General features: G+C 47.7%; 1 protein-coding gene across 1 annotated transcript; it reads right to left on the bottom strand.

Annotated features, from left to right (window-relative positions):
- Positions 1 to 33,054: 33,054 nt before the first annotated feature.
- Positions 33,055 to 71,128, bottom strand: LOC308588050 (tripartite motif-containing protein 54-like). Its single transcript, XM_081196244.1, has 11 exons — positions 70,854 to 71,128; positions 62,170 to 62,330; positions 56,537 to 56,702; positions 53,816 to 53,911; positions 51,244 to 51,477; positions 46,426 to 46,448; positions 46,174 to 46,298; positions 44,229 to 44,485; positions 40,537 to 40,779; positions 34,886 to 35,007; positions 33,055 to 33,192 (listed from the first exon to the last, which is right to left on the bottom strand). The coding sequence occupies exons 1-10, from the start codon at positions 71,019 to 71,021 to the stop codon at positions 34,903 to 34,905; spliced, it is 1,578 nt and encodes a 525-aa protein (XP_081052370.1). The 5' UTR covers positions 71,022 to 71,128; the 3' UTR covers positions 33,055 to 33,192; positions 34,886 to 34,902.
- Between the last annotated feature and the right edge of the window lie 500 nt (positions 71,129 to 71,628).

Here is a 71,628-nt window from a genome sequence, read left to right as displayed (position 1 = left end):
TGTTTCTTAACAAAAGCTCAATGACTTTCGGGGCATCCTGGTTTTACTTTTTGAACTATGGTAACCCCATCTTCTCCAAATTAGGATCTGACTGCAATGCTTGCCTTTCAAATATGTCTTTGTTTTCCTGCAGTGACCACACCTGAAGGACAAAGGGAGCCCTTTCCCAGGTGAGGGGCGTGTCAAGGACTGTCTAACCTGAGAATGGTGAAACGTGAAGGTCAATCTCAGGTCCGTCAGCCCATGAGACGCTTCCTCCAGAGCTCTGGAGGCAGCTGGGACCAGCAAGCATCAGTCGGGTGGCCATTCTTGTCTTCTGACACCAGGTGAGATCCCTTTAAGCAGGTGTGAGCGAGACAGAGAGAGAACTTTCCCCCTTGACTTCAGTGGTGGTAGGAGCTGCCATGTCCTCATGGCCTAGTGGTGTCCAAACTTTTTTTAAAGACAGCCAGATTTGATGAAGTGAAGGGCCGTGAGGGCCGACCAAAGTTGTTGACTTTTTTAGCATTGAAGTTATTGTAAGGTTAACAAACGTCCCCATTTTCTGGGGACAGTCCCCGGATTTACAAATCAGTCCCCTAAACGACTAAACAACAACAACAACCCCTGACAAAATCCATCTATTTTGTATGAAGTTGAAAAGTCTCCCCGGATTCATTGAAAAAGTCTGGTAACCTTAAGTTATTGACCTTTTTTTATGATTTTACCCCAAAGTTGTTGAGGTTTTTTTTTAGGATTTTACCCCAGGGAATAAACTGCCATAGTGGCCAGATTAAACTGACCGACTGGCCAAATTAAGCCCCCAAGACAGACTTTGGACATGCCTGAAGCAGGAACTCTTTTAGGACTTGAATTCTTTCCTTTTTTTAAGCTGTTCTGAGAACCTTTCTTGGCTTAAGGGCAGAAAATCAACGCTGTCAATAATTATATAAATGATTTAAGCATGGTTCCATTGTTGAGATATGAGCCCCTAGCACAAATTCCTTTTTAGTTTTCTTCCCTCCAACTTTCAGGGCCAAAGTATAAAGGGTGCTTATTGCACAATGTTATGGGAAAGCGTTGGCTTTTACCTGTGAACAGCATGGGCATGGGAAGAGCCAGGATTTTTGAGGGGGGGGGGCAGTCAAAGTTGTTGATCCACATTGCGAGGAGCAAATTTACATAGCAGGGGGAGGGGGAGGCATCTGCTGGGTGGGGAGGAACCTCAATTAATTGAGTACTTTCTTTTTTTAATTTTATATTATGCTTTTCAGGTGTATACATTTCACAAATTTTATAACCATTTTAACATTGCAAAACTTGGACTTCCTTCTCCCTCTTTCTGCGGTTCCTTAAATTTATTTTTAATATCTTTTGCATATCCAAATTAACTTAATTTGCTCATTTATTCATCTACTTTAAATATATACTGCAGGCTATTACAATAATCCTGCTAATGTTTTTAAGACGTTTAAAATTTATCTGGAAATATTCAATAAACCATTTCCTAATTAACTGAGTACTTTCAATGAATGAATGAATGAATGAATGAATGAATGAATGAATTTATTAATACGGTCACAGACCAGCCGCAACACACACAATATCGCAGATCATAAAAAAAAAATCAGAAATACAAAGGACAATATGAATATAACAAGGATTTAAATATAAAAATTAAAATTAATTATTAGCGTGCTCCCTGTAGTTAACATTTAGGGGTTTGGTCATTATGGGATACCACTTGCTTCCTGCGATTGATTGCAGACACACAGAATTTGGCTACATTTAATGTAGTCTTGGGATTCTTGTACTCTAGCAGTAGTTTTTAACTATGGTGTTCCGATACTTTCCTGGACTTTTGCAAAACAGGTGTAATAAAAGTCAAACTTATATCCTCATAAAGACGGCAACGTAATAGTACGTGTGGAGCAGTTTCAACTTCAACGAGCCACAAGGGCAGAAAATCATACTTTCAATTATTTTCAATCATTTTTGTGGATGGGGGGGGTCAGCTGCCCCACCTGAGCATCACCCATGAGCATGGGGAGGTCCTATGCTGGTTGGGACCCCAAGATGCAAATTTCAGGCGTTCCGAACCGGATTGGAACCACAGTGGGATGTGAAGTGCTAAACCCCCTTGCTTCCCCCAACCTGGGGGCCGTTCTGAATCAGAGGCCCTGTGCTGCTAATTTATGTGATGGGGGGTGTCAAGGGGGCTCCCCAACTGAAGGAATGCACAGGGAAGAAAGTTAACTCTTTATTGTCAAAGCGGGCAGTTGTTTCTACAGCTCTTAATACCCATGTGCACCAGTCTAGCATCTAGGCAGCTATTCCCAGGTCCATGTTCATAATAATAATAATAATAATAATAATAATAATAAATTTTTATACCCCACCCTCCCTGGCCAGGGCGACTAACACCAATAAAATAAAATCACAGTAAAAACATAATAGGGGGAAAAGAGAGGGAGGCGGGGAAAGCCAATTTAAAATACAGGTTAAAATGCCATTTAAAATGCAGCCTCATTTTAAAATAGCTGATAAATCAAGACCATAAGGGGAGGGAAACATAAGGGTCAGACTGAGTCCAAACCAAAGGCCAGGCGGAACAGCTCTGTCTTGCAGGCCCTGCGGAAAGATGTCAAGTCCTGCAGGGCCCTAGTCTCTCGTGACAGAGCATTCCACCACGTTGGGGCCAGTGCTGAAAAGGCCCTGGCCCTAGGTGAGACCAATCTAACCTCCTTGAGGTTCGGGGACCTCCAAAGTGTTGTTATTTGTGGACCTTAAGGTCCTCCGCAGGGCATACCAGGAGAGGCGGTCCCGTAGGTACGTGGGTCCTAAGCCACTGTTCAATGGAGCAGTTGCAGCAGCAGTAGGGACCACCACCTCCTCCATCAGTTTATATACCTTCCCCTAACAGGCTGCACACATGCAGCCAGAGACTATGCCCATGTGGAAGTTTCCTCTGCTCATCCCTCATCAACCCCTTCCTGGTTCTTGTGGGATGTAATCCACCGGGAGCAGTCAAATACAACACTCCTTGTTTTCCTAAAGTGGACATGCGAGGGAATGTTTGGTCCAGCCAGTTGAAACTTCCTGTTCCTCCTGGGCTGGAGCATCCTTCCTTTTGCATGTGATAGAAAGTGGGCATGACCTAACCTGTCCAGGTAACAAAAGGTAGAGTCACGCAGCACCCTCCCCTCTTTTTCACTTCCTTTTTCGTTTGACCAGCTTTTAGCAGAAGCACTGGGATTATCCCCCCATATGGGGTAGACCCATATGCACATATTTGTAATGAAGTCCGCCTTCAGGGATCCAACTGTGAACTGATGTAATTAAACTTCTTTTATTGACTTATGAATAAGATTGTGGTGTGTTTATCTTTTAAGAGGGCTTCAAGGGAACTTACCAGGCATGTACAATTCAATCTGAGACAGACTGAATTGTATAACAGTGAGAGGCTCACACGAGCCTGCAACCAGTGGTCTGCTGTGCATGTAAAAGGGGAATGTAAAAGGGGAATGTAAACTCTGCTAAGCAAAGGCACTTGCCAGCGCAAGTTAGGAAGGATATTAATGAACAATATATCCTCTTCTGCCACCCTGAAGATTCCCACAGTTCTGGGAGACAGTGGGGCAGGAGAGGGTGGCAAAACACCTGGCCCTTGGCTGACCTCACCTGCCTCTTCCTCCAGCTCTGAAGCTTCTCCTGCCTATGACTCTTGCCTCCTGACTGGTAAATGTAAAGGGACCCCTGACCATTAGGTCCAGTCGACTCCAGACCGACTCTGGGGTTGCGGCGCTCATCTCGCTTTATTGGCCAAAGGAGCCGGTGTACAGCTTCCGGGTCATGTGACCGGCATGACTAAGCCACTTCTGGTGAACCAGAGCAGCGCACGGGAATGCCGTTTACGTTCCCGCTGGAGTGGTACCTATTTATCTGCTTGCACTTTGACGTGCTTTCGAACTGCTAGGTTGGCAGGAGCAGGGACCAAGCAACGGGAGCTCACCCCGTCGTGGGGATTCGAACTGCCGACCTTCTGATCGGCAAGTCCTAGGCTCCTGACTGGTATGGGTCCCCTCAAATCACTGGCCCCCTCTCCCAAGTCAGAATCCAACCCATTTCCCCACCCCCACCCCTGTGCACCCTTGGGGCGGGGAGAGCTTGTGATATAAAAAAGCACTTGTGGGCAATATGCTAGCACGCATGTATGCCTTTAAGCATAGGGCATTTGGTGGGGTGGGGTGGGGTTACAAAAAAGTGGATGTGTTTCACGAGGTTGGAAGAGCATGTTAATGCAACTTCAGTCAATCCTGATTTTTCTGGTATGCACTTGAACCCCTCTTGCAAAATACTGACAGTCTGGAGGCGACCAGTCTTGAATACGATAATATACTTTAATAATATTTAATGCATCCTTTCATTACTTAAGTGGAGCAATTACACTTTCACATTCTCCTCTTCCGATAAGTCCATCAAGTTGGCAGTCTAATTCCGCCCCTGTCCAGGGGGGGGGGGAGGTTGCGGCATGGGTGAAGACCCCACAAAACAACAGGCTAGGCGGCAAACTCATGTCTGGACTGTACCAATTCGGGTTTCTGGCATGGAAACGCACGATTCCAAACATGTCGGGAAGAAAGGTGGCCGGGAAAAGGCCCTGCCACGCCAACTGGGCATGGATTTCAGAAATCTTTTTGCAAAAAGGGATGAGTAAATCAAATATAAATGCATCCAAAAGAGACTGTGCCAGATACTCTATGGGTTTCATAGAATCATATGGGACCCCAAGGATCATCTAGTCCAGCCCTCTGCAACGCAGAAATCCCAACTCAAGCATCCATGACAGATGGTCATCCAACCTCTGCTGAAAAACCTCCGAGGTAGGAGAGTCCACCACCTCCCAAGGGAGACTGTTCCACTGTCCAACAGCTCATCATCATCATCATTATTGTTATTATTATTGTTATTATTATTATTATTTATTTGTACCCCGCCCATCTGGCTGGGTTTTCCCAGCCACTCTCGGCAGCTTCCAACAAACATTAAAAATACATTAAAATGTCACACATTAAAAACTTCCCTGAACAGGGCTGCCTTCAGATGTCTTCTAAATGTCAGGTAGTTGTTTATCTCTTTGACATCAGGTAGTTGTCAGGTAGTTGTTTATCTCTTTGACATCTGGTGGGAGGGTGTTCCACAGGGCGGGCGCCACCACCAAGAAGGCCTGGTTCCCTGTAGCTTTGCTTCTCGCAATGAGGGAACCACCAGAAGGCCCTCAGAGCTGGACCTCAGCGTCCGGGCAGAAAGATGGGAGTGGAGACATTCCTTCAGGTATACTGGGCCGAGGCCGTTTAGGGCTTTTAATGTCAGAAAGTTCTCCCTGGAGTTTAGTTGGAATCTCCTTTCTTATAACTTGAAGCCATTGATTCGAGTTCTGTCCTCTGGAGCAGGAGAAAACGAGCTTGATCCATCTTCCATGAGGCGATGGCAATCCTCTCAGTCTCCTTTTTTTCCAGGCTTAACAGGGATGCGGGTGGTGCTGTGGGTTAAACCACAGAGCCTAGGACTTGCCGATCAGAAGGTCGTCGGTTCGAATCCCCGCGACGGGGTGAGCTCCCGTTGCTCGGTCCCTGCTCCTGCCAACCTAGCAGTTTGAAAGCATGTCAAAGTGCAAGTAGATAAATAGGTACCGCTCCAGCGGGAAGGTAAACAGCGTTTCTGTGCGCTGCTCTGGTTCACCAGAAGAGGCTTAGTCATGCTGGCCACATGACCCGGACGCTGTACGCCGGCTCCCTCGGCCAATAAAGCGAGATGAGCGCCGCAACCCCAGAGTCAGCCACGACTGGACCTAATGTTCAGGAGTCCCTTTACCTTTAACATGCCCAGCTCCTTCAACCATTCATCATAAGTCTTGGTTTCCAGACCCTTCCTCTGCACACATTTCCCCTTGTACCTTGTGATACAGGGAAGAAGGCTGGCCCAGCCGCTCCCTCGTTGGGAATATATAAAATCCAGCTGTTTCACAGGTCTGACCTGCTGCCACTTTGCAAGGGGTGAAAAAGAATTGAAGAGACGAAATCTTGTTTCCATTCCTCTCCCGCTGCCCGGGGCCTCCCCAGGCATAAAACTCCAACTGCCCAAAGTAAACAGACACGCTTCTCTTTTAAGAGACATGCTTAGACAAGTATGATTCAGCTTCACGGTCCCCAGATCAGCGTAGATCAGGTGGGTCCAGTCAGGATACCTTGCAGCGTGACAGCTTTAATTGCCAGTCTCTGTGACCTCTGGGAGACCCGCCTACCGCATGTGCTTGCAGGAAAAGCCTAGGTGAGTCAACAAGGGGAGGCAACGATTTCCTTGAGTGAGTCTGGAGGTTCATTTCTCAGCTTGGTGCCATTCGAAAAGCTTCCTAAACGCTCCGCAATGTCTCCTCCATTCATTAAAATGTGACAAGTGGCATGCTTAAGTACACACAAGTCTATAATTAATCCCTAGGTGATCCTCCTATTGTTGTGTCGGGAGCAACAAATGCATCATTCACAAAAGATGGAAGGGGGGTGGGGAGGCGGACCGGCAGTGAAAGTTCCCAAGTGGAAGCTTTGCCATATTATCACCGTCACAAGCCGGCGCATCTCGGTGCTTGCCAGAAGTTCTGAGATGACTGCCAGGAGCGATCCATCTCGGCACCGCTCTTTGATGACCTTTCGTTGCTGCAAAACGACCCATCTTGTTTTGGCAGACATTGCTACATGCATCTGCATGATGATGTGTTTTTATCTGTCTGTTTGGTTTTATTGTTTTATGCAGTGGTACCTTGGGTTACACACGCTTCAGGTTACAGACACCTCAGGTTACAGATGCTTCAGGTTACAGATGCTTCAGGTTACAGACACTTCAGGTTACAGATGCTTCAGGTTACAGATGCTTCAGGTTACAGACACTTCAGGTTACAGACGCTTCAGGTTACAGACACTTCAGGTTACAGATGCTTCAGGTTACAGATGCTTCAGGTTACAGACTCCGCTAACCCAGAAATAGTACCTCGGGTTAAGAACTTTGCTTCAGCATGAGAAGAGAAATTCGTGTACCGGCACCAGGAGGCCCCATTAGCTAAAGTGGTACCTCAGGTTAAGAACAGCTTCAGGTTAAGAACGGACCTCCAGAATGAATTAAGTTCTTAACCCAAGGTACCACTGTATTTATATTCCACACATCTTACTGGGTTGCCTCGGCCACTCTGGGCAGCTTCCAACATGTATAAAAACAGAACAGTAAACTTTTTTTAAAAAAAACTTCCCTATAAGTTTCAGGTTAAGAATGGACCTCCAGAACAAATTAAGTTCTTAGCCCGAGATACCACTGTACTTTGCTTCCCACCCTCCACAAATTTACTGGGTGCCCTTTTTAGAATTTATAGGAACCCAAAGATCAGGGATCATGTCAGTGGCCTATGCAGCCGAGGATCAGGGCTAGCTGCAACAGTGGGGGTCCCCACACATAAAGTGTGTTCACATTACTTGGAGCACAGTGGACGTGTGTGTGTGTGTGTGTGTGTGTGTGTGTGTGTGTGTGTGTGTGTGTCCCCTCCCAAGGACCACCTGCTTTCAGAATTCCCTGATAACATTGAGGAACACTGGAGCCTGTGAACAAACTATTGGATACCAAACCAAGAAACACCGGGACTGGTTTGATGAGAATGACTGTGAGATTGAACGCATGATTGACATGAAAAGGAAGGCCTTTCAGATCTGGAAAATAATAATAATAAATAATAATAAATTTTATTTATACCCCGCCCTCCCCAGCCAAGACCGGACTCAGGGCGGCTAACACCAGATATAAAACAATTGATTAAGATACAACTTAAAAACAAGATTAAAATACAACATTAAAATGCAGCCTCATTTCAATAGAAATTCAAATCAGAAACTTTTTGGGGGTGAAAACGGCAAAGAGATAGAAACTGTGCCACTAAGGAAAAAACCTATGCCAACTCTAAGGCCGAGGTTCAAAGAAGAACCAGAGAACTAAAAACACCTGGTGGATAAAAATAGCTCAAGGGATCCAGCACTTAGCCGACACTCATGGTGCACAGAGTTTCTTTAAAGCCACAAAGACCATCTATGGGCCAATAAATTGTGGCATATTCCCCCTACACTCAGCAGACGATATCACACTTCTAAAAGATAAAGAAGCTATTGCACTGCACTGGAAAGAACATTACCAACATCTCCTTAACCGCAACTCCCCTGTAGCTGCTGAGGTCCTCTCATAAATTCCGCAAAACCAAGTTAGAGATGAGCTTGCAGTCTCTCCAAATCTGGGAGAGTTGTGTACAACTGTTAACCAAATGAAAAACAACAAAGCCAGCGGACCTGATGTGATACCTGCCAAAATCTTCAAAGTGGGCGGAATTGAACTTACACAACAACTTCTCAAGCTCATCGAAAAAATATGGGAAAGAGAAGAGATCCCAGCAGACTTTAGGGATGCCAAAATTATCAATCTCTTTTAAAAAGGTGAAAGAACTGATTGTGGAAACTATTGAGGCATCTCTCTATTAGCTGCAGCTGGCAAAATTCTGGCAAGGATCTTAGCAAACCGTCTCTTAACAATATCCGAGGTGACCCTTCCTGAATCCCAAAATGGTTTTTGGCCTTCCAGGGGGACAGTGGACATGATTTTCACTGCTCGACAGCTTCAGGAAAAATGCAGAGAGCAAAACCAACCCCTGTATATGGCGTTTGTCGACCTGACTAAGGCTTTTGACACTGTAAATCGTAATGCCCTGTGAATCGTCCTTCTGAAAATTGGCTGCCCAGATGAATTTGTGAACATCATCTGGCTCCTCTATGATAATATGACAGCAACAATCGCAGATAACAATGGCTCTCAAAGTGAACCATTCACAGTGGGATCAGGTGTTAAACAGGGTTGTGTTATTGCTCCATCTGTATTCATTATTTTCATTGCCATGATCCTACAATTTGTCAGAGGGAAACTCCCCACTGGAGTAGAAATCATATATCGAACAGATGGAAAACTCTTCTATCTGAGCCGGCTGAAAGCAAAGAGTAAGGTTACTGTAACTTCCATCAGTAGATAATAACGTAGTGTGTGCACGCTCAGAGGATGACCTCCAAACCATCCTAAATATCTTTGCAGAAGCTTACAAAAAGCTTGGCCTATCACTCAACATCCAAAAAACCAAAGTGCTGCACCAACAAGTACAAAATAACCCCTCTGCAGTGCCACAAACTGAACTCAATGGTGTAACGTTGGAAAATGTTGATCACTTCTCCTACCTAGGCAGTTATCTTTCCACAAGGGCCAACATTGATGGCGAAATCCAGCATTGCCTGAGCTCTGCAAGTGCGGCTTTCTCCCGACTGAAGTGCAGAGTGTTTGAGGACTTGGACTGGGACATTCGCAGGGAAACCAAAATGCTTGTTTATTGTACTACCAACCTTACTATATGCTTGTGAAACATGGACTACTTATAAATGCCATCTCCAACTCCTTGAAAGATTCCATCAACGGTGTCTCCAAATTTTTTTACACATCACTTGGGAAGACAGGCAAACTAATATCAGTGTACTGGAAGAAGCAAAGATCACCAGTGTTGAAGCAATGATTCTTCAACACCAACTTTGTTGGACTGGTCATGTTGTGCGGATGCCTGATTAATATCTTCCAAAGCAACTACTCTATTCTGAACTTAAAAATGGAAAGCGTAATGCTGGTGGTCAACAAAAGAGGTTCAAAGACTGTCTCAAGGTAAATCTTTAAAAATGTAGTATAAACACTGGCAACTGGGAAACACTGGCCTGCGAGCGCTCCAGTTGGAGAACAGCCTTTACCAAAGGTGTCATAGGCTTTGAAGACACTCGAACTCAGGACGCAAGGGAGAAACGTGCTAAGAGGAAGGCACGCTTGGCAAATCCACACCGTGATCAACTCCCACTCAGGAACCTATGTCCCAACTGTGGAAGGACGTGTGGATCCAGAATTGGCCTCCACAGTCACTTCCGGGCTCATTGTTGAAACCGTGTTTATGGAAGACAATCTTACTTGGCTATGAGTGATCGCCAAAGAAGAAGAATGCACTTCACAGCCCTTCGCCCTCCAGGCTGTTCACATCAGCACAGCTTCATTAGTGTCAAATTAGTTGCTCTTTGTGTACACACCAGGGAGCACTGATGGGGCCCCAATATCTTTACTCCCATGCAATGGTCTTCAAACCTTGACTAGAGCTGAATTATAGTAACGGCTTAAGGACTCCAGTCAGTGTGGAGCTGGTTTGAGAAAAAACACCATGCAGACGACAGTATTTTACAACAAAGTGCAGGATGCATAGGCCTTTCTGATAATAACGTGTGAACGTGGATTAAAAGCCCAGCGCTGGGCGTGCACAGTGAGCAGTATTTTTGAATGCAGCCAGAGACACCCTCGCTTGCAGCCATTGATGACCCTCTGCTCCATGAATTTCTCCAATCCTCTTTTAAAGCTATCTAGTTTGGCGACCAGCACAGTCTCCTGTGGAAGAGAGTTCCATAGGTTAACTGTGTGAAGAAGCACTTTCTTTGCCCTGCCCTGAATTGTATTGTTAGTTGCCTTGGACATCCTTAAACGGGAAGGCAGGATATACATTTACTAAAATAAAAATAAGTACGCAAACCCTGGCAGTTTCTAGCAACGGCCGTGCTGCCTCTGACAGCGGAGGGAGAACATAGCCATTGTGGCTAGTAGCCACTGATAGCCCCCTCCTCCATGAATCCATCTTTCAAAGCCATCAAGGTTAGTCGTCCTCACAGCCTCCTGTGGAAGTGAGTTCCACAGTTTAACCACATGCAGAGTGGAGAAGTACTTTCTTTTTATCTTTGCGTGGTGAGTTCTTGCCCCACCCCCAGTGGAAATCATGACACAATTATTAAGCTTAATGGGCTAAATAAGGCCACAACTTTATTGGTTACAGGTGATGAGCGGTACTGGCTTAGGCATTGGTCCTAACTGACTATATCCAGCTTCAGCCTGTCCGCTTGAAGTCCAGGAAGGGTTAACCTCCAGTAGGGGGAGTCCTGCTGATGCACATCAACTAGGAACTCTCCCGGGGTCACCACTTGGGGGAGTGCCTTAGGCCCTCACCTCCATAGGCTTCGGACAGGGCAACGCCCCCCGGAATCCTTTACCGGACTACCCTTCAATACATGGGGCAGGTGATGGCGCTACCTCCCCTCTTCCATATACAGAACAATACCAATGCCTAATCGCCAGTACCCAGAAAGTTGTGACGATTTGCTACGAGGTAGGCGAAAACCAAGTGGCTGGTGCCAAGTGGAAAAATTCCTACCAGGCCCCTAAACGGCGACCAACCAAAGTCCATAGCAAGGTCAAGGAACGAAAACCCTATAGGGCGGGAGGGTGGGAAAAACAGGAACAGCTGGCAGGCGGCAAAGAGGGAGATCCCCGGCCGCATCCTGCTTTAAATAAGGCAGGCCACGCCCCCAGAGCCAGCCGATTGGCTGGCCAGGAGGTGCCGCGGCCGGGAATCCCCCCAATCACGTGGGGGCTGGGTTCCAGCCACTGCGCGTGTGATGGGGCCGTGAAGCCTGCAATTCCACCTCCTCCAAAGGGCGGAAGTGGCTTTCCTGAATCTTCCAGCATTCAGCTTCATTGGGTGTCTGTGAGTTCTAGTGTTATGGAAAAAACAACAACGTTAAATCATAAAGCCATAGAATCATAAAGTTGGAAGGGACCCTGAGGGTCATCTAGTCCAACCCCCTGTGACGCAGGAATCGCAGCTAAAGAACCCATGCCAGGTGGCCACCCAAACTTTGCTTAAAAACCTCCAAGGAAGGAGAGCCCACCGCTTTCCGTTCCACCGGCAAACACCGTCAAACTCCAGAAAGTCCTTCTTAAAGTTTAGCTGGAATTCTCATTTCTAAATAAAGGGCAGCGAGTTGATGATGCAGAGCAGTGAATGGGGCTCAAGGTTTCTGCTTTCGCTGGCAGAGCCATGTTCTTTCAAGATGTCACTGTGCCCTGCAAAAATGCATTGTCCTCTGCAAACGAACTGCATTCCCCACCTGGGTCCCTGGCTCTGCGATGCGCTATGCTAGGCACTCGAAACCTGGTCTTCTTCGCACAGAGACACCAGCCGGCATTCAGGCCTGTAATGGGGAAGAGGCTCAGGCGAGGGATGACTCGCTGCTCAGGGTCTTTGTGACTCAGACTCTGAAGAGATTGGAGAAGATTCTCTGCAGTTTTTTCGACCCAGAGTTTCTGAGACGCCCCAAGAGAATGGAAATGCCGGAAGGGGGTTTCCTAAAATAGACTTGGTGCGTTGTAGCTGCGCAAATCAAATCAAAACACCCACCTCCAGGTTACAGCTGGTTCCATCAAAGACATTTCCCACATAAAAGGCTTCTGAAATTCTTTTGAGACAGGAAGCTGCACCATTATCCACAAACCCAGGCATCCCCAACCCGGTGCCCCCGTCAGATGTTTGGGACTAAACTCCCAGCAGCCAAGGCTGCAGCTGGTCCGAATTGTACCCCAAAACATCTGGAGAGTAGCAGGTTGGGGGGGTGTTATGTACTGAGTTGAATAGGATCCAAAAGGCAGCAGTCTGATTGGTCCTAGAACAATAGGATTCAGAATGCAGCAGTCTGATTGGTCCACAGGAGCCACCCAATCCAGCTCCCAGTGGAAGTGAATCTGCAACCTGATTGGCCTACACGTGAATCCTGGAATTAGCCAATCACAGGGGGCCCATTGTGTAAATAATGTATATAAAGCAGACATTCTGGGGGAACTTCCATTCCTCCTCACCACTATGAGCTGAATAAAGAGCATGAAATCCACTCTTGACTCCGAGTAGATTTCAGGGTGGGTGGTGTAGCCACCTTTTGAGGAAACAAAGCATGTTCTTGGGCTGCTTCTAGGCTGTTGCTCTTTTCCAGGTGAGATTCAGCTTCCTAGTGGCCAATTCAGGCTGTGCAATTAAAGTGGATTTGGGGAAAACTTCCACAACTTTTTGTGGCATTGGAAGGGATGTAAAAACGCTCTGGAAAGCGCTGGACTTGATGTCATGTAACCTCCCACAAACAAATCGGAATAGGAGCTCAGTGAAAAGTCGACATCCTATAATGTCCCACTAAGTTTTTTGGGCAGAGCAAACTAAGCATTGGGGGGGGGGGGATTCCGAAAGTGAAGTGGTTTGTTTGTCCCAGTGGGCGAGGGGGTGGTGATGACCAAGCAAGACCTGATAGGTAATAATCCACTTGGAAAAGATTTGTTTTAGATGCACCAGCAGGAGACCAGTAGATGCATTTCTGTTTATCAAAGATATAAGCTTAATAATAGTACCCAAGGGAAATCAACAGCAGATTACGCAGAGATAAATCTTGGGGAGTGAAAAGTCTAATAAACAATAAAATGCTTATTACATGAAAGGATTAAAATATGTCAGGTTAAAATTAATGATTTAACCACTGATGAATCCTACCCTGACCCACGTAAACACCTCCAAGGCTACAAATCCAGAGTGGAATTCTAGGAAACAGGCTCCTACGGTCTTAGATGCATGTTACTAGGGTGGCGCTGTGGGTGGGTGGGGCTGTGGGTCAAACCACAGAGCCTAGGACTTGCCGATCAGAAGGTCGGCGGTTCGAATCCCCGCAACAGGGTGAGCTCCTGTTGCTCAGTCCCTGCTCCTTCCAACCTAGCAGTTTGAAAGCATGAAGTGCAGGTAGATAAATAGGTACCACTCCTGCAGGAAGGTAAACTGCGTTTCCATGCGCTGCTCCAGTTCGCCAGAAGCGGCTTAGTCATCTGGCCACACGACCCGGAAGCTGTACACTGGTTCCCTCGGCCAATAAAGCGAGATGAGCGCCACAACCCCAGAGTCGGCCATGGCTGGACCTAATGGTCAGGGGTCCCTTTACCTTTACTAGGGCAGCTGACCTTGGACAGCTGCTTCCCACATCGCTTCTGGTGGTACTAGTAGCTTCGAGAACACTGCCCAACCATCTCGTCCTCTGTCGTCCCCTTCTCTTTGTGCCCTCCATCTTTTCCAACATCAGGGTATTTTCCAGGGAGTCTTCTCTTCTCACGAGGTGGCCAAAGTATTGGAGCCTCAGCTTCAGGATCTGTCCTTCCAGTGACCACTCAGGGCTGATTTCCTTAAGAATGGAGAGGTTTGATCTTCTTGCAGTCCATGGGACTCTCAAGAGTCTCCTCCAGCACCATAATTCAAAAGCATCAATTCTTTGGCGATCAGCCTTCTTTATGTTCCAGCTCTTACTTCCATACATCACTACTGGGAAAACCATAACTTTAACTACAGTATATAGACCTTTGTCAGCAAGGTGATGTCTCTGCTTTTTAAGATGCTGTCTAGGTTTGTCATCGCTTTTCTCCCAATAAGCAGGTGTCTTTTAATTTTGTGGCTGCTGTCACCATCTGCAGTGATCATGGAGCCCAAGAAAGTAAAATATCTCACTGCCTCCATTTCTTCCCCTTCTATTTGCCAGGAGGTGATGGGACCAGTGACCATGATCTTCGTTTTTTTGATGTTGAGCTTCAGACCATATTTTGCGCTCTCCTCTTTCACCCTCATTAAAAGGTTCTTTAATTCCTCCTCACTTTCTGCCATCAAGGTTGTGTCATCTGCATATCTGAGGTTGTTGATATTTCTTCCGGCAATCTTAATTCCAGCTTGGGATTCATCCAGCTCAGCCTTTCACAGGTACCTCTGCAAATTGATCTTTTATTCCCTGTTATTCACAGTTTCCTGATACTGCTTGAATACAAAGCCATTCACATATCCAAGTGGAAAACTCATCTGTGCTGCAAGCATGTCTCAATTTTCCTACATCCTTGGCCTCTCTAGTGACAAAGGGACTTGGAGGGCTGAGACATGCCCCCTTCCAGACAGCTGCTGCCTGTCCAGTCACGGTTGGCCATAGTTGGCTAGAATCAGAGATAGCTGTGTCAGGAGTTCAGCCTACAGTTGAGTAGGACCCTGGCAGAGACACATGCCTGACTGGCATGTTCTCTCCCTCCTGGTCTTTTGTTCAGGAGCTTCAAAAGCTTTCTTCAGCTCTAACATCACAGTGACCGATGCCAACAGACACCGGCACACTTAGGGATCTGCAGAGTTTACACATTTCACACGACAGACCTCAGCAACTCAGCATTTTGGCTAATCTACTTTATTTACACATAAACACACACAGAGCACTGCAACATGGCTCCCTCTCTCTCTAGCATCAGACAGCAAAGAGAAAAAGAACAAAGGACAATAGTCCCACTTCACGGAACACAGGAACAGAAACATCGTGTTTCCATCACTTCCCACTCTGTGGAGTCAAAACATACACCATCATGGGATATACAAAAATCCCATGACTGCAATCATGGAGCAGGAATTCTAACAAGCTGAACATGGTGCCCTCCAGATGTCAGTAGAGTCCAGCTCCCAACAGCCCCAGCCAGCAGATCCAATGGTCAGAAATGACAGCAGTGGTCATCCAACAGTATCTGCAGCTTTAGGTACCACTGGGGTAGATCACCCAAAGGGCAGACTCAGAATGAGGCAGCATTGCATGCCCACATCTCTATAGACTTCAGTTCTGGAGCCCCAAAGTCAGTTCCTCTCGGGGTAAAATGCCTTCAGCTGAAGCTGTATTTGGATTTGGGGCAGGGTGGGTCGAATAATGCAAGCTGCCATTTTGCAAAGCCCACAGCTTTGCACACTTTTGTGATAGGTGGTCCATGGATCCGGAATGCTTAGGCACTTCTTTCGGCTCTCTGTTTCTGATGGTGCATCCTTAACCTAAGACAAGCACACTGCAACATGGAGAGGCCCGGTTAATGAAGACTCCAGGAGGCAGCATGGGTATCTCTGGGTACCAGTCACTGGCAAACAATGGCAGGGAGTGGCATGATCCTCATGTGCTGCTTATGTGTCAGTTCTTACCAATGTTGTTTATTCAATATTCACAGAGAGAGGCTTAGAAATGCAGTGTTGCTCTGAGTAGCTCTCCACCCACCTTCTCTCCCACTTCCTCATTCGTCAACAGTACCACCCACCTTACAGTTGCCATTTAGGGCCATCAGTCTCCGAGCCCTTTGCTCTCCTACTTTCAGCGCTTGCCAGGTTCTACGAGAGGGGGGTCTGGAATGCTTTCTAGTGATAGCATTCCATGGTTCCAGTTACAGATAGGTAGCCGTGTTGGTCTGCCATAGTCAAAATAAAAAAATTCCTTCCAGTAGCACCTTAAAGACCAACTAAGTTAGTTCTTGGTATGAGCTTTCGTGTGCATGCACACTTCTTCAGATACACTGAAACAGAATGCAGGCTCCATGGCTTCAGCGATAGCAACGCGAAGCCTCTGAAGCGCAGTGGGAGCGCTCCCGCCATGCTCCGGAGGGTTTGCATTGCTTTCGCTGAAGCCTGGAGAGCGAGAGGGGTTGGTGCGCACCGATCCCTCTCACTCTCCTGGCTTGGCTTCGCTGGAGAGGTGCTGCGCAGCTTTCCCTCTCTGTGCAGCACCCCTTCAGCGAAGCGGGAGGAGAAATGGAAGGGGCTCCATTTCTCCTGCCGCTTCGCTGAAGGGGCGCTGCGCAGAGAGGAAGAGAATTCCCCCCCCCTTGTTCCCCCCCTCTAAAACAAGGTGTGTCCTATGGTCGGGTGCGTCCTATAGAGCAAAAAATTATTATTATTATTATTATTATTATTATTATTATTATTATTATTATTTATTTGTACCCCGCCCATCTGGCTGGGTTTCCCCAGCCACTCTGGGCAGCTTCCAACAAAGATTAAAAATACATCAAAATGTCACACATTAAAAACTTCCCTGAAAAGGGCTGCCTTCAGATGTCTTCTAAATGTCAGGTAGTTGTTTATCTCTTTGACATCTGCTGGGAGGGCGTTCCACAGGGCGGGCGCCACTACCGAGAAGGCCCTCTGCCTGGTTCCCTGTAGCTTCTCTCAGTGAGGGAACCACCAGAAGGCCCTCGGCACTGGACTTCAGCGTCCAGGCAGAACAATGGGGGTGGAAATGCTCCTTCAGGTATATACATATTTATTTATTTATACCCCGCCCACCTGGCTGGGTTTCCCCAGCCACTCTAGGCGGCTCCCAACAGAATATTAAAAACACGATAAAACATCAAACAGAAAACTTCCTTAAACAGGGCTGCCTTCAGATGTAAATCTATAAATCTGTTGTAAATCTATACTGTCTTCCTCTTCTCTGGAAGGGTCAGGCTGGGGAAGCAGTCTCCCCCATTCCTCCTCTGTCCAGGCCCTGACATTATGGGTTTCCCATAGACCTTTGGCCAGCCACTGGGAGGCTGGCAGTGGTCTGATCTTGCAGAGCTTTTCTTGTGTTCTCCATGTTATATAAACAACTTGTCTCCTAATTCATTAGACACTACTTGAGATATCACAAGTGTTTTATTAATGAAAAGAGTGTTGGATTGCATGAGTCAACGGAACTCCTTCAAAGTATGAATTTTTCTACCTCGCTCCCCTCACCTCACCCCCAGCTCCCAATCAATGAACAAATGAACATCCCAGTCCAGCAATCAAATTTCCTTTGGCTTCAATGAGGCTCTGTGAAGGTGCCAAGATCTTTACCGCTTGTAGTCTTCTGCAGGATCAAAGGCCTCCTAATATATCCCTTGGCAATATATGCTTTCAGATTTAATATAATACGTCTGCAATTGCTGAAATTTCTCCCACGCACAATAGGGAGGAAATGGACTGAGACTGCTGTGAAAGGAAGGGAAAGGAGAGCAACGGTGCAAAAATGCAGGATGAATGTCCTCCCACCCTCCTTGGACAGAATTCGGTGAGCCTTCTGGGTTCACCAGGAATGGAAGCTACTGGTCCCAAACTGACAGTTTAGTCCAGGCATCCTCAAACTCGGCCCTCCAGATGTTTGGGACTACAGTTCCTATCATCCCTGACCACTGGTCCTGTTAGCTAGGGATGATGGGAGTTGTAGTCCCAAAACATCTGGAGGGCCAAGTTTGGAGATGCCTGGTTTAGTCGATCTGGCTTCCCCAAAGAGGGTCTCCATAGACTGCCCCTTTGCCCTTCCATCTGTTGCTGAATCTCTGTTTGCCCACAGTCCGTAAGATCTTCTAGAGCAGGGTCTGGGTGTCAGTGACTGCCCAGATGTTGTGAACTACAACTCCTATCATCCTTGAGCATTGCCTAGTCCTGCTGGGATGGATGGGTGTTGTGGTCCAAAATTCCTGAAGATGCCCAGGTTGGCAGAAGCTGCTGCAAAGTGTCCCATACATAGATGGTTCCTGTGGCGATCACACAGGGTCCCCGGACATTTAACAGTCTACTGATCCCTGTGCCACCACTGTGCTTGCTTCCCTGCTGCCACCAACCAGTTACTCTCTGGTAAAACACTGAGTCCAGTCGTTTGTTAAAAGTGAACCCCAAAAAACAAGTTTATTTTACAAATATTAACAAGATTATGGTTTCTCAGATAATATTTCTGTCAGTATCTTAACTTTAGTTTCTTTACCAGCCTATACCTTCCTAATCTTAAGGCAGCCCTGTTCAGGGAAGTTTTTAATCTTTGATATTTTACTGTATTTTTGGTTTCTATGGAAGCTGCCCAGAGTGGCTGGGGAAACCCAGCCAGATGGGCGGGGTACAAATAATAAATTATTATTATTATTATTATTATTATTATTATTATTATTATTATTATTATTATTATACCTTCTGACTGATTACCTCAACTGTTTGACTGACTCCTCTTAACAAATTATCTCCCTCTCTCGCACCAGACTAGCCCAACCCACAGACTTATCTTCTCTGTCTCTCCTAACGCCAGACTGTCTTCTCAACAACTCTAACTAGCTAAAAAACCTCTGTGCTTAAACCTTATACACAGTCAACTCTCCTCCCTGGGTTCCCATGGGTTAGTCATTTTACAATTAGTTAACCCTTTCCTTATGAACCCAGTATGATGTCACACACATAGGAGGGCAAACGCCACAGTGCCATTTAAGGACATATGGATAGAAGAAGAGTCTTCTGGATCAGGCCATCTGGTCCAGCATCCTGTTCTCACAGTGGCCAACCAGAAGCCCGTGGGAAACCTACAAGCAGGATTGGGCCCAAGAGCTGCCTCTTCTCACTGCAGTTTCCAGCAGCTCATATTCAGAAGAGTTGCTGCCCCTAATCATTGAAGCAAAACATATTTATCTGTCTGTCTTTGTTGCCTGCAATGCAAACAAATATGAGCTTGGAAATGAGTTGTGTGAATTAGTGAAATGGGCTCAGGAACACTTCCGCTTGTCCCGTGATTCTAGGCACAGGTCTGAGAGGTTGTTCTTTCCCCAGGAAAACCCACTGCTTACTGTTGAATCAGAACAAGCATCAGTTGGGGTTTCTGCAGATGGACGTCTGTTCCACTTCAGCAGTAAACAGCAGGTTTTCCTGGGTAATGCAGGAACAAAACAAAAAATCTCTCAGAGCTGGGCCTAGATATCACGGGACAAGTGGAAGTGTGGTTGAGCCCATAGATGATGTCACGCTCTGTTTGCATATCCTGATAAACTTCCCATTTCTCCGCTGCCATTTGCAACATCAAATGCCCCACAATCAGCGGCGGAGCAAGCCAATCGGGCGCCTGGGGCAGCGCACGTGTCCTGCGGCCGGGGTGGGGTGAGCCAGGGCAGGATCCATGGGGCCTCTGAGGAGTCTGCCTGCCTCCTCCAACTCAGCCGCCCTACAGCTGAGGGGGAGGCAGCGGGCAGACCGTCTGGGGTAGTGTGGAGCCTGCGGGGGCCCAAGCCACCGAGTCACTCCCAGGAGAGACGCATGGCTTGGGCGTGCTGCAGGCCCCGCAGTGAGTGTGACCTGCCATTTTGTCACCCGCCTCAGTGGTGACACCCGGGGCATCCCGCCCCCACCACACACCCCTCCCTCTGCCCCTGCCCTCAATGCCGTAAACTTATAATAATAATAATAATTTATTATTTGTACCCTGCCCATCTGGCTGGGTTTCCCCAGCCACTCTGGGCGGCTTCCACAAAGACCAAAAATACACTAAGATGTCACACATTAAAAACTTCCCTGAACAGGGCTGCCTTAAGATGTCTTCTGAATGTCAGGTAGTTGTTTATCGTTTTGACATCTGATGGGAGGGCGTTCCACAGGGCAGGCGCCACTACCGAAAAGGCCCTCTGCCTGGTTCCCTGTAGCTTTGCTTCTCGCAATGAGGGAACCGCCAGAAGGCCCTCGGTGCTGGACCTCAGCGTCCGGGCAGAACGATGGGGGTGGAGACGCTCCTTCAGGTATACTGGGCCGAGGCCGTTTAGGGCTTTAAAGGTCAACACCAGCACTTTGAATTGTGCTCAGAAACGTACTGGGAGCCAATGTAGGTCTTTCAAGACCGGTGTTATGTGGTCTTGGCGGCTGCCCCCAGTCACCAGTCTAGCTGCCGCATTCTGGATTAGCTGTAGTTTCCGAGTCACCTTCAAAGGTAGCCCCACGTAGAGCGCATTGCAGTAGTCCAAGCGCGAGATAACTAGAGCATGCACCACTCTGGCGAGACAGTCCACTTATAATATAGACGCTGTATCCCATCATGCAATGCAGCCTCCCCGTTCCAAATCCACAAGAAAAGTAATCAAAGGGGAGGGAGCCACAAACCTACTGCTGGGTTGCGCTTTCCCACACAATGGCAAGAGTTATCATTGCACATCATTAGAAATGATGGAGTTTCATGAGACTCCATCTTACAAAAAGATGAAGGCTTTGATTACTAGCAATTGGCAGCTTCTGCTCTTTGTCTCTGAATGAGATGCTTCAATCTCCTTTGTCCCAGTGTCTGATCACAACAGAGCCCAGAAAGGTAAAAGTGGTCACTCATTCAGTGTTAAGGAGGGCTTCGAAAGAGACTCTGGTTTCAGAAGAAAGCCAAAAGGTGACATTTCTAAGGAATTATTATTGTTATTGTTATTGTTGTTGTTAGTGGAGGGGTAGAAGAGGGAAGTGAGGAGCAGATGGGACTCATCGTCCTGGGAAGGTAATAATAATAATAATAATAAATTTCATTTATACCCCGCCCTCCCCAGCCAAGACCGGGCTCAGGGCGGCTAACACCAGGTATAAAAACAATGGATTAAAATACAACTTAAAAACAAGATTAAGTACAACATTAAAATGCAGCTTCATTTCAGTAGAAACTTAAATCAAAAACTTTTTGGGGGTGAAAACGTCAAATCTTCACCAAGGCCAACTATCCAGACTGGTCCTACGTGGGCCAGAAAAAAGCCAGGGAAGTCCCCAAATAGGAGTTCCATCACAGGAGGAGAAAGGAAAAAGGAAAGAGGAGGAGGGGATCAAGTTGATTCCAAGCCAAAGGCCAGATGGAACAACTCTGTCTTACAGGCCCTGCGGAAAGAAATCAGATCCCGCAGGGCCCTGGTCTCACGAGACAGAGCGTTCCACCAGGTCGGAGCCAGTGTTGAGAAGGCCCTGGCTCTGGTTGAGGCTAATCTGACTTCCTTAGGGCCCGGGACCTCTAGGGTGTTGCTATTTATAGACCTTAAGGTCCTCCGCGGGGCATACTCCTGGTAGCCCATCCAGGAGAAGGAAAACACTGATCCTAAACTTCCGCTGCCTTGAGGGATAGCTTTGGGAGAGAAAGGGCTAAGGAGCAAACATGACACAAATCTAGAATGGAGCCCCTAAGATGGTTAGATAGCATCTTGTTTGCCTCCTTCTGGCAACTCCTGCAGCCAAGCTGGTGCCAAACGTCTTGCTTGCTTTCCTTTGGACCCCATCAGCAACGCTGAGAGAGGGGGGTCTTGTTGTCTAGGCAGCCCAGGACCCCCATGAACACTGGCCAGTCTTGCACCCCAGGGAGGTCTCTTCAATGCGCTGTAGACTTACAATGTCCACTCACTCATTGATGGGGAGGGGACTTAAAGGCAAAAAACCAACCAACCAACCAACCAGGATACCATTGTGTCTCTCAGTGGCTCACCTTAAAGATCCAGCATGGAAAAGATGGGAGGAAGTCGTTTGCATGCAGGCAAAGTTCCACGAATTATCTGTTCTTTTGAGAAATTTACACGCCTTGTGAATGGAATGTTAAACTCTCAGCCTCACAATAGATAACTCATTCCCGTCCTAAATGCTGAATGATGCCATAAAAAAGAGAAGAAACCCCATAGATGATTGTGTGAAGTAAACTACAGCTCCAATTTACGTTAATACTTGGGGGGTCCACTTATTTGTGATTAGACAAAGAAAAGAATGATTCCTCCGTACTCAACTAAGGGAAGAAAATTGCTTTCAAGAGTACTATCTGGGCTTTTTAAGTGGTGTCTTCAACTGCATGAGATCACGAAATGAATCACGCACAAAGCACCTAGAGAAATATTCCTTATTTTTAATGCATGAAATGGTAGCCTGGAAAAATAATCTAGTTATGAGAGGAAGCTATCAAAGTCCAACCCTTCACACAAAGGTCCCTATAAATTGCCAATTAGAATATTTTAAAAATGACAGTAGAGACAGTCCCATTATCTGAATGCCAGTTATCTGAAACATCTAAATTACCCAGGTTTGCCCCCTCCAACCTAAGTCAATGTAACCTTGGATAAATAGTGCACATGTTAGCTGAACAGTGAGTTGTCCAACTGTCTTGTCTTTTTGGCCCCCCACGCCCCCCCAAAAAAACCTTGCCTTCTCTCTACATTTGGCTGGAATGGAGGAGGCACTGTGTTAAGTGCTATGCACAGTAAAGCAATAAAATCAACGGTGGTGAGCCCTAAACGGCCTCGGTCCAGTATACCTGAAGGAGCGTCTGCACCTCCATCATTCTGCCCAGACACTGAGGTCCAGCTCCAAGGGCCTTCTGGTGGTTCCCTCACTGTGAGAAGCCAAGTTACAGGGAACCAGGCAGAGGGCCTTCTCGGTAGTGGCACCCGCCCTGTGGAACACCTTCACACCAGATGTCAAAGAGAACAACAACTACCAGACTTTTAGAAGACATCTGAAGGCAGCCCTGTTTAGGGAAGCTTTTAATGTTTAATAGGTTATTGTATTTTAGTGTTTGTTGGAAGCTGCCCAGGGTGGCTGGGGAAACCCAACCAGATGGACAGGGTATAAATAATAAATTATTATTATTATTATTATTATTATTATTATTATTATTACTACTACTACTATTATTAAGGTGATCATTTTGCCCCCAAGCTCTGGGCTTCTTGACGTTTCCTTGAAACTAGAGTCCCCAGTGCATGATGGGAAAGTCCAGAATCTGGGAGCGAATTTGTGATTCCCATCAGGAACACATTCAGGGTCTTACCAGAAGCAGGTAAGTTTGAGGGTTCAGTAAGCTTCACCCCATATGCACAGGTGCAAAGTGAGACTGGATTCCCTGACTTCTCCAGAAGTTGGAACACGTTCCTAACTCTTTTAGCTGGCATGGGAATATCAAAGTTTGGGTTTTTCATTCATGAGATGGCTGTGGAGCCAAAGGAGGTCAACTCCGGAAGATCAGTTTTCATCCAAGCCAGTGGTTCTCAAACTTTTTTTCTCTGCGCCACACTTTCAGAATAAAAATTTGCTCACACCACACCAGATTTCTCGTTCGCAAGAAATACACTGGAAAATGAAAAAACAACAACTCCTAATGGTGCTTGATTTATAGCATAGAGCACAACTGCTTTATAATATGGCCATGGTGCATACAGAAAGTATAAAATGATACAGCTACATAAGAACATAAATCATTAATTATAAACAAATCTTCTCCAGCACTCAGTTCGAATGGAGATTCTGGATCACAGCTAGGATTGTCCTCACTCGATGCTCTTGCTCTCATTTTCAAAAGGTATCTATCCATATTCTGCAAATAAATAAATGAAAATTGATACTATATAATTCTATACAAATGTTTAAATGTTTCTCTGATTGTCCTGGAGTTTTCCTACCACATTTACTGTCCTCTCCTGCCACACCAATGTGGGACGCTACACCCGATGAGAAGCGGTTATCTAAGCAAATGAAGAGAATTAAAAACAGAAACAAAATAGCAGCACAATAAACAATGGGAGAAAGTGTCTAAAAGACCAATCCTACCTATAAAAAGTGGGTGAAACTTATTCTGGCCTAATTTACACTAGCATAAGTTACTCCTATTCCAAACACCATTCAGGAGGAGTTTGATTTATACGACCTTTTTGTCAGTCTTTTCCTCCTGCATTACTGGGTCATGTGACTGAGCTGAAACGGGTTCAGAATAGCTCACTTGGGGGACTTACCCCAGGGTAAATTATGCCAACTTAAATTCTGCCATAAAGAAAGCTGATCACCAAAGAATTGATGCTTTTGAATTATGGTGCTGGAGGAGACTCTTGAGAGTCCCATGGACTGCAAGAAGATCAAACCTCTCCATTCTGAAGGAAATTAGCCCTGAGTGCTCACTGGAAGGACAGATCCTGAAGCTGAGGCTCCAATACTTTGGCCCCCTCATGAGAAGAGAAGACTCCCTGGAAAAGACCCTGATGCCGGGAAAGATGGAGGGCACAAGGAGAATGGGACGACAGAGGACGAGATGGTGGGACAGTGCTCTCGAAGCTACCAGCATGAGTTTGACCGAACTGCGGGAGGCAGTGGGAGACAGGAGTGCCTGGCGTGCTCTGGTCCATGGGGTCACAAAGAATCGGACACGACTAAATGACTAAACAACAACAAAATTCTGCCTGCTGAATCCCAAGGTAAGGGACTTAGACCAGTGTATCCCCTTCTGAGCTGCAGCTCAGCTTAGGAAAGGTCATACTCTACCAAACCCATATCTTGGGTTTGGGTTATGTTGCGAGTGCCTAATAAAGGCCAAGTTAGGTGAATTTAACATCTGTGGATTTTAGTGGGGGAAAGTGAGTGCATGCTTAAATGTGCCCTATTCCATTCAGTGGTACCCAATTATTAGCTTTGGTTAGATCAGTGCTCATGTACTCTGGCTGGATCAAACCAGCATTCTTAAGAAGTATAAAAGAGTCTACTTAAGGAAAGAAGGCCTTGCAGAAGTAATTGCACCTATGCAGAAAACATAGTGCTTTTTAAAATGAGGGGGGCGGAACTGAATTTATGAGTATTTTCAATGCAATGCAGGGATGAGGCATCCTTTATTTTTTACTGGAAGCAGCAAATAAATGGAAGGGTGGAAGGAACCTTCATAGCTACAAAGCAGATCTTAATAAAGGCTGTGCAAGTGTACTGGCTGCTCAAAATATCTAAACGGAGTTCCCCCATTATGCTGGAGCAAGATAAAATGGACAATTAGTTCGGAGGTGTAAGAGAACCATAGGCATACAGGATAGCTTCTACATCAGCCTCAATTCATCATCTGTAAAATAGGGGTAATGATCTCCTGTGTCTTACAAGGATGTTGTGAGAATAAAAGAGATGAGGAAATATTATCAAATATACCTCTCAGGTCTGGAAGGAACTGAGCTTTGAATGTGTTAAAAAAAAATAAATCTATAAAATACTCACGCTTCACTCCAAGCACTGCCCCCTCCTAAACAAGGAATAGGACTTTGTAAATACTAGAAACCCAAACTTTAAGACTCCGCAGGAGAGGAAACTGGGGATGTGGAACAGTGGAAGGAGTCCTGCTACCCCTATCTATATTGTCTTGTGGTGGTTGCTATTGCTACTAACCAAGCCCAAACTGCTACAGTACTGTTACACACCACCCCAATCTCTGAGCAGCGAGAGAGTCCAGTGGTTCCAGGTGTTTACCAAGGTTTGGCTTCCTTGGAAGGAAGGTCCGTGGCAACTGTGGTGTCTTTGGGATATATGGTTTTATTTGCACCTGCATACAATCTGAGCATAAGATGCCTCACAGGATTAGCACCCCCATTGATTGTGCTTCTTCATTCATCACAAGTTTAGATACAGCCCAGAGCAAACATGTCTCTGTGTCCAGCTCCCAGCCAGCTTCCAGCTCACTCACTTGCACTACTCTCCTATTGCTCTTTCCCCTAATATTTAGGGGAGGGGGGAGGGCAAGACCCACCCATTCATTCTGTGGCACAGAGCAACTTCTTTGGTTATGCTAATCATGGTGCATAATTAGCCAGCCACAACCCTTGCCTAGGCCAGGGGTTGTCAACCTGGTCCCTACCGCCCACTAGTGGGCGTTTCAGGATTGTAGGTGGGCCGGAGGGGGTTCTATGGCACAAGCTGAATCCTCCTTCCATCGATGGTAAGAAGATTTTACCATCAAGAAAGATGCATTAGTGGGCGGTAGGTATAAAAAGGTTGGCTACCCCTGGCCTAGACAAAGGGACTAGTTTGTCAAGTTTCTTCTCATAGCTTCTGTCCCCACAGATATAGGAACCCAAAAAGATTGGACAAATTCATGGAGGCTATTGAAAGTAGAGACATCACCTTGCCAACAAAGGTCCATATAGTTAAAGCTATGGTCTTCCCAGTAGTGATGCATGGAAGTGAGAGCTGGACCATAAAGAAGGCTGATCGCCAAAGAATTGATGCTTTTGAATTATGGTGCTGGAGGAGACTCTTGAGAATCCCATGGACTACAAGAAGATCAAACCTATCAATTCTTAAAGAAATCAGCCCTGAACGTTCACTGGAAGGACAGATCCTGAAGCTGAGGCTCCAATACTTTGGCCACATCATGAGAAGGGAAGACTCCCTGGAAAAGACCCTGGTGCTGGGAAAGATGGAGGGCACAAGGAGAAGGGGACGACAGAGGACGAGATGGTGGGATAGTGTTTTCGAAGCTCCCAGCATGAGTTTGACCAAACTGCGGGAGGCAGTGGAAGACAGGAGTGCCTGGTGTGCTCTGGACCATGGGGTCACGAAGAGTTGGACACGACTAAATGACTAAACAACAACAACAAATTGAGGGCTACTAGCTACAATGACTGAGCTCTGCTTCCATAGTTGGAGGCAGCAATGTGTTGGAATACGAGTTGCTGGAAACCACAGGAGGTGAGAGGGCTCTTATGCTCATTTTCTGCCCCCTGGTTTCTCCCCAGGCATCTGGTTGGCCAATGTGAGAACAGGCTGCAGGACTATATGAGCCATTGGCCTGACCCAGCTATTCATTCTTACCTTCCTTTGTTATTTGAACTAGGAAGGACTGTGACATCGTGCAGACTGAACCCCCAAAGCTGCAGCAGGACTTTCATTCACCCAGCACCCTCCTTCTCCCCATCCCCACGTCTCCAGCCCGGGTAACTGGAAAGCACAGAAGAAGGAACTGAGACCCTTCGCATCCCGTTCATTCAACTCTATGTTTGATAAGGAACTCGAAATTAGGAACCAACTTCAGCCCCGTTGCGTCCAGGCAGCGCCGGCGATTTCAGCACGTCGGACAGCGCCCGCGCCTGCCTTGCCGTATTTGCGCTAATTGAACCCCAGCAATTTTATATGTGTACATGTCTAATGCAATCTCTTTAGAAAAGGACTCCGCTCTCTCGTTCCTCTTCCCTTCCCGGGGCTGGAGAAGACTACGTCACAGTTCCCGGCGCTAGGGAGCCCCCACCCCATCTCTCTCTTTCTCTCTCTCCCGCTCCTGCTGGGGAAGGAGGGGGTGGAAGGAGCCGGGAGGGGTGGAAGGAGTCTCCCCACTATAAATAGGTCTGCTGGCTTCTTGCAGACAGGAGTCTGATAAAGATTGGGGGTGTCAGCAGCGCCAGGCAAGAGTTGTAGGGCAAAAGACCGAAACCTCTTGAAGGCTGCGCAAGGTGAGTTGCAAGGACCAAGCCCTCCTTTCGGACAGACCCTGCTAGCGCACCTGGGATGTAGCATCTGGAGCGAGGAGTTGGGCGTGATTACATGCCAAGGGGGGGTCCTACGGTGCGGGGTTATAATCCTGAAGCAAAGAGGCAGGTGAGCAGGTTTTCGGGTGAGGGATGGGACAGGGGGTGAAGGAAAGAAGCTTCTTTGTAATTAATCCAAGGTACCGGGAAGCTACAGGTGCAGAAAGATTGTAAGTGCAACCTCTTCACCAGGGGAGACGGAGGTGAAAGATCAGCTATGAAGTGGCGTTTCTGTGTTTACCTCCACAGAACAGGGACAGGAGCAAATTGCTCCCAGGACAGCAAACGTGCTTATTTGTTAAATATTTATTAATGAAATATTAAATGCTTGGATATCACTTTCTACGTCTTGAGGAAGGAAGAGTATGCCCTCACCAGCACTTGAAAGGCTGCTGCTATTCTTGTTATTCTTTCCAATCTAATATTATTAATTATCATCATCATCATTCCACCCTCCACTGTAAGGTCCCAGGGCAGGTTAAGGCAATATAAATGAAAAGTTTAAAACCAATTAAACCTATTTAACTCATTCATTCCCACAGCAGGACCTCCTAATTTTCATGTAGATGGGTTTGAAGAGGGATTACACCCATTTATGGAAGAGGAAAATGTATTGGCAGGTAGTAGTTTTTACACGGTCTGTAGCAGTATAACTCCGGAAGGCAGACTCAGGGCAGGCAAATGACAGGGACTTCCCTCAAGTAATTTGGTTCGCACCATTAGAAATCAGGTGCTAGACCCATAATATGATTCAGCAGGGATCTCCTTATAAGCAGAGACTGTAAGACAGGTCTTTGGATCATTTCTAGAGGAGCCAATAATGTTTGGTTCCCAGTAAATCAGGGTGAATTAAAATGAGCTTCATGGCCAAGGTACGAATATAGAGGGTTAGGAAAGTGTTATTATTGCAAGTCACATTGGTTTTTCATCTATTTCCTTTATTCCATGCTTTTCCTTTTGTAGTGTGCAGCATGGCTCATTTACTTAAGCCAGCCGCATTGTGTTGCTCAAATCTTTCTTGTACATGGCCATCTGCAGCACAGGGACGGCTCTTTGGTTGGGGGTAATAAAGTTTTGATGACCCCCCTTCATTCTTCCTTTTTTTTAAAAAAAAAAGTGTTCTGCTGCTTTTCTGGGCACAGTCCAACTTTCTCAACATCAGTAGTGCTTTTAGATCCATTTAATGCCAGCATAACCTTTAAATCTGCTATGGCACGGAGTAAATGCAGCAATGGTTCTTTGTCCTGTGCAGACACACATTAACCAAATTCAACAGTGTGGCTTAGCCCAGCATAGGTTCACAGGGTAGCATGATAAAAATGACACTTGTTGAATGTTTGCTATGCAGCTGTCCTCCTAGGCATAGATTCTACACCCGGGGAAATAAGAGAAAGCAGCTAATTTGATGGTTCTCATGAGGCAACAGGTTGTAGTGCAATGCCTTGCCATTCCAGGTGTGTTCCGAGAGGTGTTATGATAGCCATCTTCAGGTATCTGAAGGGCTGTCACCTGGAAGATGGAGCAAGCTTGTTTTCTCCTGCTCTGGAGGCAGGAGAATGGAATCAAACCAATTGATTCAAGTTAGGAGATTCCCACTAAACATCAGGAAGAACTTTCTGGTGGTAAGAGCTGTTCGACAGCCTTTGAAAGGTGATGAACTCTCCTTCCTGGGAGGTTTTTAAGCAGAGGTTGGATGGCCATCTGCCAGAGAATTTTTAGCTGAGATTCCTTCACTTCAGTGGGTTGGACTAGATGACCCTTGGGTCCCTTCCAACTCAAAGATTCTGTGAACACACAAAACGATTTACCCTTTAGGAAATGCATTAGTGCTAGGGATTTAAGACAGGACTCTGCACATGCAAAATATGTTCTGTTATCAACAAGACGCACCACCTCCTCCACCTCAGGCAAATAGCAACAGGAAGATGCCTTCTACTGAATCAGATCTTTGGTTCTATCTAGCTCAGTATGCCAGCACTGACTGGCAGTGGCTCTCCAAGCTTTCAGAATGGAGACATTTCTAACTGCACCTGGGTAAGCTGAAATTTAGCCCCTGGCACCTGAAGTTAGAAGAATCAGATATAGCAGGTGACAGGAGCGACCTGTTGCTAACCTGACACCCTGGAGAGCTTCTGCCAATCAGAGTCGGCAGGCTGAGTTTAGACTGGCCGGTTTTAAGGCTGCTTCCTGAGGCCTTCCTGAAACATTATCAGGTGGCAGAAATGAATTGAGTTGAATGCAAAGTGCCCTGAGCTAGGTGCAGGAGTATTTAAACTGTGTTTGGGTGAAGGCTGGGCTTCCTTTCTGTGAAAATTCCTGCACAGCAGGGGGTTAGACCAGATGATTCTTTGATTCCCTCCCAACTCTGTAATTCTGTGATACTATGGTTCTCTGCAACATGGAGAAGCATCTCTGAAAGACAGCCTGCCCTCTGTTACCAAACCACCCTTGCAATTAATCAACTATTCACTTGATTTAAAAGACAGACGGCCCCTTCACTAGTGTGTGTGTGTGTGTGTGTGTGTGTGTGTGTGTGTGTGATGATGATGATGCTTTAAAGCACGTCCACCTAGCTCAATATTGCTTACTCAGGCTGGCAGCAACCCTCAAAGTTCTCAGACAGATCTGCTATCTTATTAATTGATTTCAATTTATGTACTGCTTGATTGTGCTGCTCTATAATGAAGCTACGGCCACTCACCCCCAGACCCCCAAAAAAGACCTAGGGAGGAAATAATTGTAGCACTATGACCCTCATTCCACCAGTGCAAGATTTTCAGTTGGCTGGGTGGAATGATTCTCCCCCTCTCCTCTCCTTACATGATGTTCTGGGGTTTCCCCCAACATCCTGAACCAATTGTGGGGGGGGGGGGGGGGGCATGGATGAAGAGAGAGGGAGAAAAGTCTCATTATGCTAATGGAAACCCTTGCATGTTCACAGTTCTCCAGTGTTTAAGCAGCTAGCTTGTTTTTCATTCTTGTTTTGATGCTGTTTACATTGTTAGACCCTTTGAGACTCTTTGGAGTGTGGGGGAAGGAGGTGCTTTGAAGTAAATCCATTCCTGCCAAGCCCAGAGTTAACTCGGATCCTGCATTCTCTCCTAGATCACCGATCTTTCAGACAAGTCTAAACTGAATTCTCCCCTCTTAGGCAAAGATCATAAGACGACCTGGCTGGTAGCCAGATTCTGCACCCAGATTTGTAGGCACAGATCATTCTCTAGAATAAAATAGCTCACTAGGGAAATGCTGAAGTTGCCCTTTCGGGCGCCTTGGGGTCAATTTTTTATGGTAGCCCAAATCTCAGTTGTATGGGTGCATGTATATATCTTAATTTTAACTCATGAGCTATTGCTGCAATCTGCTCCAATTGTATATTTTATCTTTATGAACGCTGTTTTTGTTGTGTGGGCTGGTCTTTGACCGTAATAAATTATCTATCTATCTATCTATCTATCTATCTATCTATCTATCTATCTCTCCTAGACAAAGGACGTTTGATGATGGCACAGATGGTCTCGGCTGCCTTTTGCCTCCTCCTCCTGTTTCTCCCCCTGAAATCCTGCCTCCCTTCAGAGTGGCCCAGGCCAGCTATGTCCCATCTGCTCCCCGTAAGCAGCCTGAGCTGGGAGCAGTGGCTTAGCCGCTCAGAGTGGGAAGACAACCCCCCAAGACCCCCGGCTGGTTCAGAAGAGGGACTCTTCCAAGACCAAAGATCTCCCGGGTCCTGCAAACCACCAGAGGCCAGATCGGGGTCCCGGCATCAGCAGCAGAGAGCTGAGCGGTCTGCCGGCTCCAGCAAAAGACGCGATGGCCGCCCAAACTCCCTAGACTTGACCTTTCACCTCCTCCGGGAGTTTCTGGAGATGTCCCGCGAAGAGAGACTGGCTCAGAAAGCTCGGAGTAACAAAATATTGCTGCATAATATTGGCAAGTGAACAGGGATTGAATGGAGGGACTGGGCATAACTGTAAAGCTTAACATTTATTCTTTCAATTGTGCAGTTCGGTGTTCTTTTTTTGGGGGGGGGGAATGATGTGATATCCCTTAATCTTGGGTCTGCTCTGTCAATTTCTCCTACACTTGTATGTGTTTGTGTGTGTTATATTGGATCCTTCTGCCCAGCAACAAAAGAGGACAATGTGTTTTGCTACAACTCCCAGAAAGTTTCTAATTCACATTGTTAATATACTTTCTATATAGTGCTGTCAATACACGCCAGCCCTCTTTGACAGAGGGGCATAAGTGAGGAAAGGGCAGTTTCCGGGCAAAAGGTGTTCCAAATTTGAGGTGGCAGAAGGAGTGGGGGGTATGAGTTGAGCAAGGCTAACAGGCTTCAAACATGAGTGAAAATGCTCTCCTAGAACGTCGTGCAGAGTTTTCTAGCGTTGCATTCGCAGGTACAACACAAAATTTGAAGTGCTTGTTCCAAAGGCAGGAAACCTGCAGAGGCTCATACAAAATTTTTTAAGAACTGAAAAGCCACAGCGGTTCTGCAAGCAGATTTTGGGCAAGAGTCAGGGGGAAACTAGTCTCCTGCTCTTTCCTGATAAGAAAGGAGGTCATTTTTTTTTATTTCAGATACAGTGTGGGGGGGGAATCTTTCCTGTGCTAGAACTCAGCTAGAAGCAGAGGTCCTTAAACTGTCCATCGTCAAGCCTGTAATTAAATCCTGCCAAAAATGTACAGCTTATTGAGTGTTCTTGGGGGTGGGGTGCTATAAGCATGTCTTGTATCTTTTCTACAGCTTTGGGATCATGAGGATGTGATCACGGCAAAACGTGTGTGTGTGTGTGTGTGTGTGTGTGTGTGTGTGTGTGTGTCTGTTCAGAGTGCCGAACACACTGCGGTCTTCTCTAGCCGATACCCAGCAGTTCACACCTCCTGATCCAAATGTGCCCTGCCTGATTTAGTCATGTACAGATGTTGTTATCTCTCAGTCTCCTAAAGCAACCACTGAAGTGTCCGGAATAAACTTTATTTTTTAATAAGGCTGCTTCCTTCTAGGGGTGGGGTCAAACACAGGTGGGGCCTTCGACCTCTGCAAATCACGGTTGTAAACAAATTCAACCGGTGGGGACGCACTTTGCACCATCCTGAATTTAATACTCCTCTTTGGAAAGCACCAAAGTGGAAGAGAATTGGGAGAATGTGGTGGGGGGAGGGGTGACAGTCAAAGGAGAGGAAATGGGAAAGCTGGGGAGTGCCAAGGGGGTGCTGTCCTTTTGAGTACGTGGTCTGGCTCACTTGCTTGAGCTCTGCACTGGCGCGTCTCCCTCCTTGCTGATCATGGAGTGGGTTAGGCCAACCGGTGTGCTGAGCGACAGATTCTCTTGAAGAGTGCAGTTGGACCTGATGGTTAAGAAAACACCAGGAGATCAAACACCAGGAGAACATGTATCAGGATGCAAGGGAGCATCTTGTGATGATATATGGAAAACTTCAAGGTGGAGAGAGGGTCAGGCAGTGGGTTTTAAACATCTGTGCTCTGGCTCAGACCCTAGTCTGGATTCTGGCCAGTCCAAAATGGATCCATCTGCAATAGCTTCATTCACTATCCAGAGCAGGGGTGGGGAACATTTTTCGAGGGCCACATTCCCTTATGGAGAACCTTCCAGGGGGCGCATGTGAGTGCAGGGAAGGGCCAGAGGTGAAAACAGGCATAGCAAGAGATATGCCTCTTACCTCATGCAGGAAGCTACATTCCAGCCATGCAAAAGCCAGATGTTTCTACATTCCTCTGCATCTCTCCACCTTCCACCCCAACAAACAAATGTCATTATCATAGGCAAAATCTCTCAAGGAGAAGCCAGAGTAATGGGATGAAGCATGGCCCAGGAAGAGCCTCAGGGGCCAAAGAAGCTCTGGAGGGCCACATTTGGTCCCCAAAGCTGAAGCTTCCAAAACCCTGCTCCAGATTCCTCCACTCCTTCCATTGACACAACCATCAATTCACAACCCTCCAGATATTACACACATTCTGCAGAGATGGCAGCATGGGGGTCTCAGAATGCCAGGCAGAAAGAGACCCCCTGATACTGCCCTGCATTCTCACTGCAACATTCAGAGACACTGAATCATGGACGTTGTGATCTTACGGTGGGAAGACTTCAAGCTTTGGGCACTGACGTTGCTTTCACTCAAACCCAGAGATGCACCAATCAAAGCCAAGTTTTGATGGCAGAAACTGAAGGAGAATTTTGAACCCAAGAACGGTGTAGCGGTCAGGGTGCTGGACTAGGACCTGGGAAAGCACGGTTCAAATCCCCACTCAGCCATGAGCCTTGCTGAGTGGCCTTGGCCAGTCAGTGCCTCTCAGCCTAACCTACCTCACAGGGCTGTTGTTGGGATTGGGGGGGGGGGGAAACATGCACGCCACCTAGAGCTCATTGGAGGAAAAGGTGGAATATAAATGATGCAATAAATAATTTGTTCTTAGGGCCAGAAATGAACTGCTCTCAAAGTCCTTTCCCCCCACCACTGACTTAATCATTTCAGCAGGATTTTTTTTGGGGGGAGGCATTTTATTGTTGCCACAGTTAAACAATTGGACACCAGAAACCCTTGTGGATCAAGTTCAAATCACTCAGATGTTCAGCCAGCAGATCCCAGTTGACCTTCCACCCACCCCTGACTTAAGGCTTCAGAAACAGCCATTCTTGTTCAGGTATGTCTCCCTTTCTCTGTTGCTCTAGTTACAGGTAGGTAGCCGTGTTGGTCTGCCATAGTCAAAACAAAATTAAAAAATTCCTTCCAGTAGCACCTTAGAGACCAACTAAGTTTGTTATTGGTATGAGCGTTCGTGTGCATGCACATTTCTTCAGATACACGCACACGAAAGCTCATACCAATAACAAACTTAGTTGGTCTCTAAGGTTCTACTGGAAGGAATTTTTTTATTTTCTCTGTTGTGTTTGTGTTGCTGGAGGAGAGTCCAATCTGATGACCTCCCTTCCATGCTCCCTTCCTGTATTTTAGCGACTGCACGAAAGAAAGCATGGAAACTGCCAGCGTGGAATGAGATGTCCTCCGGTTCCGTCCTCACCTCTGCACTAACTCTCCTTAATCATGTAGCCAAAGGGTAGTGGGGTTGAAGAAGCTGCTGAGGAGAGGTTCAGTAATCTCCTCGCTTCTCCATCTCTCAGCGGTGGGACTGGATTCAGGAGCCTGGGGAAAAGAGGGGGGTTCAAGGAGTTAAAAGCAGCTTCAAAGGACAAGGATGGAGGAAGAGAGCTTTGGAGTGTGCGCTTCTAGGAACATAGAGGCAATCAATGCATGCAGAGTACATAGATACCAAGAAATAAATAATAGTAGTAGTAGTAGTAGTAGTAGTAGTAGTAGTAGTAATTTATTTATACCAGACCATGTCATTACAGAGGAGGCAGGTTTAGTCGTTGTCTATTCCTGCCTCCGGGTCTGGTCCTGACCGGATGGATACTAGAATCAGCAAAGGATACCCACATGACCTGAAAGTGTTGCTGTGCAATGCCAGGTCAATGATTCATAAGACCACTGCCATCCATGACGTGGTCATGGATGGAGAACTTGACCTGGCATGTGTAACAGAGACTTGGTTGGATGAAGCAGATGGGCCTGTCCTTGCCGCTGCTTGTCCACCAGGTTTCTCTTACGCACAGCAACCCAGGTCATGTGGGCGGGGAGGGGGGGTTGCAGTGATTTTTAGGAAGTCATTAGTTTGCACCAGGCGTCCTATTGGGAAGACCCAGTTTTCTGAGTGCATGTTCTGGAAGTTGGGCAATAGGGGCAGTACAGGATTCCTTTTGGTGTACCGACCTCCCCGCTGCACCAAGGATTCCCTGCCCGAGCTGCTTCAGGTCGTGGCGGATGTTCTCCTGGAGACACCTAGCTTGGTCGTCCTAGGGGATTTTAACATCCATGCCAACACGACCTTACAAGGGGCCGCTCGGGACTTCATGGAAAGCATGGCCTCCATGGGGCTATCCCTGAATAAGTCTGGCCCAACCCATAGCCGTGGACATGCCTTGGACCTGGTGTTTACCTCTATGGATGTTGGTGATCTGACACTAAGTAAAAGCGAATCGAAAGAAGTGCCATGGTCAGATCACTTCCTGGTGCAACTGGACTTCTCTGCGACCCATCCCCTCTGCAGGGAGGTGGGACCAATTCGGATGGTCCGCCCCCACCACTTAATGGATCCAAATGGTTTCCAGAGAGTGGTAGGGGATGCTTTATCCCATGTTGATGGCCTTTCAGCTGATTCCCTGGTGGCCCGCTGGAATGTGGAGTTAACCAGGGCTATTGACTGTTTGGCTCCGAAGCGCCCTCTCCGATTGCATGGAGCCCGGACAGGCCCGTGGTTTTCCACGGATCTGAGGGCAATGAAACAATCGTTGAGATGGCTAGAGCGCCGGTGGCGGATAACTCATTCCGAATCTGACCGGACACAGATTAGAGCTCAACGTCGAGCCTACCAAGTGGCGATAGCGACGGCGAAGAAGACTTTCTTCACCGCCTCTATTGCATCTGCAGAAAACAGCAGCAGGAGACTTTTTCAGGTGGTTCACAATTTAGCGGAACCACCTGCAACATCGGGGCCCAGTACGGGCCACATGTTCTCCTGCAATGATTTTGCAAAGTTTTTTTCAGATAAAATTGCTCAGATTCGGGAAGAAGTAGACTCCACCGTGGAAGCAGGACCGGGGCGGGAGAGTGCTAGAGTTCTGTCTAGTCAAGTTGAGTGGGATCAGTTCCAATCTATTACCTCCGAGGATGTGGACAGGCTGCTTGGACGAGTGAAACCAACCACCTGTCTCCTGGATCCTTGCCCATCCTGGCTTATAAAAGCTAGCCGGGAAGGACTGGGCGATGGGCTTCGTGGGGTGGTGAATGCTTCCCTCCGTGAGGGAGCCTTCCCAGACCCGCTGAAAGAGGCGGTTATTAAACCGCTTCTTAAAAAACCATCTTTAGATGCGGCCACGATAGCCAACTATCGCCCAGTCTCAAATCTTCCATTCTTGGGCAAGGTGATTGAGCGAGTGGTTGCTGAACAACTCCAGGCACGCCTGGAAGAAGCAGACCATTTGGATCCCTTCCAATCGGGATTCAGGCCTCATCATGGGACTGAAACTGCCTTGGTCGCACTGGTTGATGATCTCCGGCGGGCTAGGGACAAAGGTGAGAGCTGTTTCCTAGTTCTGCTGGATCTCTCAGCGGCGTTTGATACCATCGACTATAGCATCCTTCTGGACCGTCTTGAGGGGCTGGGAGCTGGGGGCACTGTTATACAGTGGTTCCGCTCCTTCCTCCTGGGCCGTGTTCAGAAAGTGGTGGGGGGATGAGTGTTCAGACCCCTGGGCTCTCACTTGTGGGGTGCCTCAGGGTTCTGTCCTCTCCCCATGCTTTTCAACATTTACATGCAGCCGCTGGGAGAGATCATCAGGAGGTTTGGGCTGGGTGTTCATCAGTATGCGGATGATACCCAGCTCTACCTCTCTTTTAAATCAGAACCAGTGAAGGCGGTGAAGGTCCTGCGTGAGTGTCTGGAGGCGGTTGGAAGATGGATGGCGGCTAACAGATTGAGGTTGAATCCTGACAAGACAGAAGGACTGTTTTGGGGGGACAGGAGGCAGGCAGGTGTGGAGGATTCCCTGGTCCTGAATGGGGTAACTGTGCCCCTGAAGGACCAGGTGCGCAGCCTGGGAGTCATTTTGGACTCACAGCTGTCCATGGAGGCGCAGGTCAAATCTGTGTCCAGGGCAGCTGTTTACCAGCTCCATCTGGTACGTAGGCTGAGACCCTATCTGCTTGCGAACTGTCTCGCCAGAGTGGTGCATGCTCTGGTTATCTCCCGCTTGGACTACTGCAATGCACTCTACGTGGAGCTACCTTTGAAGGTGACTCGGAAACTACAACTAATCCAGAATGCGGCAGCTAGACTGGTGACTGGGGGCGGCCGCCGAGACCATATAACACTGGTCTTGAAAGACCTACATTGGCTCCCAGTACATTTCCGAGCACAATTCAAAGTGTTGGTGCTGACCTTTAAAGCCCTAAACGGCCTCGGTCCAGTATACTGTTCAGGGAAGTTTTTAACGTGTGATATTTTACTGTATTTTTGGTTTTTATGGAAGCCGCCCAGAGTGGCTGGGGAGGCCCAGCCAGATGGGCGGGGTATAAATAATAAATTATTATTATTATTATTATTATTATTATTATTATTATTATTATTATTATACCCCACCCATCTGGCTGGAGGCTCCCAACAGAATATTAAAAAGGCAATAAAAATCAGTCATTAAAAACTTCCCTAAACAGGGCTGCCTTCAGATGTCTTCTAAGAGTCAGATAGTTGCTTATTTCCTTGACATCTGATGGGAGGGCGTTCCACAGGGTGGGTGCCACTACTGAGAAGGCCCTCTGCCTGGTTCCTGTAACCTCACTTCTCACAGTGAGGGAACTGCCAGAAGGCCCTTGGCACTGGACCTCTGTGTCCGGGCTGAACGATGGGGGGTGGAGACGCTCCTTCAGATATTCTGGGCCGAGGCTGTTCAGGGCTTTAAGGTCAGCACCAACACTTTGAATTGCGCTTGGAAAGAAGAGCCCGGATGCTGGATCAGGCCAAAAGCCCAATCTAGTCCAGCAGCCATTTCACACAGCAGCCAACCAGGTGCCTATAGGAACCCACAAACAGGAGCTGAAGGCAACAGCATTCTTTCCACTCTTGGAATACCTGTCATGCAGGTAACATGTTTCAAAGGACACCCGGCACCATCCTCTGGGCTCATCGACCCAGGTGCAAACACCTTCAGAAACTGAGCTTCCCTCTTAGCCCCAGCTCCTACCTCAGTGAAAGCTCTCGCAGATGAAACGTGTGGCTCATACTTGAGGTATTGTTAAGCGAGGAAGGACAGAACAAGAAGAGCTAAGAATAGACTCGCCAAGAGTCCGTTGCAAGGCTAGACGGCCCAGGCAGCTCTTTGAAGCAAGCAAAGGGAGGGAAGAGTTTAATCATCGCTGCGAGAGGCATCTCAATGGGGTCTGGAGGAGCAGAAGGGCACCCGCCCCGCATGCAATTATGGGCACCGTTCTAGGACACCTGCTCCCTGTTGCTAATATATAACAGCCAAATAAATGCCCCGCTTCAACAATGCCTGCTGGAGGAAGAGAGTAGAGAGAGCTGTTCTCAGAAGCAAGGCAACTTTGCACTTGCTTTGCGGAAGCCAAGCCGTGGCTTGATCATTTAACCCAGTGGTTCTCAAACAGTGTACCGTGGCACCTTGGGGTGCCTTGAATGGTGGTCAGGGGTGCTGTGGGCAACACTGGCGCCTGACTGTCTTTCCTTCCCTTCCCTCCCTCTTGCGTCTCTGCCTCCCAAAGGCTTGCACAGCTGTTTGTTGCTGCAGCCCTGGCTACAAGCTCCCCAGGTGAATAGTGCATCTGGGGCTGGCCAGGGAGTGCTTCCCAGGCCCCTGTGGGGCAGTGTGAGGAGGCACCTCTCTGTGGGGCAGTGGGGGCAGCTCAGAGGCCAGGGGCAGCAGCTGCAGCTGTTCAGAGGACTCCCAAGGAAAGGGGAGAGGACAGGACGCTGAGGGAAAGCTCCACAAGGGAGGGTGTTTGAAAAAGGGTGAGGGGCTGCCAGCTCTGCAGGCAAGGGGTGACATAACTGGGTTCCTGAGCCCCACAGGGGCCACAGAAAGAATGTAGTTGGTCAAAGGAGCCATGGACTCAAAAAGACTGATTTAACCCTTCCCACTGCCACAGCTTGGGGACGCAGGTGGCGCTGTGGGTTAAACCACAGAGCCTAGGACTTGCAGATCAGAAGGTCAGCAGTTTGAATCCCCGCAATGGGGTGAGCTCCCATTGCTCTGTCCCTGCTCCTGCCAACCCAGCAGTTTGAAAGCACATCAAAGTGCAAGTAGATAAATAGGTACCGCTCCAGTGGGAAGGTAAACGGTGTTTCCGTGTGCTGCTCTTGTTCACCATTAGGTCCAGTCGTGGCCGACTCTGGGGTTGCGGCGCTCATCTCACTTTATTGGCCGAGGGAGCCGGCGTACAGCTTTCGGGTCATGTGGCCAGCATGACTAAGCCGCTTCTGGCGAACCAGAGCAGCGCACGGAAATGCTGTTTACCTTCCCGCCAGATTTATTTACTTGCACTTTGAGGTGCTTTCGAACTGCTAGGTTGGCAGGAGCAGGGACCGAGCAATGGGAGCTCACCCCGTCACGGGGATTCGAAGCACCTACCATATGATCGGCAAGCCCTAGGCTCTGTGGTTTAACCCACAGCGCCACCCGTGTCCCTTTTATCTTGGTGTGTATTTTACTTTAAAAGAAAGACAAAGGGTGGGGGAGATGAGGAGAGGCAGGTGGAAGAGACTTAAGACTGATGCGTATACAGAAAGAGGAAAGCTTCTCTCTCTCATTCTCGTATATCTGGGGACATCCAATGAGGATGAATGGTGGAAGGTCCACAGTTGAACAGGAACCAACAGTTCTGAGCCTGGCTAGACTCCTCCCACCCAAGGAGAGCCATGCCAGTTGAGAATGAATCATAGAATCATAGAATCATAGAATCATAGAGTTGGAAGAGACCACAAGGGCCATCGAGTCCAACCCCCTGCCAAGCAGGAAATGCTTACGGCTTCCCCACAAAATGAGCAGAGAAAGTTGGGTAACATGACAACCAACACAAGTCTAGCTTCATGTTGCCACTGACCTGGCTGGTGGCAGGTGCCATGCTGTTCAGAAGATGGGCGTGACCAGCTTCGCATTCCCTACCATTGCCCAGGCCTCTGCTCTCCTCGGTCTCTGCTGAGCCGTCCGTGGTGCTGAAGGCTTCGCCAGAGGCTACCTCCACTTTGGGCTGCCCCATGTCTTGGCTGAGCACATTACCCTGTAAATCGCATTCTGGCAAGGTTGCAGGGGGACTGGAGCCGGTCAGATGGAGCTCTGCATCCAGCTGACTCCGAAAGAAAGAAAAAATCAGGAGAAGATGAAAGGCTACAATGAAACCTAAGCTTCTGCCCAACTCTTGAGTTCAAAAGACTCTGCAAAACCTTTAAAAACAATTACACAGCTCATTAAACAAGTTCGATTTTTACTCTTTAGCCATCTCATTTTAAAAACTCAAAGGGAAACAAAATGAATTGTTGTGATAATTGCCTGTATATGCCATCATTTGCCTCTTTCATTTGGTCATGCTGTTCTGTTTCCTTTCAAATGAGAAAGACGGGCAAGGGGGAACCATTTTTGGCTTGAGGGTCACGTTGCTTTCTGGTCAATGTTCTAAGAGCCGCATGGCAGTGGTGGAAGGGGCCGGAGGCAAATTGGGTGGAGCAAAAAAGTTTATTTTTTTTTATCTATGCACACTCACACATCCACATACCCCTATCCTCCATCTAGGCAAAAATACTCAGGATGTGAAGCAGAGCCATTGAGGGGTGAGGCCTGGCCTGGGAAGAGTTCTGAGGACCAAACAGAGAGGACTATAGGGCCACATTGGACCCCCAGGCCTGAAATTTCCCACACCTGTCCTAAGGGACAGTACTGCAAAGACATGGAATGCAATGGATTGACACCATGGGAAGATGAGGGAAGGGTGGAGGGCAACTTAACTCAAGCTCCTTCTGTGTAAGGAGGTCTCTGGCATTTTTTCCAGGTTGTAACAGAGGCCATTTGCTGCAGGGCCACCACCTCAAAGTGGAAACTGGATTTTTTTTTGTTTCAGAAGGTGGAGCACAGATGAAGGTAACAGCCCTGCCTTCCTATGCTCCTTAGCTCTTATGAACCCTGGTCCATCTAGTTTTGTCTTGTCCACAATGTGTGGTCCTCCAGGACTGCAGAGAGGGTCTTTCTTGGTCCTACCTGGTGATGCCAGGAATTGAACCTGGACCTTCTACATGCAAAGTGGATGCTCTGCCACTGAACGATGATGGTCTTTCCCTGTAAGGGGAGAACTCAGAAGCTTTTTAAAGCTTCTGAAATATAGAGTGTGCTCATTCCGTAAAGGAGCAGTCCTTGCTTCACTTTAGGGGCATGGGGAATTAGAGGAAGGTCTAGTGACATGAGCCTCTGCATGACTTAAGAACAGGGAAGGGGGACATATGTCCTTCCAAATGTTTGGTGGACCCCCATCAGTGCCAGTCAACATGGTCAGAGGTTGTGGGACCTATAACTTGACCACACCTGGGGTGCACTGGTTCATTATCCCTACCTTGAGATGTCAGAACAAAATGCCATGGAAAACTTGTGGGATGTAATCCATTGGTAGAGTCAAATGCAAAATTCCTTATTTCCTTAGAGTGGGCACAGGCAGGGGGACATCCAGTCAGGGTAACTTCCTGTTCCACTGGTCTGGAGCTTCCTCCCCCTGCATGTGACCTGGGAGATGGACGTGGCTCTGGCTGACTCCACAAAAGAGCCGAGTCATGCATTTTCTCAGTCTTGAAGTTGTCTTGTTCCAGTGTTGTCTTAATGTAAATTCTGCTGTCTGCTGGATCTCAGCCAGCAGCACATGAGTTCAGTTTCCATATGAGATGAACTCACACTTTGCTGTGTAACCACTAAGTAAAGCCTGCCTTTCAGGGATCAAATTGTGAACTGAAATGTGAGTAAACTTTTTGTTACTTTGCTCAGAAAGACTCTAGCATCTTTATTCTTTTAAGAGGGATCAAAAGGGAAATGGACTGCAAGAAGATCAAACCTATCCATTCTTAAGGAAATCAGCCCTGAGTGCTCACTGGAAGGACAGATCGTGAAGCTGAGGCTCCAAGACTTTGGCCACCTCATGAGAAGAGAAGACTCCCTGGAAAAGACCCTGATGTTGGGAAAGATGGAGGGCACAAGGAGAAGGGGATGACAGAGGACAAGATGGTAGGACAGTGCCATATGGAACTGACGGAAAGGTCTGGCAGAATCCAAAGCCAGGGAGAGGAGATAGTGGAAGATTACTGGAAAATTTAAAGTGTTTATTTAGAAATTTTGTTAAAGTAATGACTATTAGAAAAATGGTGGAATGATATTTTATGGATTTAGCAGAAATGCTATAAGAAGGTAATAAGTAATTTACCTTTAATGGGAAATAAGGTTAAAGAATATGTTATTTATAATACAGTATGACAGAAGATAGAGAAAGATGGAAAGGATTTGCTGAAACAAGTACTAGAAGTGGGATACAAGAAGGGAGGTGTGAGGAAGTCGAGGATTCAAGGGAATGAAGGACAGAGTATGGAAAAGGAGGGATGTTTTTAAATTGTTTTTGTCTTGCTTTGTTTATGTGTTTAGTTTAATGGGTTTAGGGTGGGTTTGTATTGTTTATATATTGTATTGTTTTTGTTTTTTCTTGTCTTTTTTCTTTTTTTCTTTTCTCTCTTTCTTCCTATCTTTAACATTCCCACAAATGTGATTCTATCCAGTGGCATAGCGTGGGGGGTGCCAGGGGTGCCGGCCGCACCGGGCGCAACATCTGGGGGGCGCGAGTCCAGAGGGAAGGGACAAGTTCCTTCCTCCGCCGGGCTCCCCGCCGCCACCGCCAGCCTTGCGCCCTAGCGCGCGCGCGCCCCCCGCCGCCGCTGCGGCTGCGCTCCACTCACTGCTCGCAGGAGGAGCAGCCGCTGCAGCAGCGCCAACACCGCCACCGACGCCTGGCCGGGCACAGGCAGCCTCCGCACCCCGACGCCGACGCCATCCCCTCGGCCCAGCCACAGGCGGCGGCTGCTTCTGCCGACTGGGAGGGAGGAGAGCTCCGAGGGGCCTAGCCGTGCCCTGCGCTCCCCAAAACCCTCCGAGAGGAAGCCGGCGGGCGGGCGAGGGTCTCCTGGCAGAAGGGGGTGCCGCTGGCTCCAGCTCTCAGTGCAAGTCTCAGCCGCGGGGGGGGGGGCGAGGACGGAGCACAGCTGGAAGCCCCCGGACCCGCCGGGAGGAGGAGAGGCGCTCGCCAAGCCCGGATCTGGAGCTCCACCTACAGCCCAAGGAGGGGGGGCAGGGAGGCGCCCGAGGGGAGGGGGCTTCGGCTGCCTCGGCCCACGGGGGCTCCGCAAATAATAAATTTAATAAATTCCTGCTGAGCCTTTGGGGGGTCCTTGGCTCCTTCGCTCGCCCCCAGCCCCATTGGCGTAGCGTGGGGGGGTGCAGGGGGGCCGGGCGCAACATCTGGGGCGCGCGTGCTCGCACTCGAGTGCTAAAATCCACGGGTTAGGGGGCGCAAATTACTTGCCTTGCCCCGGGTGCTGACAACCCACGCTAGGCCACTGATTCTATCAATCCTAACCCTTTAAGAGAAAAGCAAAAATGCTGCAGGTCAAGCACACAGCCCAAGGAGACAGAGGAGTCTGAACCTCCCAAGTCGCCCTTCTTGCCTCCCGAGGGCAGCCCCACTTTGCACTTAAGAAACCTAGACCTGGATCTCACCTGCTGGCCACCCCATAAATTGTCCTCTTTGCCAGCCAGGCCTTCTGTCCCAGCCTGTGGCGTAGCTTTCACCCCACTGCTCAGCGTCTCGTTTGTCGTTGGGGCTCTTCCCTGAGCCTGCTCTTCCTTTCCAGGAGTGAAGAAGTCCTCAGGGTCCTCTCGTCCCTCGCCAGCCGCTGCCCCGTACTCTGCCAAAGCATCTTCAGCCTCGGTAGAGGCGCCATCTTCTTCCGCCATTGGCTCAGACTCTTCTTCAACTAGAAAGGGGATTTTTAAAAAAGGCAGCATGAAGGTTAAGGCGCTGGTGGCACACAGTGGTTGCACAGAAGTACTCCTGTTGGGATTTTTACCTATCCGAGCTGCTCCAGCAAGTGGTACTATGATTTGTATACATCATGTGAGTGTCTGAGACAGCATGAGAAAGGAAGTCTGTATTATCTCTTCCTTCTGAGTGCTATTGGAAGTTGGTTTCACTTCTGTGTGTGTCGCGGTTCTGTACTGGTGTTCAGAGAGCACAGATGTACTGATGGAGTCTCTGTATACAGTCATACCTCAGGTTAGATGTGCTTCAGGTTGAGCGTTTTCAAGTTACGCTCTGCAGCAACCCAGAAGTAACGGAACACGTTACTTCTGGGTTTCGCTACTCGCACATGCGCAGACACTCAAAATGACATCATGCGCATGCGCAGAAGTGGCAAAATGCGGCCCGCGCATGCGCAGACGCGCTGTCGCGTCTTACGTTTTACTCAGGATGCGAACGGGGCTCCAGAATGGATCCCGTTCGCATCCAGAGGTACCACTGTATAAGACTGTAAATAAAGTAGTTTTAGAACTACAATTGAGTTTTTCGTCTGCTATGATATACCAGAAGACTGGCGTGCTCTTTTCAGGAGAGAAGGGTTGCTTATTACCAGCCGCTCTGGACTGAAGAAGATTTGCAGCCAGAGGGAGCCACCGGGGAATGCTCTGGAGACTTGGGAAGTTTGCAGCCCTCCCAGGGCATTTTTCCAACAGTCCCAATGCTCTACACCCCAAACACTCTTGGACTGCAACTGCCATCGTCACTGACTATTGGCCATGGTGGCAGGAGCCGTTGTTCAACATCCTCTGGAGGGCACAAAATTAGCCACTGCAATCTGAAGACTGCTTTTGACTTGCTGTGCAGACCTAGATATCTGGATCCACAGGCTCCATCAAAATCCCAGAGTGGACTTTGGACTCCAGAAGAGGAACTCTTGATCCATCCCTACTTCTGGTTTCATGCACTTGGGTTTTATTGCATATTGAGTATTCATATTCACTTTGGAACTTCCTGCCTATTGACATGGGGCTTCACTGTACAGTCAAACCTTGGTTCCCGAACGGCTTAATTGCCGAACAAATCAGCTCCTGAATGCCACAAACCCAGAAGTAAGTGTTCTGGTTTGTCAACATTTTTCAGAAGCCGAACCTCCGACATGGCTTCTGCTTGAGTTCCTGCAGCCAATCGGAAGCCACGCCTTGGTTGTTGAATAGTTTCGGGAGTCAAACCAACTCCTGGAACGGATTAAGTTCAAGAACCAAGGTACCACTGTACTCTTTTCTGCACCTGCTAAAAACACTTTTGTTTACCCAGATATGTAGAATGTTTACATGTGTTTTAATCTGTTTTTAGCTTATCAGTCTTAATTATTTTGGAATGTTTTAAACAGCTTTTTTAAAACCATGTTTACTGATAAGTTTATTGTTTTATTCTTTTTTTGTAAACCTCTTTTATTATTATTATTTTGTTATAATGAAGTGGTGTGTAAATTTTATGAACTAAGTAAGTAAAAATAAATGCACAGGGTTGTTTTTAATGAAGAGTGAGCTAATAATAATAAAATTGTGAAATCAGTCAATCAAATCCTGATTCAAATCCTTCAATAACTTGAATGGGGGCACCCAGGGGTGCTTCCCTCCCCACCTTTGATAAAATCCAGCTGGTAGAGAAGTCGTTCTTCTGCATTGAAGTCGACTGTGTAGTGATCCATGTTGTCATAGCCTGACTCCAGCTTCTCAGGTTTGCAGCTGTGGGACATCTCAGAAATCCTGCAGGAGGGAAAGCAATCACAGGTCGCAGGTGGAGAGCTTCCATCTTTTCAAACCCGAAAACTCGAGAGGGGAGGAAGGAAGAAGGTAGATATGCAGAGGCAATAAGGCAAGGAATGATACTTACTTCTGGATGAGAACTTTGGCATTCTGATGTGGGAGGAGAAAGGACACAAGTGGAAAGAATCGGGATTTGTTAAGAGCAGATGACAAAGTAAGAGGAGAGTCATCCCTCATTTCTACGTCCGTGAGCCAACTCTGTGTGAGAAAACACTTGACTGCAATAGCTAACAAAGGTAAAGGTAAAGGGACCCCTGACCATTAGGTCCAGTTGTGACCGACTCTGGGGTTGCGGTGCTCATCTTGCTTTACTGGCTGAGGGAGCCGGTGTACAGCTTTGGGGTCATGTGGTTCATGACTAAGCCGCTTCTGGCGAACCAGAGCAGCGCACAGAAACGCTGTTTACCTTCCCACTGGAGTGGTACCTATTTATCTACTTGCACTTTGACGTGCTTTCAAACTGCTAGGTCAGCAGGAGCTGGGACCGAGCAATGGGAGCTCACCCTGTCACGGGGATTCAAACCACCAACCTTTTAATCGGCAAGTCCTAGGCTCTGTGGTTTAACCCACAGCGCCACCCGCGCCCCTCAATAGCTAATAATACCTGGCTAAATCTCAGAAGGTGGCCAGTGAGGACATGAACGTATAGAGGTGCCTGGCTTGCTGAAGCAGACCTCTGGGTTCATCAAGATCAGCACACCAGTGGTTCTCAGACTTTTCCCCCCTGGGCCACACTTTCAGGATTTTGCTATTGCTGCACCGAAATTCTTATTGATAAGAAATACGTTGGAAAACAAAAAGAAACAACTCCTTGATTTATATAACACAGAACACAACTATTTTATAAAATGATCATGGGACCACATTATAAAGGAGAAAAGGATGCAGCTGCGTAAGAATGCTCATCCTTCCCAAAATATAATTATAAACAAGCCTCCTACATATGTAACTTAAGTACATGTAAAAACTCAATGAGGGGCGTGCACTTGCTTTTGCCGCATAATCTCGTTTATATTAGGCCTAATTTGAGACAAACTTTCATCTTCTCATCAATACAAAGAAGCCTTTCTCTTTTCTGATCTTTTGTATTTGCCAGAGTTGAAAATCCCCATTGATAGTGATATGTCGTGGAGAACTGCAAGAGAATGCTCTTGAAAACAGAGGCACGGATACTGTTTCTGGTTGTATAGCCAAACAAAATTGTTTTGATTCTATATGTCAGGGAACTGCCATCAGTGTCCGAGGGAGAGAGCAAGCTCCAGAGGGATCCCAGAGAGCGTCCCGGGAGTGGGAGAGGCAGCCCGTCTTCTGGGGAAGAGAATCAGCGTAGCTCCAGTGGAGAAGGGGGGCAGATGGGGGAATCGGCGAGGCGGTCCCATGACTCCTTGCCGGGGACCAGCGGGGAGAGTAGAGGTCCTCCGCTGCCTACGCCCTCCTTGCGCAGAAGGCTTCCGCGCAGGGAGAGTAGGAGGAGACTTGGCGTCAAAGAGCTTCTTTGCTGGAAGAAGTTTAAGAAATGCCCACTGACGGATTCTGCCAGTGATTGAGACAGCCACGGGTGAGTGGCTGCCTGGACAGAAAAGGTTCACTCAGGCAACCCAGCCAGAGGTTGGGACAAACTTACGCACAAGCAACCCCTAGAACCATTACACTATACTACACAAGCAATCGTTTTTTCAGCAGGGGGTTACATTCTGGACCCGTGGGGGGGGGGTCTACATAAAGCATTCCATTCTGTTCTGTCCTTTCCATGACATTTTGGGGTCACTTCTGGGTTCAGTGTGCGTGCGTTATCGCGCATTAATCAGACGCATCTTAATTGGCCGTTGCCTGTATACACTACACTGAAATGTTTCAATGTTTATTTCTTTGTCCTTGGATCTTCCTGTTACGCTCGTCATCCTCTCCTGTACCCCACCCTTTGAGAACCCCTAGTCTGCACTGACCACCAGCAGCAATCTGGGTTTGCAAGCACAGAACCTTTCCCAGAGACTCCAGGGACTGGACCAGGGCTGGATTTAGGTGTGATGAGGCCCTAAGCTACTGAAGGGAATGGGGCCCTTTATATGTCCAGCTGTCCATTGTCAACAACAAATTGTCGCTGTTTTCTGTGTTGAATATATGCTATATGGTAATTTATGGACCTGATAGGTATCTAAAGCCATTTGCACGTGTTGCCGTGCAACCAGTCCATGCAGAATGTAGGCACCCTATATAGAGAAATGAGCAAACCAGTGATATTTTAGGGAGCAGGCTAGCAGGCGGGGCCCATTAATTACATCATAGGAGCCTACACAACACAAAACACTGTTGGTGTATGTAAGTTTTATTTTATTTGTTTTTTATCTTATACAGTGCTACCTTGGTTTAAGAACAGCTTGGTTTATGAACAACTTGGATTAAGAACGCTGCAAACCCAGAAGTAGGTGTTTTGGTTTGTGAACTTTGCCTTGGAAGCAGAACATGTTCCGCTTCCTGTTGAGTGTGTTCCATGTGTAAATTGAGTCCTCTGCTGCTATGGGAAAGCATGCCTTGGTTTAAGAACACTTTGGTTTAAGAACGGACTTCCAGAATGGATTAAGTTCATAAAGCAAGGTACCACTGTATTTTGAAAATGTACATCCAGGGTTGTTGTTTTTTTCTTTAAATTTTTTTGGGGCCCCCAAGAGAATGGGGCCCTAAGCTTTAGCTTGTTTAGCTTGTGCATAAATCCAGCACTGGACTGGACTCCTGTAACTACCTGCAGAAAAGCTCTGTCACAGAGCCAGGGTCCCATCCTTACCTTTGTAGCTATAGGCTCATACTGTTGCCTCACCCCCAAGTCATACCATTGCTCCATGTAGCTCTGTATTGTCTACATCAGGCAGAGGGGAGACCTGTGAGGCTCTCTCCCCCGCCCTCACAACAAACCCTCTCCAGCCTAGGGAGACTTGCTTTTCTCTTTGCAAAGGAAAAGTAGGCTATCTATATTAATTGCTGCTGCTTTAGAAGCTGGTTGTGATTCCAAATCTAAGAAATGTTCTCAGATTCTTACCCACACACAACATCTTGTGAGTCACCCTGAGCTCCCTTTGGGAGGAAGGAGGGCAGGCTATGAAATCGGTGAAAGAAATCAATCCAGTAAAATAATCTCTGAGCCATTGGCTGTGCTGGCTGGCACTGAAAGGAGCTGGGAATTGAAGAGCTTTTGGACAAAGGGTGTGTTCTACCACTGCTCTATGGCTTTTCCCCAAGGTCTGAGCAAGATTTTAACTCGTCACTTAGGGACGGCTTGATTCCCCTCCATAGCTGTTTGTGCCTTCCTACCAGGAGGGAACCCCAACAAATCGTGCAAAACTTGCAAATATGGGCTTAGTTTGTGTAATGTGTACAGGTCCCCCAATTCAGCTTCCTTGGGCTACTTAAATACAATGTTAGGTAAAGGTAAAGGGACCCCTGACCATTAGGTCCAGTCGTGGCCGACTCTGGGGTTGCGGCGCTCATCTTGCTTTATTGGCCGAGGGAGCTTCCGGGTCACGTGGCCAGCATGACTAAGCCGCTTCTGGCGAACCAGAGCAGCGCACAGAAACGCCATTTACCTTCCCACAGGAGTGGTACCTATTTATCTACTTGCACTTTGACGTGCTTTCGAACTGCTAGGTTGGCAGGAGCAGGGACCGAGCAACGGGAGCTCACCCCATCACAGGGATTAGAAGCGCCAACCTTCTTATCAGCAAGTCCTAGGCTCTGTGGTTTAACCTACAGCACCACCCGCATCCCAAATACAATGTCAGGGTTTCTTTAAATCAGGTTCATTGCACTTGCAGAAGGAAAACTGCTCCAGCAGCCACATCTGGGGCAATACTGATGAGCTGTTCCCATTGCCTTGAGTTTCACAGGTCCATCTCAGAACTTATTAGAATCTTAATACTGGAATGGATCCAAAAGTCCAGATACACCCAGCAACATGGAAATGCCATCCACATTAACAAAACGTCTCCTAAATTTCCCCTGTCTCAGACACTGGAGAGATGCTGCCAAGGAGTGTAGACAATACTGAACTGAATGGACCAATGTTCTGGCTCAATATAAGGCAGTTTCCTATGTTGCTAGGACATGTTTGAATGCTTGCCTACCAAAAGAGAGACTCTTCCTGCACAGAGAAAACCAGTTTTTCAGGGAGGTGGTTGCCTTACATCATGGCAAACTAAGGCCCGGGGGCCGGATCCAGACCAATCACCTTCTAAATCCAGCCCGTGGACGGTCTGGGAATCAGCGTGTTTTTACATGAGTAGAATGTGTCCTTTGGTTAAAAATGCATCTCTGGGTTATTTGTGGGGCATAGGAATTCGTTCATTATTTTTTTTCCCAAAAATATAGTCCGGCACCCCACAAGGTCTGAGGGACAGTGGACCGGCCCCCTGCTGAAAAAGTTTGCTGACCCTTGTCCTAGGACCTGTTTTGATTGCTTGCCTACACACACACACACACACACACACAGAGAGAGAGAGAGAGAGAGAGAGAGAGAGAGAGAGAGAGAGAGAGAGAGAGAGAGACTCTTCCTGCACATAGAAACCCAGTTTTTCAGGGAAATGGTTGCCTCCTTACATGCTACATTTCTTTCAACAGGGAGCTGTTTTTGTGGGACAGCATTCAAACACTTGTAGTCAGAAGTGAAGCTCAGGAAGACCTGCTCCACTCCAAGGACTCATCTATACAGCTGCAAACGTTTCAAGTGTTTTTAAGTGCAATATACAATGTGAAACTAGATGGCGACGGTGAGCCTTATGGAAAATTCAAGAACATTTTCAGAACATTTTTTTATATGTGTGTCGATTGCACCCTTAGTCTACTGCCTTGTTTGTTGGATGGAGTGTGGAAGCAGAGTGGTTTTCGGTTACTTAACCTGCACAAATACAGCCATCTGTGGCTCCTCCATGGACTGCAAGGCTGTGTCCACCAGTTTGGAAGAAGAGTCAATATGGTCGCCACATGTTTTGCAGATAGATTTCAGGTGCTGGATCTTTTCCTCCTGCTCGTAGGTGATCCTCTGCAACATGATCTTCCGCCTCTCTTCCAAAATGGCGCACATGCGGTCAAACTTCTCGCACAGGGCCTGCTTCTGGGCTTTGCAGTTGTGCTGCTCAAAAAACGGGGGGGGGGGTTAGAAAGCTTAAACTGAAATTGGTCGCTTGGTACTAAAACGGTCCATGTCAGACTTAACAAAAGGTGGTTTGTCGTTCTGAGAACAGGTTCACATCTTCTGCACTCCCTCAAACCTCTTCCTATGGGCTTGAGATCCAAACCTCCCGCTCTTAGTTTTGAACTAACCACAGTTTCTGAGGGTGTTATGGAAACTCTAGAGCAAGTAAGTTCAAAGTTTGGACACCCCTGCTCTAGAGGATGTCCAGACTCAAGGAATGGTAATTTGTTCTAACGCCAGTTCATTGGAACATAAAGGTAAAGGGTAAAGGGACCCCTGACCATTAGGTCCTGTCATGGCCGACTCTGGGGTTGCGGCGCTCATCTCGCTTTATTGGATGAGGGAGCCAGCGTACAGCTTCCAGGTCATGTGGCCAGCATGACTAAGCCGCTTCTGGCGAACCAGAGCAGCATACGGAAACACCGATTACCTTCCCGCTGGAGCGGTACCTATTTATCTACTTGCACTTTGACGTGCTTTCGAACTGCTAGGTGGGCAGGAGCAGGGACTGAGCAACAGGAGCTCACCCCGTCGCGGGGATTTGAACCACCGACCTTCTGATCAGCAAGTTCTAGGCTCTGTGGTTTAACCCACAGCGCCACCTACGTCCCTTTGTTGGAACATACGTATAGGGAAAACATGGCTAGTTCAAAACTGAAACTTGTTTAGTTTATGCCCCTTGAGGAGGAGGAGGAGGAGGAGCAGGAAGAGAGGCCTCATTCTCCTAACTGCAAGCCACGGTCTGTTGTTATGTCTGAACCTGAGGGCACAAAAAGGAATATCGATCAAAATTATCAGCCTCACTCAGGAACCACTGGAAACCTTGACAGTACAAACAGCAGGGAACTGACTGTTTTACCTCTGATGACTAAAAACTGGGCTATATATATTCGTATCCAACTCATTCAATCCATATGCCATGGAACTTCACCCCTTTCTCCTCTCCCTATGCACACCCCATGCCCTCACCAAGTCTACGCCAATATATAGATATATAAAAACATAAAGGTAAAGGACAGTTAAGTCCATTCAAAGGTGACTTTGGGGTGCAGCGCTCATCTCGCTTTCAGGCCAAGGGAGCTAGCGTTTGTCCACAGACAGCTTTCTGGGTCGTGGGGCCAGCAAGACTAAACCGCTGCTGGTGCGACAAGACACCGTGACGGAAATCAGAGCGCATGGAAACGCCATTTACCTTCCCACCGCAGTGGTACCTATTTATCTACTTGCACTTTGGCGTGCTTTCAAACTGCTAGGTTGGCAGGAGCTGGGACAGAGCAATGGGAGTTCACCCCGTCGCAGGGATTCGAACCACCGACCTTCTGATCAGCAAGCCCAAGAGGCTCAGTGGTTTAGACCACAGCACCACCTGCTTCCCACCTAGAGATATATACACATGTCATACACAGTATATATACAGTCATACACAGGAAAAAATTGCTTATGATTTGGATAAAGGCTGAGGTCAACCTATCTAATAAATGTTTATACTGTTAATTTGGCTCCACAGCTTCTCTAAGGCAAAAAAAAAAAAAACTATAATGAGGGCAATATTTCTTACCTTTATCACATTTGAGCAAATTAACAATATTTATTCATCTCCTCTCCAAAACTGACTTTAAAAAAAAAAAAACTCCCTGCAGAAATAGGTGAGATACTTTTAAAACGATGACAGATTTCCTCCAGGAAAAAAGCTTGTTCTTTGCTTTTTTTCATACATAAAAAATCCATTAGCACCAGCAATTGTTTTTGTTTTTTTAAAAGTATATAAATCTCACCCACCTTCTCCCCCGAATCTATTCTGCTTAATTTCCTTGGTTTTTGACAGAAAGGCATTTACCTACAGTCAGTTGAGAAGGTGATATGAGGGAGGGGAAATTGCAAAGCTAACTCCCCCTCCCCACAGTATTTAATGACATAGATCTTAACGCAATGCAACCATCTTAGCAAAAGTTCTTAAATGGTGAGTCCTTATCTGAACACCCAGTTTGTGCACTTCCATCAGACAAATCCTCTGGCTTAGTTGTCAGGGAAACTTTTTACCAAAGTCTTAGAGCAAATTAACAAAACAAAACAAAATCGTTCATCTCCACTGAAATTGACTTTTTAAAAAATACCATACCACCCCTGATGTCAACAATCATTCTGATGTGGTGAGCACTGTGACATAGACACCAAAGGAAATGTCACTGGTCCTTTGAACACTGTGACCTGACACAGATAAGTGGAGAGATTGCGAAAATAAAAAATAATGAAATGTTGAGGAGTCACGTCCTACCTCGACGTTCCTGCAGGAGCCTTGCAAATCCCCAACGTAGGCTTGGATCCTGTCGTTCGCAGCCACAAGGGCACCAATCCCACCAGTCAGCTCTGCCTGGAAGGGAGAGGACCGAAATTAGACTGATTTGCCAATGACACTGCTCAGCAGGGTCGTCTTGCCCATAGGCACTAGGGGTGCGGGGTACCTGGGCGCCGGGCTCTCAGGGCACCAGGGCGAGAGTCCGGGGCCTGAGAGTTGAGTCCGGGGAAGACCATGCCCATCAGTCGGAGCGCCGTGGCAGGCTCTTCTGCTGCGGGCGGCTCTGCACCGTGAGTTCAGGGGCAACCGAGCCAGCAAGACACTGAGGTGGCCAGCCGGTTCTGCCCTCCTGCGTGCTTGGGACTGGACAACCAGGGGGAGCACACCAGGCAGATCTTTGCACCCTGGTACCACATATGCTTAAGACAGCCCTGCTGCTCAGTCTGCTCCCCTAGTGCTCCCGGAAGAGGGCAGTGTTTCAGACAGCCACATCCAACCCAAACGAGTCCCTTTCAAAGTGAGATACAGAAGGGATCCTCCTTATGAGCACAGGATCACTCCCCATGCCTTGCACCCAACTTCAGGCCACCCTAAACACAAAATGCTGCACAGCCAGCAACACGCAAAGGGGAAGGAAATGGCTTCAAGGAGACACTCTTCGTTCATGCAGACCCCAAAGGCATTTGGTTATTGATTGGCCGCACCATCCAATAACCAAATTTCTCAGTTACAGATAGGTAGCCGTGTTGGTCTGCCATAGTCAAAATAAAAAAATTCCTTCCAGTAGCACCTTAAAGACCAACTAAGTTAGTTCTTGGTATGAGCTTTCGTGTGTCAATCTCCCATTCCCACCACCCTTCTGAGTAATACCCCTCCCCACCTTATCACTATATAGAAGGATCTGGCAACTTCTGTTTCAGTGTATCTGAAGAAGTGTGCATGCACACGAAAGCTCACACCAAGAACTAACTTAGTTGGTCTTTAAGGTGCTACTGGAAGGAATTTTTCAAATTTCTCAGGGCGGTTTGTGATGTCACCTGTGCTGTAAGATCCAGCAGGTCCCACTTGGTGGGAGGTCTTTTTGCATCACAAGAGCCCTGCGGTCCACCCTGTCCAACATACTGTTCTCAACTTGCCCAACCAGATGCCGCATGGCCAAGCCCACAAGCAGGATCCAAGTGTAGCATCCCTCTCCCCACCTCCAATTCCAGAGAGTGGGTGTGATGGCCTGGGGCTTGGACTCGGACTCGGAACCAGAGGAGACTCTGGAGTTGCGGCGCTCATCTTGCTTTACAGCCTGAGGGAGCAGGCGTTTGTCTGCAGACAGTTTTTCCGGGTCATGTGCCAGCATGACTAAGCTGCTTCTGGCACAACGGAGCACCGAAACCAGAGCAGCACACGGAAACGCCATTTACCTTCCCGCCGGAGCAGTACCTATTTATCTACTTGCACTTTGATGTGCTTTCGAACTGCTAGGTTGGCAGGAGCAGGGACCGAGCAACGGGAGCTCACCCTGTCGTGGGGATTTGAACCACCAACCTTCTGATCAGCAAGCCCAAGAGACTCAGTGGTTTAGACCACAGCGCCACCCGCATCCCATACATACATACATACATACATAATCCATCAATTTGTTTTTCTCTAATAAAACATTGCTCCTTCTTAGTGTTCTGAAACTACGTAGGAAGAAGGGAAAGCACTTTACAATAGCCCTCTCCTCCTGAACGGAGGAGGAAATGGAGAGGAAGGAAGGAGCTCTGATAAGCTGGAAGAATGGGACAGTTTGGGGAGGTGTTGGGGGTCTGATAAAATGAGGCATGTGTGCCCCCCTCCCCAGGGTACAGGATGCCACACCTGTGCCCTAGTAGCAGGGCCAGATTTAGGTTTGATGAGGCCCTAAGCTACTGAAGGTAATGGGGCCCTTTATATGTCCACCTGCCCTTTGTCAACAACAAATGGTCGCTGTTTTTGTGTGCTGAATATATACTATATGGTAATTTACGAACCTAATAGGTATCTCAAGCCATTTGCACATAACAAAATATGTATTCTATCAAAGTAATTGTTGAACTGAAATACAATTAAGAAGTATATTAATAGTGAAATGCAGTTAAGAAGAAGTACATTAATAGTGAAATAATTATTAAGCTCTAACTTAAAATGATTTTTTAATGCATAACAAACTATGGTAAATAATGCAAACAGGCTGGCATTTGGCAATAACAAAAGTTCCTTCGGAAACACAATTTACAAAGACTCATAATCTAGTCTCTAGAAACTTGCTATAACATGAAATATGATGCAAACCACTAATAATGATAAATAGCAGAATGTAGGCACCCTATATATAGAAATGAGCAAACCAGTGATCTTTTAGGGAGCAGGCTAGCAGGCGGGGCCCATGACTTACATCATGGGAGCCTACACAGCACAAAACACTGTTGCTGCATGTTGGTTTTATTTTATTTGTTTTTTATCTTCTATTTTGGAAATGTACATCCAGCTTTTTTCCTTTTAATTGTTTTTGGGGCCCCCCAAAAAGTGGAGCCCTAAGCTATAGTTTGTTCAGCTTATACGTAAATCCAGCACTGCCTAGTGGTGTCTCCAGCTAAAGGACAGGTCCTTCTGCCAACGTCACGGAACAGAAATGGAAACAGTGGAGGCACCCTGGGAAATCTGAGCCATCAGCGAGAAGCCAACCTTTTGTTGCATGTAGATGTCAGAGAGAGGCGCCACTTCGCAATCCTTGTGCTCCCCGAAGACCTTGCAGAGGGAGCAGGTGGGGACCCCGCAGGTCACGCAATAGATGTTGATCCTTTCTTCTTCATGCTCTTCGCAAATCGGGTGCTCGGTTTTTAAAGGGGGTCTTGGGGGGAAACAAGAGAGGGAAATGAGCTTATAAGGTAAGGAGAGACAGAGACAAGAAACATAAGCCAAGGAAAATAGCCACCAGTCAGGAGAGACAATACAGAGTTGCACGTTAAACATTTAAAGTACAGTGGTGCCCCGCAAGACGAATGCCTCCCAAGACGGAAAACCCGCTAGACGAAAGGGTTTTCCGTTTTGGAGGTGCTTCGCAAAACAAATTTCCTATGGGCTTGCTTCGCAAGACGAAAATGTCTTGCGAGTTCCTGCGGGGTTTTTTCCCTCCCCCCCCCTTTTCCCAAGCCGCTAAGCCGCTTATCAGCTGATCCTAAGCCGCTAAGCCGCTTAACAGCTGATCCGCTAAGCCGCTAAGCCGCTTATCAGCTGATCCGCTAAGCCGCTGATCAGCTGATCCGCTAAGCCGCTAATAGCGCTAATCCGCTAATCTGCAAATGGGCTTGCTTCGCAAGACGAAAAAACCGCAAGACGAAGAGACTCGCAGAACGGATTCTTTTCGTCTTGCGAGGCACCACTGTACACTCCCCAGCAAGGAATCCCAGGAACTGCAGTTTGCTAAGGGCGCTGGGATTTGTAGCTTTATGAGGAGGAAACCACAGTTCTCGTGATTCTTTTTTTTGGGGGGGGTGCTTTCAATTGAGGTTGAATCCTGACAAGACAGAAGTGCTGTTCTTGGGGGATAGGGGGCGGGCGGGTGTGGAGGACTCCCTGGTCCTGAATGGGGTAACTGTGCCCCTGAAGGACCAGGTGCGCAGCCTGGGAGTCATTTTGGACTCACAGATGTCCATGGAGGTGCAGTTTATTCTGTATCCAGGGCAGCTGTCTACCAGCTCCATCTGGTACGCAGGGTGAGACCCTACCTGCCTGCGGACTGTCTCACCAGAGTCGTGCATGCTCTAGTTATCTCCCACTTGGATTACTGCAATGCGCTCTACGTGGGGCTACCTTTGAAGGTGACCCGGAAACTGCAATTAATCCAGAATGCGGCAGCTCGACTGGTGACTGGGAGCGGCCACCGAGACCATATAACACCGGTCTTGAAAAGACCTACACTGGCTCCCAGTACGTTTCTGAGCACAATTCAAAGTGTTGGTGCTGACCTTTAAAGCCCTAAACAGCCTCGGTCCAGTATACCTGAAGGAGCGTCTCCACCCCCATCGTTCTGACCAGACACTGAGGTCCAGCAGCAAGGGCCTTCTGGTGGTTCCCTCGCTGCAAAAAGTGAGGTTACAGTGAACCAGGAAGAGGGCCTTCTTGGTGGTGGCGCCTGCCCTGTGGAACGCCCTCCCAGCAGATGTCAAGGCAACTGAAGGCGGCCCTGTTTAGGGAAGTTTTTAATGTCTGATGCTGTATTGTTTTTAATATTCAGTTGGAAGTAGCCCAAAGTGGCTGGGGAAACCCAGCCAGATGGGTGGGGTATATTTTTTATTATTATTCTTATTATTCTTATTATTCTTATTATTATTACATATTGTGGCTACAGTGAAAAACAGACCTGGACACTTCGGCTAGTTAGCATTTATAAAGGCGAACCGTTTTTAGAGTCTCGGGAGCTCTAGTTATAATGGGAAAAGCTAAGCCCCTGGGGAAAGGGCTTAAGCCAAGGTAGTCAACACGGTGCCCACCTGATATTGGACTCCAACACCCATCTTCCTGGGCAAGACACCTGGGGATGATGGGAGCTGGAGTTCAAACTCACCTGGAAGTCACCCCACTGGCTATTCCTGGCTATCACCATTTTGCTTCCATCACAACCTGTTCTTTCCATTTCAGTTTGGGTGGGGCTCAATTTATGCCCCCTGTTAGAATTCCTGCTTCATGGTTGCAGTCATGGGATTGTTGTCTATCACATGACGGTGTATGTTTTGACTCCACAGAGTGGGAAGTGACGGAGACAGGATGTTTGTGTTACTGTGTTCCATGAAGTGGGACTATTGTCCTTTGTTCTTTCTCTTTGCTGCCTGATGCTAGAGAGGGAGGGAGCCATGTTGCAGTGCTCCGTGTGTGTTTATGTGTAAATAAAGCAAGGCAAAGGGACCCCCGACCATTAGGTCCAGTCACAGACGACTCTGGGGTTGCGGCGCTCATCTCACCTTACTGGCCAAGGGAGCCGGCGTACAGCTTCCGGGTCATGTGGCCAGCATGACTAAGCCGCTTCTGGCGAACCAGAGCAGCGCACGGAAACACCGTTTACCTTCCCACCAGAGCAGTACCTATTTATCTACTTGCACTTTCACGTGCTTTCAAACTGCTAGGTTGGCAGGAGCAGGGACCGAGCAACGCGGGGATTCGAACCACCGACCTTCTGATCGGCAAGTCCTAGGCTCTGTGGTTTTACCTTCCCGCCGGAGCGGTACCTATTTATCTACTTGCACTTTGATGTGCTTTCGAACTGCTAGGTTGGCAGGAGCAGGGACCGAGCAATGGGAGCTCACCCTGTCGCAGGGATTCAAACCGCTGACCTTCTGATCGGCAAGCCCTAGGCTCTGTGGTGTAACCCACAGCACCACCCGCGTCCCAGTAAATAAAGTAGATTAGCCAAAATGCTGAGTTGCTGAGGTCTGTCACGCAAGTTGCGCAAACTCTGCAGATCCCTAAGTGTGCCGGTGTCGGTTGGCATCGGTCGCTGTGATGTTCAGCCTGAAGAAAGCTTATGAAGTTCCCAAATGATTGACCAGGAGGGAGAGAACATGCCAGTCGGGCATGTGTCTATGCCAGTGTCCTACTCGAGTGTAGGCTGAACTCTTTCCCTTTCAGTTTGGGTGGGGGATGGGGGCTCAATTTCTGCCCCTTTCAACACCCTCAGTCTCCTTTCTGGCTGGCAGGAGATTCGGAACCAGCAAAAACGAAGGGACCTCTTATTCACACGGCAGGAAACTGACTGCTCTCAACTGCGGTGGCTTTAAAGGGGATTTAAAAGCCCTCTTTGTGGCTACTAGTCTCACCACAGCTATATGCTCTCTGTCCATGGTCAGAGGCAGCATGCCTCTGAATTACCACTTGCTGGGCCAGCAGCAAAAGTGGCCCATTGCCCTCCTATCTTGCTTGTGGATTTCCCATTGGGCTCTCTGGTTCTCCACTGTGAGCAACAAACGATGCTCCATCTGATAGGCCTTTGGTCTCATCCTGCTACAAGGCTGTCCTTGGTCACCTGGGCGTCCTTTTACTTCCCTCCTATAGCAAAATTCACCAGCTACGTGAAGGGAGGGGGAGAGGGGTCAGAAATGTTGATTAAAATCTCTTTTTCTGTGGCATACAGAGACCTCTAGTGGCCAGCTGAAACATTTCACCACCCTCAAAATAAAAAAAATTCCTTCCAGTAGCACCTTAAAGACCAACTAAGTTAGTTCTTGGTATTTCACCACCCTGTTTTGTTTTGTTTTTTTAAGTGTTACACAGGAGTTTAAAACGTATGCAGGATTTGAAGAATAGCAGCAAATGAGAATGGCAGTTTAATCATTTTTAATTAACGTATATAATGGGTGAAATTTAAGTAATATAGCAGCTTTATAAGTTAAGGAACGAACAGCATGGAAAGGTGGATGGGAAGTCAACGGATATGAGAGATTTATTCAGATGGTTGTTCAAAAGAATTTGAAAAAGTTAATTTTTGAAAAAGTTATTTAAAAAAAATTGAGAGCTCCCTCTCCCTCTCTAAATTTCTTCCCACGCTCTCTGTTTTCTCCAGTCAAGTCTCTGCTACTCAGGATCATTGGCTGTAGATGTCTAATCAAATACCGTATTTTTTTCACCATAACACTCACTTTTTCCTCCTAGAAAGTAAGGGGAAATGTCTGTGCGTGTTATGGAGGGAATGCCTACGGGTGGCATGCCTACGGATTTTCCTCCTCTAAAAACTATGTGCGTGTTATGGTCGGGTGCGTGTTATAGAGCGAAAAATACGGTAAGTGCCTGGTGGTTAAAAGAGCTGGGTGTGTTTATTTGGGTAAGAGAAGACTGAGGGGAGATATGAAAGCCATCTTCAAATATCTATTTATTTATTGGTTTGTTTGTTTTCTGTTTATTTATTTATTATTAATGTTGAAATACCTATATGAAATCTTTACATAATGATACATATACATTATATTCGTAAATTCACATTTCCACATTTCATTATTTACCAACATTTATCCATTTCTTATTTCTTGCCTTGTGTCTTCCCTCCACCCGTGCGTGACTTCCTTGTTATAATTTTGTAACTTTATTATTGAGATTGTAATTTTGTATCTTAATAATAAAACATTCAGTCTTATATATCTGCTTAGCTTAACTTTGTGAAATCAGTCTATTACATATCAATAAATTCTTGCTGGAGCATCTTTTGGTCATGTATTCCTCTACACATTTCCATTCCTGTTTGAGATTTTGATTAGATTCCATTCGAACTGTTGCCGTCATTTTTGCCAATTCAATCATTTCAAAAAATTTATGTTGCAGCTTTCAAATATCTCAAAGGCTTTTCACACGCAAGATGGGGCAAACATGTTCTCTGCTGCTTGAACTGATGGGTTCAAATTACAAATTACAAAATAGGTGACTCTGATGAAACATTAGCAAGAACTTTCCAATGCTAAGAGGCGTTTGACAGTGGAACAAACTGACTCGGAAGGTTGGGAACTGTCCTTCTTTGGGGGGTTTTAAACAGAGGATGGATAGCCATCCGTCATGAATGCTTTAGTTGAGATTCCTGCGTTGCAGGGGGTTGGACTAAAATATCCCTGGGGTCCTTTCCAAACCTTACAATTATATGAATCTATGAAATATCGGGGGAGGGGAATGAAACATTTGCCCACTATATATAGTTAAATTTTCTGTTTTACAATTTAAAACACTCATTTTAAATCCTTAACATATCAACGATTTCCCTTCTTCTCTTTCCATGGTTCATTTTACATACCCTAAATTGCTGCATATTTTCTAAAAACCATACCAATCAGCATCCCATTATTACATCCATCAAAACTTGTTTATACTTGTTTAATTTGTCTTCATTCTGCCAACGTTTTCAGTAGTACACAATTATTTCCCATACATTCAATAAACCTTTTCCAATCTTCTCTAAACGTATGTTCTTCTTCTTCTCTTATTCTATATGTTAAGTCTGCGAGTTATGCATATTTTGTCAACTTAAGTTGCTATTCTTCTTTTGTTGGGACTTCGCTCGTTTTCCATTTTTGGGCTAATGAAACACGGACCGCAGTTGCAGCATACATAAATAATCGTTTTTGACACCTGGGAATTTCAGTTTAAATTATCCCCAACAGAAAGGACTCTTGGGTTTTTTTGGTAAAGTACTTTTAAACACTTTTTTCAATTCATTATAGATCATTTCCCAATACTCTTTTATCCTTTTACAAGTCCACATTTGCCCACATTTTGGGGTATGCAAGACACACCCACCCCCACCCACCCACAAACATACACAATGACTGTTGGGTCTCACATACCTCTCTGGTCCCCGGGCTGATGCTTGCTTATAAATATCAATGATGTTTTCAACCAGAAGGTTCCTTTGCAGTCCGTAGATGCCATGTCTGTCAAGGACCACTTCATGGCGGCAGGACGGGCAGCGAAACCTCCCCGCTGAGCCCAAGGTCGTTCCTCGAGACTGAAACACACAGAAGAGATGTTTTGGAGGCAGGGACACCTCCCAAACCCGTGTGTGTGTGTATTATTGCAGGATTCCAGGCGCTTACCTAGCGCACATCAGAGAATGTGGTGTCTTTATGATATTTGGTTTAAGGTAAAGAGACCCCTGACCATTAGGTCCAGTTGTGAACGACTCTGGGGTTGTGGCGCTCATCTCGCTTTACTGGCCAAGGGAGCCAGCGTACAGCTTCGGTGTGATGGCCTGGGAATCCGATTCAGAGGATGAACCGGAGGAATCCCAGCCTGCACAGGAGTCCCCGCCTCAAGGGCCAGCTGAACTGGGGCAGGGCCTTGATTCTGAGGCGCCTACACCTGTGCCGGATCCTCAGGAGCAGGCACCAGGTGAATCCATTCTGGCTCCAGAGGTGGTTGCCTACAGGTGAGTCTCCCCCTGGGCCCAGTAACCCTTCAGCCTCTCCTGAACTGCAGAGGCTCAGGGCAGAGAGGCGAAGGGAACTGGTTTCTCCCAGGAGGAGTGCTCGCCTTAAGGCCAGGAGAGGCGGGTCTCCTGGGGGCCGGGTCCGCCCCTGGCCTCAGAGAAGATAAAGGCCAGTCAGCCCGGTCCCAGGTTGCGGAAGCAACGTCGTTGTTGAGTACCTGCTCCTACCCAGACCCAGACCTGACCTTCCAGTGTTCCTGTCCCCGCCCGGCTTCCTGCTTCTGACCTTCCAGTGTTCCTGTCCCCGCCCGGCTTCCTGCTTCTGACCTTCCAGTGTTCCTGTCCCCGCCCGGCTTCCTGCTTCTGACCTTCCAGTGTTCCTGTCCCCGCCCGGCTTCCTGCTTCGGACCTCGCCTTGCTCCTTGTGAACTGTTTCCAGGCTAGTGACTCAGGACTGGACTTTGACTATGACAACGGTAACCTTCCCCCCGGGACTAGCACATTCTGGGTCATGTGGCCAGCAGGACTGAGCCGCTTCTGGCAAACCAGAGCTGCGCACGGAAACGCCGTTTACCTTCCCGCCAGAGCGGTACCTATTTATCTACTTGCACTTTGACGCGCTTTCGAACTGCTAGGTTGGCAGGAGCAGGGACCGAGCAATGGGAGCTCACCCTGTCGCGGGGATTCGAGCCTCTGTTGTTTAACCCACAGCGCCACCCAGGTCCCTCTTGCACAGGATACTGTGTCCTAAATGGGGAGGTGCCTCCAAACCCTCTGCAATGGACAGTAGTGTTCTCATACTGAGATGCCAGCGCCCCAGCCCTGCTGATGGAGAGATGGACCAGGAACCCAATGCACCATCTCTCTGTTCTACACAGGGATTGCCAGCTCAGAAGCGGCCCTTATCCTCCTTCTGGCCCTGCAGCTGTTGTGGGACTGGGTGCAAACATAGCGCGGTACTAATCCAAACTGTGCACGTGCAGATTCATCATCGCCATCATTATTCCATTAAGAGGAAAGCATGAGGAAAAATCCAGTGGGGAAGTGCTTAGAGGTAATGATATTGAAAAGAATGATTGCTGACCTATGGTTATCACATTGCCTGGAATCAATCCAGGGAACTTGGAAAGCAGCCGAGTTTAAACAATGCTGCTGTCAGCATAAAAAATGCTTTGCCTTTAAGGCTTCAACTAAATGGCTTGCTTATGAAGCACAGAATTGTAGGGTTGGAAAGGGATCGTAAGAATGATCTAGTCCAACCCCCTACAACGTGCTGCACTGAGGGTGCATTTCAGGGGGAGATGATGATGATGATGATGATTATACCCCGCCCATCTGGCTGGGTTTCCCCAGCCACTCTGGGCGGCTTCCAACACAATATTAAAATACAGTAATGCATCAAACATTAAAAGCTTCCCTAAACAGGCTGCCTTCAGATGTCTTTTAAAAGTCAGATAGTTGTTTATTTCCTTGACATCTGATGGGAGGGCATTCCACAGGGCAGGTGCCACTACCAAGTGCCTGGTTCCCTGTAACTTGGCTTCTCGCAGGGAGGGAACCGCCAGAAGGCCCTCAGCACTGGACCTCAGTGTCCAGGCAGAACGATGGAGGTGGAGACGCTACTTCAGGTATACTGGACCGAGGCCATTTAGGGCTTTAAAGGTCAGCACCAACACTTTGAATTGTGCTCAGAAACGTACTGGGAGCCAATATAGGTCTTTCAAGTTCGGTGTTATGTGGTCTCGGCAGCCGCTCCCAGTCACCAGTCTGGCTGCCGCATTCTGGATTAGTTGTTACCTTCAAAGGTAGCCCCACGTAGAGCGCATTGCAGTAATCCAAGCGGGAGATAACCAGAGCATGCACCACTCTGGTGAGACAGTCTGCTGGCAGATAGGGTCTCATCCTGCGTACCAGATGGAGCTGATAAACAGCTGCCCTGGACACAGAATTGCCCTGCGCCTCCATGGACAGCTGTGAGTCCAAAATGACTCCCAGGCTGCGCACCTGGTCCTTAAGGGGCACAGTTACCCCATTCATGACCAGATTAGCCTTTTCCAACACTTCAGAAAGCCCAAGAGGCTTGGTGGTTTAGACCACAGCGCCACCCATGTTCCTGACAATGGAGCCTTTGGGTCCATTGGGTGGAGAACAGAAAGTGTCTCTCTGTGTAGAAACTAGCCTACTGTACAAGGTAAAATGTATCTTGCTCTGATCACTTTGGCTTTGACCCCGCTCAAAGCATCTGGCATGTGCCCACCCCCAAAAAAACTTGCCTAAAAGGGAATGCAACCCCCAGGCTGAAGAAGGTCCCCCACCCCTGATCTAGGCCAGTGTTCTCTACTCTGGCTCGCAGTAACTATTTGGGGTATCCATTCGGTTCCTAAGGTGGGTGGTGGGCTTACAGGGGGCTGCCTCTAGAGGTATAAATGACCATCAGTCTTTGAAAATCTGTTATCAAGTCCATCCACTTTGTTGTATTAATTTAGCCAAATAGCTATAACAGGATTTTGAACGAATGTGCAATTCATCATTATTGCTTTTGAATGTTATTGTGCTGTTACCTCCCTTAGTTGGTTGTGCGAACCGCTATTCTGAATAATGCTTTTTATAGGGTAGGGCCACCGGCGCTGGGAATGCGTTTGTGGAAATAAGGGGGCAGTGGGTCTCCAAAATTTGGGAACCCACTGGGCTAGGGTCTCGGACATCTTTTCCTCCCCATCTGATCCTTTTAAGGAGAGAGGTCCTAAGTTGGACCTGGGATGCTCCGCTTGCAAAGTGCCTGCTCTGCAGAACTGAGCTGCGATCCCTCCCCAGAGGGAAATTAGCTATTAGCCGAAGCAATTAGCATTTCTCCTCTGCCTGCAGGTGTTTAACACTGTTGCTGTGTGCATTGTTGTTATTTGTTAGCTGGCTATTTGCTCTGTGATTTCTGTGGCACTGGTAATCATTTTAGGTGAGGTTTTTGTTGGCCTCCGCTGGAGGGGGAAAGCAGGTTAGAAATCTTAGCATTGGTCAACAAAAACAAACTCTTGAACTTGAAGGCGTGGCTCTATCTACTGCGGCTTTCTCCAAGCCAGAAGCATCCTGATATCTTGGACTACAACTCCCATCAGCCCATGCTGGCTTGGGCAGATGGGAGATGTAGTCCTGCACATCTAGATGGCCCCAGGTTGGCAAAGACTAGTTTTTGCTGTTGTTGTTTAGTCGTTTAGTTGTATCCAACTCTTCGTGACCCCATGGACCAGAGCACGCCAGGCACTCCTGTCTTCTACTGCCTCCCACAGTTTGGTCAAACTCATGCTGGTAGCTTCGAGAACACTGTCCAACCATCTCGTCCTCTGTTGGCCCCTTCTCCTTGTGCCCTCCATTTTCCCCAACATCAGGGTCTTTTCCAGGGAGTCTTCTCTTCTCATGAGGTGGTCAAAGTATTGGAGCCTCAGCCAGTGGCGTAGCGTGGGGGGTGCAGGGGGGGCCGGCCGCACCGGGCGCAACATCTGGGGGGGGCACTCGCACTCGCAGCTCTCTGCCCCTACCTGGCTCACTCACTCTCTCTCACTGCAGTGCTGGCTGTGCGAATCCGATCCGAGCCGCTGGGTCGCCACCCACTGTGGAGGGGGTGGGTGCCAGGCGTGCGGTGCGGAGAGAGAGCAAGGGACTATCTGGGGGAGGGACAGTGCAGCGGCCGCCCAGCGCAGCGCTGAGTGTGGGAGAGAACCACACCAGACCAGACCAGGCAGCAGCAAGAAGAAGCTGGCAGTGGCGGCAGGTTAGGGGTTAGGGGGCGCAAATTACTTGCCTTGCCCCGGGTTAGGGGGCGCAAATTACTTGCCTTGCCCCGGGTGCTGACAACCCACGCTACGCCGCTGGCCTCAGCTTCAGGATCTGTCCTTCCAGTGAGTACTCAGGGCTGATTTCCTCAAGAATAGATAGGTTTGATCTTCTTGCAGTCCATGGGACTCTCAAGACTAGTTTACTGTGAAGCATTTGGGTGAAAAGATACCAAATCCTGACATTTTCCCCAAGACATTTGTTTGCTTTGCAGTGCTTAGATTCCTTCCTCAGGCTACGTCCGGACAGATTTGGATAACTAGGGGATTGCGACTGTTCTAATTTCCAGCTCCTTCCGTTCTCCTGAGAGATGCCTGACACCTGCCTTCACACGATTAAATGTCTTGCGTTTTGCTCTTGGCTTCTGGCCTTTGGTTTCTTGTAAAAATGCCATGAGTCCTTCTTGAGCAGCCCACGTAACTTGTCTGCTTCCTGGCAGCCTCTCTGGAGGTTTCTGTGATGACTTTCATTATAACACCTGTTCTGAGCTGAAGTTGTGATATATTTCAATAGCTGTGTTTTTGAAGACTCACTGGGACAATTTAGTCACCTTTTATGAAGCTCAACATGGCCTCAGTCAGAATAAAGGCAACTCTGAATAACGTAGTAGTAGTAGTAATAATAATAATAATAATAATAATAATAATAATAATAATAATAATATATTATTTGTACCCCACCCATCTGGCCAGGTTTCCCCAGCCACTCTGGGCGGCTTCCAACAAAGATTAAAAATACATTAAAATGTCACACATTTAAAGCTTCCCTGAAAGAGGGCTGCCTTCAGATGTCTTCTAAAAGTCTGGTAGTTGTTTATCTCTTTGACATCTGGTGGGAGGGCGTTCCACAGGGTGGTCGCCACTACCGAGAAGGCCCTCTGCCTGGTTCCCTGTAACTTGGCTTCTCGCAGGGAGGGAACCGCCAGAAGGCCCCCAGCACGGGACCTCAGTGTCCGGGCTGAACGATGGGGGTGGAGAGGCTCCTTCAGGTATACTGGACCGAGGCCGTTTAGGGCTTTAAAGGTCAGCACCAACACTTTGAAGTGTGCTTGGAAACGTACTGGGAGTCAGTGTAGTGGCTTATTATTGTTCTAGAATGATTAGAGATGAATTTAAGGATCGGTCCAAATACAAAAATGTAAATTTGTTCCCTTGTAAACTCCAGCTCATTTATCTTTCACTTTCTCAACCCTCCCCATTGCCTGAGAGGAACATCATTCCTGAATTACCCAAATGTTTTAAAACTGCAATTGACAACACATATATAGTTATGAGTTTTTTTGTGGGGGAAGTGGGCTGTGTGCTGGGACCCTTCTAACCCCTGGATCCAGCAAGTGTTAAAATAGAAGCAAGGATTCAAATTCCTGATGAGGTGATAGCTTAGCTAATGGGCCATTAAGGAAACAAAGGTAGTGGATCTGTGCCAGATGAGAAATGGGTAGGCACCCCTCTCTCAAATGGCTGGTAGTTAGACACAGGCCAGAGTGGAGTGGTGCCAGCTAGATGCTAGGAGTGGAAAAGCAGCAGGCTGAGAAGCTAGAGAGATATCTCTGCCTGATTCTGTTTGAATACAGTCATACCTTGGTTCTCGAATGGAATCCGTTCCGGAAGTCCGTTCGACTTCCAAAAACGTTCGGAAACCAAGGCACGGCTTCCAATTGGCTGCAGGAGCTTCCTGCACTCAATCGGAAGCCGCATCAGCCGCGTCGGGCATTTGGCTTCCAAAAAATGTTTGCAAACCGGAACACTCACTGCCGGGTTTGCTGCATTCAGGAGCCAAAACATTCGAGTCACAAGGCGTTCGAGAACCAAGGTACGACTGCACAAGGCTGGATCTATGGGGAAAAGCAACACCCTTTTTGGGGTGTTAATGCTGTGAACCCCTCCATCACAGGCTCAGGCTGTATATAGGTGGAAATAAACCAAATAATAATAATAATAAACCTTTGGTTAAAGGGCAGTATATGAATAGAATAAATAAACAAATGTTTCGTGGGGCGAGGGGTTGGCACATTTTCATTGTGTCCTTCCAGATGGCAATAATGCAATAAGCATCACATAACAAGTAGCAAAGCGGAATGATTTGTGGACAGTCCATTATAAATCCACCACTAATGGGCTATTCTTGTGTCAGTGACATGTTGCAGAATGCACTCACAACCCTCCCCCCCAAAAAAAAAATCCCCATCAGTAGGGAGGGGCCCACAGTGGAAGACATAGGGTGATAATCAATGCTAAGCACTCTTAGACCAACTGGAATGAATGAAGTAACTTAAATACACTCATTTCAGTGGCTCAGCTCTTGAGTACAATTTAGTTGGATGCAAGCCGCAGGTCCTTACACTTTGCAGCACTCTATAAAGTTCCAAGGGGGAAAGATTCCTTGGGAAATCCCCTTCTGATAAAAGAGCGGTTCTTATTTTTGATTTTGGGCCAGTTCAAACAATCACACGCTCTTTGCGACTACAGGGCCTGTGGCAGTTGCACAGTGCTAGCACTGCATTACACCAGGGTGAAAACACACCTTAAGCAAATGTTTCTCGATTGGTCCCATGTGGTACGTATTTTATATCGGCAACTGAATTTCCTAGTGTTTTGCGCTGACATTTGGTTTTAAACAAATGACTGGATTCCAACACGGAAATCACACACACTGGGTGGAGAATGGCAGCTGAAGTCGTCGTCATTTGTCTATCTCGAGAGACAATGGAGTGCACCTCTGGGGCTGAAGTCAAACCACTGGAGAATCGCAGCACCTGCTGTGGCTGAATAGATCGGGAACTCGTAGCTGCTGCCTCCAGCATCGTTTTTGGTGCATTAGCAGCACCAAGGATATGTCCGGGGGGGGGGGGCAAGCCTGGGCAGTGTGGCTGGAGGTCTTGCGCTGCCCAGATGACAAGACCACCCTCTCGGCCTCACTGATGGGGTCCAAAGGAAAGCAGGGCAAGACGTTTGGCACCAGCTTGGCTGAAGGAGGTGTACAAGGCGCCATCCAACAGTCTTAGGGACTCCACACCAGATTTACACAAGGTTTACTCTTTAGCCTTTTCTTCTCCCGAAGATGTCCCACGAGGCAGCGGGTACTGTGGCTGAAGTACATTCAGTTTCATCAGCTGACCACCTGGTTCTAGAGCTATGGATAAGTATTTCTCCCTCTCTGCTTTTTGCAAGTCATTCCGGTCTATAAATAGGTACCATGTCCTTAGCCATCTTACAGCACAGGGGTGGGGAACCTCAGGGGTGGGGGCCAAATGCAGCCCTTCAGGCCTCACTACCGTCTCCACCCCCATTGTTCTGCCCGGACACTGAGATCCAGCGCCGAGGGCCTTCTGGCGGTTCCCTCACTGCGAGAAGCAAAGCTACAGGGAACCAGGCAGAGGGCCTTCTCGGTGGTGGCACCCGCCCTGTGGAACACCCTCCCACCAGATGTCAAGGCAATAAACAACTACCTAACAATTTAGAAGACACCTGGAGGCAGCCTGTTCAGGGAAGTTTTTAATGTGTGACATTTTAATGTTTTTTAATCTTTGTTGGAAGCCACCCAGAGTAGCTGGGGAAACCCAGCCAGATGGGTGGGGTACAAATAAATTATTATTATTATTATTATTATTATTATTATTATTATTATTATTATTATTATTATTATTATTATTATTATTATTATTATTTTATTATTCCTGGGCCCCTGAGCTCTCCCTAGGCCACACCCCTTCTTTCACAGGCCACGCCCATTACTCCTAGGCCACACCCCTCAACACTTTCACACCCTCCTTGAGTGTTTTTGCCTGCTCTCAATGTGTCCTTGTCCTCCGATGTTACCTGTTACTTGTCTTGCTGTAGGATACAGAGGGATGTGCAGGTAAAAGTAACTAATAAAGGTAAAATTGGCATTATTTGTTCTGCCCACCTTTGCCCTCTGTGTTTGGCCTGTGCCCCCCCCCCGAAGGAAAAACAACTCTCAGTCTGCAAAAGCTTCCCCAGCCCTCTTGTAACCCCATAATTATTTTTTTAAAATCCAAACAGGGAACCAGGCGTTTCCCCTCGCCACCATACAGGGGTCGCTTATAGCATGTGTCTGTCAGTCCACACAGATTCACCCAGTGATCTTGCTAGACACAGGACCTTCCCCAAAGCTCACGCCACCTGCAATGACGACGGGCATTTTGCTAGCGATTCCATATCCCTGGTGTGACCTTCTCTCTTTGAACACCTTATGCGCTTAGCCCTAAAATGAAAACCAAGCCAAGCTGCAAACCCAGGCATGTTCACGGCTCACCTGAAAGATGTCGTTGGCACATTTCCTGCACAGGTTGTGCTGGCAGGGCAGGATGACCACCGGCTTGGTAAACATCTCCAAACAGATGGGGCAAATCAGCTGCCTTTCCAGGCTATCCATGGTGGGGCAATCTCTAGGGCAGGAGTTGTAGTCCATGTGGGTCGACATGACAAGGGAAGAGGCAAGTGCCGATCTGGAGGGGGCTCCCTGTGTGCCCTCGCGCCAGTCCTGGAGTGCGGCGGTGAGAAAGGGCAAGGGGAACGGCTCATGACTGCCAACGCCTCCATGTGGGAGGCAGCTGTTTGCTCTGATTTCCCCAAGGTCCGCAAAAGATCGGCTCAAATGCTCCAGGAATGTGATGGTGGAGACTCTCAAGCTCCTGCCGTCAGGGAACAGTTTGCCTTTTTATTCTGCCTCAGCATCCCTGCTCAGACACAGACGTCGTGCATCGAAGATACTGTTACGCGCCACCCCAGTCTCCAAGCAGCGAGAGATTCCAGGGGTTTCAGCACTTGGTTTCCTTAGGAATGAAGGCCAGCAGAGACGGTGGCGTCTTTAGGATATGGAAAGCGTAATGCCGGTGGTCAACAAAAGAGGTTTAAAGTCTGTCTCAAGGCAAATCTTAAAAAATGTAGTATAAACACCGACAACTGGGAAACACTGGCCTGTGAGCGCTTCAGTTGGAGAACAGCCTTTACCAACGGTGTCATGGGCTTTGGAGACACTCGAAATCAGGACGCAAGGGAGAAACGTGCTAAGAGGAAGGCACGCTTGG

This window comes from Podarcis bocagei (genome assembly GCF_964188305.1).
Source record: "Podarcis bocagei genome assembly, chromosome: 5".
Taxonomy (NCBI): Eukaryota; Metazoa; Chordata; class Lepidosauria; order Squamata; family Lacertidae; genus Podarcis; species Podarcis bocagei.
This window is presented reverse-complemented; position numbering and strand designations above follow the sequence as displayed.

Excerpts from the sequence above, each read along its gene's own strand:
- LOC308588050 (XM_081196244.1), bottom strand. The coding sequence starts at position 71,021 with ATGTCGACCCACATGGACTACAACTCCTGCCCTAGAGATTGCCCCACC. Across the intron at positions 53,912-56,536 it reads ACATCTACATGCAACAAAAG|GCAGAGCTGACTGGTGGGAT; the intron begins GTTGGCTTCTCG and ends TCTCCCTTCCAG. Across the intron at positions 51,478-53,815 it reads GCTCCTGCAGGAACGTCGAG|CACAACTGCAAAGCCCAGAA; the intron begins GTAGGACGTGAC and ends TTTTTTGAGCAG.